Source organism: Giraffa tippelskirchi, chromosome 13 (genome assembly GCF_054371585.1).
Source record: "Giraffa tippelskirchi isolate mGirTip1 chromosome 13, T2T-mGirTip1v1.2.pri, whole genome shotgun sequence".
Taxonomy (NCBI): domain Eukaryota; kingdom Metazoa; phylum Chordata; class Mammalia; order Artiodactyla; family Giraffidae; genus Giraffa; species Giraffa tippelskirchi.
The window spans coordinates 162,501-221,093 of NC_137287.1; the positions used below are offsets into that span (position 1 = coordinate 162,501).

Genomic DNA, 58,593 nt, shown 5'->3' on the forward strand with positions numbered 1-58,593 from the left:
AATTGTTAAAAATAGAAATAATGAGGGAAAGCAGAAGCTCTGACCTTGAGTCCTGAGGCCGGGACAGGGTTCCCAGTCCCCTCTCTGGCTTGAGATGATAAATGATCATTGTGCTGTGTTTGCCCTTAGCTAATTTATCCTTGGCCTAAACAGAAAGTTTCTGCCTTTTTTTCTTTTGGGGGCAGGAGCTGGAATGGTGCTCAGGCCTAACTGCTGAATCTGTCTTTTGAGGGGTCCCCTGCCTGGAACTGCTGTGGGGACTCCATCCCGGGGCCCCTAGGAGCCTCATACCCCCTATACTGGCTGAAAACCACTGTGTCCCTACCAGACATCTGGGGATATGCAGGAAATCACCTTCCACCTCCTGCCCCCGAGCTGCACCTAAACCCTGCAAAGGGATCGAGAAGACAGGGCACCCTCCTGCACCCATGTCAGCGGGACCAGGGTGTCATGCCTGCTGTCCTCCTGGGCTTGTTTGGAGCCAGTTGGAGATCTGATATGTGGGGCGCACTGACCCTTCCGTGCTCTCCGGAGGCCCCAGTGGTGTCCTGAGTCAGGAGGACCTCTGGGAGGACCCGGGCAGAGGCCTGGGACTCTATTCTGGTTCCCACACCTGCATACGGCTGTGTGCCGGCCCCCAGCCCAGGACCCGTGTCTCTGAAGTGTATGCACAGCTCTGTACAAGCTCCGGAGCAAGCAGAGTCTGACCCAGAGAACTGATGCTTCTGACCCTCACGTGGAGCCTGGGCCACCGCTCGCCTCCCTCAGCTGGTGGCCACCCCTTAGCCTTGGGGTGGCTGGGAGGGTCCCAGCATGCAGGGTCCTTTGGGCAGAAGCTTCAGGAGGGTGGGTGGGGTGGCCTGCCCGTGTGGTCTGATACATGTGAGGTGGGGGCTGCATGGTCTCAGGAGCTGCCCCCCCTCCCCAAGGCTCTGGGATGGGCGGCCTGAGGCTCAGAAGTCTAGGAGGGAATCTACCAATTCTGCAGTAAGCGTGGTCCTAGAGTAACACAGCCATCTTTTTTAAAAAAATGTGTATAAACAGAAATGTATACCAAGTTCTGGTATATAAAATTATGCAAACCAGTTCAGTTCAGTTCAGTTCAGTCACTCAGTCGTGTCCGACTCTTTGCGACCCCATGAATTGCAGCACGCCAGGCCTCCTTGTCCAGCACCAACTCCCAGAGTCTACCCAAAGCCATGTCCATCGAGTCAGTGATGCCATCCAACCATCTCATCCTCTGTCGTCCCCTTCTCCTCCTGCCCCTGATCCTTCCCAGCATCAGAGTCTTTTCCAATGAGTCAACTCTTCGCATGAGGTGGCCAAAGTACTGGAGTTTCAGCTTCAACATCAGTCCTTCCAATGAACACCCAGGACTGATCTCCCTTAGGATGGACTGGTTGGATCTCCTTGCAGTCCAAGGGACTCTCAAGAGTCTTCTCCAACATCATAGTTCAAAAGCATCAATTCTGCGGCGCTCAGCTTTCCTCACCATCCAACTCTCACATCCATACATGACCACTGGAAAAACCATAGCCTTGACTAGACAGACCTTTGTTGGCAAAGTGATGTCTCTGCTTTTAAATATGCTATCTAGGTTGGTCATAACCTTCCTTCCAAGGAGTAAGCGTCTTTTAATTTCATGGCTGCAATCACCATCAGCAGTGATTTTGGAGCCCAAAAAAATAAAGTCTGACACTGTTTCCACTGTTTACTCATCTATTTCCCATGAAGTGATGGGACCAGATGCCGTGATCTTAGTTTTCTGAACATTGAGCTTTAAGCCAACTTTTTCACTCTCCTCTTTCACTTTCATCAAGAGGCTCTTTAGTTCTTCTTCACTTTCTGCCATAAGGGTGGTGTCATCTGCATATCTGAGGTTATTGATATTTCTCCCAGCAATCTTGAGTCCAGCTTGTGTTTCTTCCAGCCCAGCGTTTCTCATGATGTACTCTGCATATAAGTTAAATAAGCAGAGTGACAATATACAGCCTTGACGTACTCCTTTTCCTATTTGGAACCAGTCTGGAACCTATTTGTTCCATGTCCAGTTCTAACTGTTGCTTCCTGACCTGCATACAGGTTTCTCAAGAGACAGATCAGATGGTCTGGTATTTCCATCTCTTTCAGAATTTTCCAGTTTATTGTGATCCACACAGTCAAAGGCTTTGGCATAGTCAATAGAGCAGAAATAGATGTTTTTCTGGAACTCTCTTGCTTTTTCGATGATCCAGTGGATATTGGCAATTTGGTCTCTGGTTCCGCTGCCTTTTCTAAAACCAGCTTGAACATCTGGAAGTTCACCGTTCACGTATTGCTGAAGCCTGGCTTGGAGAATTTTGAGCATTACTTTACTAGCGTGTGAGATCAGTGCAATTGTGCGGTAGTTTGAGCATTCTTTGGCATTGCCTTTCTTTGGGATTGGAATGAAAACTGACCTTTTCCAGTCCTGTGGCCCCTGCTGAGTTTTCCAGATTTGCTGGCATATCGAGTGCATCACTTTCACAGCATCATCTTTGAGGATTTGAAATAGCTCAACTGGAATTCCATCACCTCCACTAGCTTTGTTAGTAGTGATGCAAACCAGAGTATCTCTTTAAAAAGAGCCATGGGAAGCCAGGGCAGAAAACCGCAGTTCTGGAACTCTGTTCTGCTTCCATCTTTACTTACCAGCAAACTGAAATGATTTTTGTATATATAAGTGGTACGGAAAAAATATAAAGAAGACTCTTTTTTGATGTGCAAATCATATGAAATTGAAGTTTAGGTGTCCACGGTAAAGTTTTGTTGGGCCCCAGCCTCCCACCAGTGACACCAACAGAGGCTAAGTCACCCCAGAGCCCCCGACCTCCTGCATTGGGCTTGATGAAGGGCTGGGGCAGAGCCAAGGAGGCCAGCGACCCAGGCATCCCAGCTGCCCAGCTCTTCTTGGCAGAGGAGAAATGATGGATCTCAGGAACTGGGAATAACTTGCCCAGAGGCTGATGGATCATGGCTGGAGAGGCCGCTGCTTTGAGTGCCGACGCCTGGAGGCCAGCTGAACCCGCCCGCCTGCACCCGCATGGACACAGAAACGGCAGGTCTGCAGGTGGTGTGGGGGCAGAGGGTGACCAGGCCTCAGGGGAGCAGGGGCTGGGTTGGCAGCTGGGCTGGCAGGGGCTCCCAGGGAAGCCCCTCTGCTGGGAGAGGAGCTCACTGGCCTCCTCCTCCCCTTCCAGTTCTCTTCCCGGGCCACGTGCTATCCACCAGGTGATATCCACCATCTGAATCCTGGGCACTTCCCACACTGTTCTGCTGTTCACGCTTCCCAGGTGGCTCAGGGGTAAAGAATCTGTCTGCCAATGAAGGAGACCCCCGGGTCAGGAAGATCCCCTGCAGGAGGGCACGGCAACCCACCCCAGTATTCTTGCCTGGATAGCCCATGGACAGAGGAGCCTGGTGGTCTCCCATCCGCGGGGTCAAAAAAGAGTCATACACGACTGAGCACGCGATACTTACTCCCTCACTCACCCTGCTGTTGACAAGGTGAGTGGGCGGGATGGTGGCTGGTCCAAGCAGGGGTCGGTCTCCTATTGTTTCACTGATGTCCTGGGGCTCTGGGATGAGCCGAGCCAGGCGGCTCTGCACCACTTCTGCTGCAGGCTGAACATTTGGGTCCCCGACACGTTTGGCTACTGAGACCTAACACCCAGCGTGACTGTATCAGGAGGTGGCTTTGGGGGGGCGGGTGAGGTCCAGGGGGTGCAGGCCTCGTGAATGGGATCAGTGCCCTCGTGAGAGGAGACCTCAGGAAGCTCTTCAGCCAGGAGGACTCAGTGAGAAGGCAGCCGGCTAGTGACCAGGAAGGGAGACCTCACCAGACGCCAAAAGTGCTGACGCCTAGATCTAGACATCCAGCCTCCAGCGGAGAAATCAGCGTTTCTGTTAAAGTCCCCTGACCGACCTGTGAGACCTGCGGGGACCACGGGAGCTGAAGGGAAGTGGACACAGGCGCCCCGCACCCTGCCGCTGCTGAAGGAACGTGGACACAGGCGCCCCGCACCCCGCCGCTGCTGAAGGAGCGTGGACACAGGCGCCCCGCACCCCGCCGCTGCTGAAGGAACGTGGACACAGGCGCCCCGCACCCCGCCGCTGCGGAGACATGATGGAGGCAGAACCGGAACCGGAGAGGGGGAGGGGTGGTGCCTGGCGGGGGGTACCAAATATTCTGCTTTCAAGCTCAGTGGTTTCAGAAAATGGTTTTGTTTTTAGATCAGCTTGCCTCATAGGTATTTAAAACAACATCAGCCACACCCCAAATACTTTACTTTTTTCTTGGTCCAAAGGCACTGAATTGGGGTCACAGCTGAGGCTCCAGGCCCCGGGGTCTCCTCAGCCTTTTGGGAGCCTGGTGACTATGTCCAAGGGGTCCTTCCCAGGTATTCGGGACAGAGTAATGCCCCCAGCCACACCTGGGCCCCTGCTGCCCGTCACTGCTGGCCGTATGCCCAGAATCCAAGGGAGCTATTCTAGGTCCCTGTGAACTATGGGGGCCACACCCCTGTGAGCAGGGCAGGGCCTTGGGAGCCTCTGGGGGAAACCAAATCCTGGGTGTCCCCTTGCCCATCCTGCAGCACAAAGGGTATGGGTCCAGCAGGAGACCCCAGCCCTCGGGCAGGAAGCCCCGTGACTACAGGGCGGAATTTCTGGAAAGTTCTCATTCCTTTGCGTCATTGTGGGCACCAGTGCTCGTCTAGCCTTACACTCCTGCTTCTCCACTTCTCATTAACCCTATTTTTACTCCAAAGTGCTGAGGCCTCTGAAAACCTCATTCAGATCTTCACACCTGCTTTCTAAAGTGAGAGGCCAGGCTGAACATCAGATGTGATGGGGGAGAACAGACCTTCGCAAAGGCTGTGTCCCAGGAAGAGTCCTCTCCCCTGCAGGTCCCCGAGGCCTAGGGCAGGGTGCTTTCTGAAGAGAATTTGCTGCCCCCGCAGCCTCTCGGAGGCCTTCCCTGGCTCCTCAGAGAAAATCAAGACCACTCTGGGCAGCCCCAGTGTGGACCACGGTCAGGTCCTGTCTGCGGGGCACACCCTGGGGCGGGCTCTGCTCAGAGGGACGGGTGGGGACGCTGGTCCGGAGGCTCGGGGGCCCTGCTGTGGTGACTCAGGGCACAGAAGAGCTTGAGAGAAGTGAGTCCGCTTGGCGCCCGGCTCTCCTCCGGCCTGGAGCTGGTGATGTGGGCTTGGGCTGTTGGGACCCCCTAGAGAAGGGTCTGGAGCCCTCCCGTCTTGGCCAGCCTCAGTCCCTCTGCCCCAACCTGGGATAGGTCCCCACCGGGGGCTCCGCCCTGCTGCTCCTGCCCTGGGTGCCACGCCCAGCCTTTCTCTGACCTCTCCGCCTGGTGGCTCACCTGGGTCCCAGGAGCTGGCCCAGCTCAGGCGGGCCCACGTTTTCCTTTCATCTTTGGAGAGAGTGCAGATGAGGGGCCGAAGCTTTGGGAGGATGTTGAAGCCGCGGGCTCTTTGGGCCAAACACAGTGATTTCCCTGGAACACACTCAGACCTGTCCTGATGCTGCTGCAGCACCGGCAAGGCTGGGGCAGGTTGGGCCTCAGTCACAGGAGCCCAGGGCAGGCGGGGGCCTGTCAACCTTGCGTCCGGCAGAGTGAGCGGCAGAGGAGGGGGGCCTTTGGCCTTCACCCCTCGGTGAGGGCCTGGGCTGGAGAGGCTCAGACAAAGAAGAGGAGCTGCTTGCGTTGTCTTCTCATAAAGAGAACAGGGTTTGGCCAAGGAGGTTCCTGCAGGTGTCTGCAGAACAAAGCGGGACGAGGGAGGCCAGAGGCTTCCGTGGGGCCCAGAGTCTCACGTGCTGCCCCTGTGAGACTGGTCTGGGCCAGACGGTGCCCAGGGGCGGGGCAGGCGTGCACGGGCGCTGTCCTGGCTGCAACCGTTCCTCCAGCAGGGAAGCTGGAGGGAGGAGCACGCCTGGTCAGGTCACCCTGGGGCCCCGCTCCAGGCTCAGTCTGCAGGCTCTGCCCACGCGCAGCTCCTCGGTGCCCTGTCCCAGGGCAACGCACCGCCTGTCGCTACAGCGATGGAGCAGAGGTGTGATGAAAGCCATCTGCCGTCATAAAGCACGACACCGCTTTTCTGCAAAGCCAAACCTAGGGCTCAGCCAAGAAATGGCCTATAAAATCCCAAATAATGACCTCACGGCATACTTTCCGATGTAAAGACCATTCTGGGCAGCTCTTTCCAGATTCTTTAGGTGCAGCCACCTTACACCCTGGCTTTTACCGTGTTCGCCATCTGACCCTACCAAACACTGCCCCGCAAGCCGTCTCTGTACCACAGGCCCCGTCCCTCTGGGTGACGCGTGGCAGGGCTGTGCTCCTGAGCCGTTTGCCCCCAGACGCCCCGGCAGGCTGGGCCAGAAACGCCGGCGGCCTCCACGGCCTCCAGCGTGCCAGGAAAGAGTCGCCAGGCTCTGTCCTGTATCTGTTTCCATGGTAACAAAGAGAACACAGGTTTTTGTCTGGTCTGGACATGGGGCCCTAATTCAGGGGGTTGCCCCTGGAGAGGGCTGTGGGGGGACCTCTCTGGCCAGGTCCCCCCTACACTAGAGGATTTGTAGGATCTTCAGGAGCTGGGTGGGGTTCTCAAACGTGGCTCATCACTGGAAGCATCACTGCGGCAACTTGGGGGGGGGGTTGTTGGATAGTGCCATCAGGGTGGACCTGAAGTTGGAGGGGCCTCAGGGGGCCGCACAGCAGGCTGCTCCCCTGGGAGCAGCCTTAGGTATGCCCACCATGTGGCATGTCAGCCTGAGGTATTTGCTCTAGATCCAGAAATTTGACAGCTCTGATTAAGAATTTTTGCTGTAATTTATTCTGTCACTTCAATCTTGCATTTGCCTTTAAATATCAAATCTTATTTGTCTGATATTTGCATTTTCATTCTAATCAGTAAGCCTGTAAATTACATTCACGCATAAAATAATGATGTTTGGTGAACGCCTTTTTACAAAATGCCTGCTTCTAAAATTATTCCCCTACACCCAGGAAGACACGGAACAGAGTCACTGGTAACTTGGAGACAAACTTAGTCAGTCAGTCTTCTCAGTTTTGGCTTTTGACATTCAGGTTAGCAGTGGACAACTAGTAATGTCCCTCGGTCATCACAGGGAAAGGGACAACTGAGTGAATAATGTCTTTAATTACCAGGTCCTCCTCCTGCACAGACCTCCCATACTGGGGGCCACGGCCTGGATGACCCAGGTGGCCCCAAAGCAGCACCCCAATACTCAAGCGTGCCTTTCTGTTTGGATCTGAAGGCGCCTCCGCCGTGGTGCCTGGTTGTTCACAGGACGGAGCACTTTGCTGCTGGCGGGTGCCGCAGCCAGGCCGACCCAGCAAGCGGTATCCAGCCCCCCGACCCACAAAACAGCACTAGCGCTCCTGGGAGAGCGGGGCTGCGGCAGCCCTCACGAGCCCGTCTCTGCCCCGGGCACCCGGAGGCTCCTCGGACCTGCATCCTCTCCCCACTGGCAGATCTCCACCCTCGGGGCCCGGGGCTGGAGATTTCACCCAATCCTGACCACCACGCCCTCTCCCCTCGGGGCCAGAACTGGCTCCTCTAGCCACACCCGCTTATCCCCGAGGCCCGGCTTTCTCCTCTTTCCCACCAGATTTCACTGCATTTTCCCTCTTGCACTGGTCTTTTCAGAGAAATGCCTTCTCGTCTTACAATATTCGCCATCTCCACTGTCGTTTGTTTTCTGCGGCACTTGGTTTTGGTTTGTTCTGTAGGAATCATTCCTTCTACATCTGGGCTTGTTCTATTGTTCTTTTCCTAGTTTCTTTAGCTGAAAGTTTAGTTCCCTTAGCCATCCCCGTTTCCTAACAAACGCAGTTATCACTCCTTTCCTCCGAGAGCCCCTTTGGTAGCACCCCAGAGGTTTCCATAGGTACTATTCTCATTTGTGTTCGTTTTCAAATAGTCTAATTTGTCTTTTGGTTTCCTTCATAAACCCCAAATTATTTATAGCAGTGTTTTTATTCCTGGTATTAATTTCCAGGTAGAAATATTTTTAAAGCTTACCTCTTTTTTAAATGAAACTGCATTGTGTTCAGTGAACAGACTGTAGATGATACACACGTGTGTATCTGTACACATGTATGTGGGTATCTATACATACAGATTCCATGAACCAACCGTAGATTATTTATGCTTATGTATGTGTACATATGTGTGTGTGCACACACACACACACACACACACTCAGTGAACAGACTATAAATTTTCTTCCTTTGAAATTTCTTGACAATTTTCCTGATAGTCAGATGGTCCGTTTTTGGTGGCTATGCCATATGTGATAGAAAATAATATAAATTATGTATTTGAGTGATATAAAATGTACAAAATAAAGTCAAGTTTTTTTATTGTTTGATTTGCTCTTTTCTTTCCCGGCTTTTGATCTGTCATTTTTTAGTTAGCACAAAGGGGCTCTTTCCCAGGGGCCCCTCAGGCTGTGGCTGGAGGTGGGAGAATGAATGTGCCAGAGTCCCTGCAGGAGGTGCCTGATGGGCCGCTGGCAGGGTCATCGGGGCCAGGTTCATCCACAGGACGCTTCCCCCGGCGCAGATGGCACTGGTCTTCTTGCCCCTCTCCTGCTGGTGGTCAGAGTAAACCCCCTGCCGAGGCCCATCACCCCCCCAGCCCCAGATCCAGGCAGGCGGGGAGGGCAGGGGTCTCTCCATGCTCTCTCGCCCCCCAGACGAGGGGCAAAGCCCCGAACCCTGGGTCACCCGGGCAGGCACATAGGGAGGCCCTGTGCAGCCCAGGACCCCGCCCGCCACCCCCGGAGGCCAGCGTTCCTGCAAGGCCAGCTGCCCCCACCCCCAGCTCCCGGAATAGCCTGTGGCCAGGGCTGGCTTGTGGTAAACAGCCCAGGAGCCTCCCCGGTGGGGCTCAGATGAGTCATCCTCTGAAAACACAGGGCTGTGGGTGCCGGCCCCGAGTCGGCCGGCGGGCCCCTGCGGGCCTCCTTCCTGCTCGGCAGGCTGGACACAGGCTGGGTGGGGGCGGGGGCTGCGGGGGCTGCGGGGGGCGGGCAGGCTGGGCGACCCACAGGGAGGGGCGAGCCAAGCGGCGGGCTACGCTGCTCTCCTGTGTCCCAACCGCCCCGGAAGGAGGGTCCCGGGCCCCCCTGGACTATCCCCCAGCCACCGAGGCAGGACCGCGGTCACCCTGCGCCCGGCGGCCCCGCCCACCCCGAACGCACACGCCCACTTCACGGCACAGGGCTCCTCCCAGCCGGGCCCAGCCGCCTGGGCACCACTTCCCAGGGGACACTGGATTAGGCTCCAGGGCTGGCCCCAGCGCCTCACACGACTCCCACGAGGTGCTCACAACTCCTCTTCGGCACAAAGGCCGCCGCTTCCCTGCCCTTCCCTCTCCAAGCACCGCCTTTCCTGCTTGAAAAGACTAACCGTGCCCCCTGCCAGGCCTGCTGACAGCTCCCTGCACCCCGGGGAGGCTGGCACGCCACAATGTTCACCTCCCTGAGGATGACGGTCTCACCGAGGTATGCCTCAAGGAACACCTGGCAGGTGGGGAGCCAGGAACCCTAAATGGGTAAGAGGCAGGGGCCTCGCCCCTGGATCAATCCCCGGGACCTCCCCTCTCTCTGCCTGAAGCACTCCCCCTCGCTGGGACCCCCCCTTGTCCTCTGCCCAGCCCCTGCTTCCCAGGGTGCACCCAGCCCTGCGGCCAGCACCTCCTCCAGTCCTTGCAGGGCAGCCGCTGGGCCCAGGACAGATTGCCTTCAAGAAGCCCAGGGGGAGGTGGTCCAATGGACAAAGGGAATCCCGACTGGGATCCTCAACAGATACAGGCCCCGGGCTGGGCCTGCCCCAGACGCCAGTCCCAGACCTCCAAGCTGCTGCTCCCTCTGCACAGATGTCATTTTCTCAGGGGCTATCCCTGCTAAACAGCACTCTCCTCATCCAGAATGTGCGGTATTCCCCCCTGTGGTACCAGCCTGATCTTTCCACGTAATTCCTGGTGCCGCTTGACTTAGTTAACACTGACTCATTGGAGCGCCAGTCTTAGGGAGAAAGCAGTCCCCAGAGCTGCCCCTGGTCTCAGATTAAAACATTTAACCTTCTGGTGCCCTTCCTGAAGCGGCCCGCCTGGCCCCGTCTCTGCCCAAGGATAGGACAGCAGAGGCCGAAGGGCACCTCGACCCCGCGTGGCTGTGTGCGGGTGTGCTTCCCTGACTGCGCCAGAGCCTCTGCCCGCGTGGATCACAACAAGCCCTGGGAGATTCTTAAAGAGAAGGGGATACCAGATCACCTGATCTGCCTCCTGAGAAATCTGTGTGCAGGTCAAGAAACAACAGAACCAGACATGGAAAAACTGGCTGGTTCCCAACTGGGAAAGGAGTACGTTAAGGCTGTATACTGACACCCTGCTTATTTAACTTATATGCAGAGTACATCATGAGAAATGCCGGGCTGGATGAAGCACAAGCTGCAATCAAGATTGCTGGGAGACATATCAATGACCTCAGATATGCACATGACACCACCTTAACTGTAGAAAGCAAAGAGGAACTAAAGAGCCTCTTGAGGAAAGTGAAAAAGGAGAGTGAAAAAGCTGGCTTAAAACTCAACATTCAAAAAACTAAGACCACTGGCATCTGGTCCCATCACTTCTTGGCAAATAGATGGGGAAACAATGGTAACAGTGACAGACTTAATTTTCTTGGGCTCCAAAATCACTGTGGATGGTGACTGCAGCCATGAAATTAAAAGACACTTGCTCCTTGGAAGGAAAGCTATGAACAACCTAGATAGCATATTAAAAATCAGAGACATCATTTTACCAATAAAAGTCCATATAGTCAAAGTTATAGTTTTTCCAGTAGTCATGTACAGATGTGCGAGTTGGACCATAAAGAAGGCTGAGCACTGAAGAACTGATGTTTTCGAATTGTGGTGCTGGAGAAGACTCTTGAGAGTCCCTTGGACAGCAAGGAGACCATACCAGTCAATCTTAAAGGAAATCAACCCTGAATATGCATTGGAAGGACTGATGCTGAAGCTGAAGCTCCAATACTTTGGCCACTTGATGAGAAGAGTCGACTCATTGAAAAGCCCTGATGCTCAGTAAAGTTGAGGGCAGGAGGAGAGGGGGTGACAGAGGCTGAGCTGGTTCGATGGCATCACTAACTCAACGGACATGCGTCTGAACAGACTCAGGGAGACAGTGATGGACAGGGAGGCCTGGGTGCCGAAGCCCATGGGGTTGCAAAGAGTCAGACGTGACTGAGTGACTGAACAACAACGAGGTACATAGCCGTCTGTGTGTCTGAGTGTGTGTGCACGTCTGTCTGCGCTGTGCCTCTCTGTGCGTGCATGTCTGTGTGTGTATGTTTCCTTTTTGTGATTCCCTAGGATGAGTCCATTAAGCCAAACCAAATGACTTTTCAGAGCAAAACATGAAGCAACCAGGCAGAAAGATTCGGCCAGGAGTTTCCATCCTCTGATCTCCTGCGGTGGTGGTTTGGTCGCTAAGTCATGTCTGACTCGTACAACCCCAAGGTGCAGCCCACTAGGCTCCTCTGTCCACGGGATTCTCCAGGCAAGCATACTGGAGTGGGTCACCGGGGATCGAAACCGGGTCTCCTGCATCGCAGGCGGACTCTTGACCGACTGAGCGACAAGGGAAGTCCCCTGACCTCCTGCAGTGAATGCTCTGTTTTCAAAGGCTTCTGTCATCTTCGCCCGTTGACACCGGACCCCAAGTTGGATAGTGGCTTGTGGTTCCTTCCTTGACACATGCCCTGCACCTGCCCAGGGCAAGGGTGTGAAGAAGGCACTGATCTTAGTGGAGCATGTGTGTTTTGAGGGAGAGAAACCATAAAAGAGAACAGAAGATGGTCTGGTATCCTGAAGGTGTTGGTAGGAAAATAGTTTGAGTGACAGGTCGAGAAGAAGGTTGGTGGGGCTAGTCAGACGAGGCTTTAACCAGATGATGGTTGAAACAGAGGGAGAGCTGTGTGCGGGAGCCGCCAGATCCCCCAAGAGCACTGCAGCTGTGACAGGGAGCCCCGGCGAGGACCCCAGCCCTGACGTCCATGCTTCCTGGGGTCCGCCCACCCCATGGCCACTTTAGGACACTGAGCCTGGGCCGTGGGGCTGGAGCCTACAGAACCCCAGGGCCAAGGGAGACACTGATGGTCTCAGACTAAGCGCCTTCCTGCCCGGTTCCCCTCCCCAGATGGGGGGCTGCTTCTCAATCTCCGACGCAGTTTGCACATCACCTCCTTGGTCTCTGAGTAACGCTGTGCGGAGTTACCTTATCACACAAACGGCACCGTCAGTGTGAGAGGGAGGGAGGGAGGGATTCCACATCCGAGGGATGAATGCCCCCAAATCCCCAGCTCCGGTCAAGCCCGCCTCACCCTTTGTTCCCCGCCCACCCTCAGCCCTGGCCCCAACACAGCACCCACACCAGCTCCAGAAGGCCCAGGCTTCACGGGCTTCAAATGGCCTCAGAAACATCTCTTTTACTGACTTGCTGGGCTGGGACTCACTTCGTTCACTCAAGTATCTAACGGGCACCTTCTGAACGTCAGGCACTTTGCCCGGCACTGAGATTCAGTGGTGAGTCTCAGGGAAAGTGGACCCTGAGTTCACACTCGAGGAAACATCGGTCCTGAGAGAGCAATCCAGTGAGTCGGTGGGCGAGTAGGGGTCCCACTCAGGCCCCCACCAGAGACCGGCCTGCCCTCAGTCCTGCCAGAGAGGCATCATCTACCTGCTCCAGAAACTTGCAGGGCTGAAGGGCAGGGGGCAGGGAGCCTGGAGGTGGGTGTGTTTGTGACGTCTCCTTGGCGAGGTTCACCTACAGTCCCAACTATGATTTCAGGCCGAAATGCACATTAATATTTCCTGCCGGGGGTCCAGAAGCTGCGTGGGCCCAGGAGTACCGCCTCTCTAGCTGTAGGTGGCCCATTCTGCTAATGTGGTGAGGTCAATGCACACACACACACACACACACTCTGTCCACACACACACACACTGTCCACACACACACACACACACACACACACACTCTGTCCACACACACACACACTGTCCACACACACACACTGTCCACACACACACACACACATACACTCTGTCCACACACACACACACTGTCCACACACACACACACTGTCCACACACACACACACACACACTGTCCACACACACACACACTGTCCACACACACACACACTGTCCACACACACACACACACACACTGTCCACACACATACACACTGTCCACACACACACACACACACACTGTCCACACACACACACTGTCACTGCACACACACACACACACACACACTGTCCCTGCCCAGAGCGAGGGAGGTTCCGCACACACAGGCCCCTCTCTCCGTGCCAAGCGGATTCTAGCCCGGGCGCCAGCGGGGCCAGAGTAAAGGAGCAGGCTGGTCCCCTGGAGGTGGAGTGGCCCCTCGCGCAGTAGCCCCGAGGCTGTGCAGGCCTCCCCTCCGGGTTTGAGCCGAACACCCCGCCCCCCTCATCTTCTCCAGGGGCGGCGGCCACAACACCCTCGCCTCCCCGTCCCCGCCGGCCGCCGGGGGTGCGGGACCCGCCCGAGGCGGGGGCGTGGGGCACAAGGTCGCCGCCCGAGGGGAGCTCGTCCGGCGGCGCAGACGCCCAGCGGCCTCAGGGAGGGACTTGGCCCGGGTTTCAGCCCTCGGCTCTTCCGGGAGAGCCGGGAGGCTGAAGCGGGCCGAGGTCTGGGCGCGGGGCCCCTCTCGGCGGAGCCTGCTCAGCGCTGCCCCCGCGCCCTTCCCCTGGCTCTCGGTCCTCCCTCGGCACACCGCGGGGAGGAGGCGCCCTCTCCGTAGCGGGCCGGCGCTGCAGAGCATCGCGGGGCGCGGCCGAGGGGAGGAGAAAGGAGACAGCGGAGTAGGCCCGGGCTCCCGGGACGCCAGCTCCGCCAATCTGCGGGCGCTGACGCGGGGGGCGGCTCCGCGGCGCTCGGATATCTGCCCGCCCGCCGGGGCGCCGGGCGCCGAGAGGTTGGGCCGCGAGGGCGCCGCGCTCGGGGACGGCTGCTGCACCTGCCCGGGACCTCGCCGGCCGCTCCGCGCGCCCTGCCCCCGCCGGCCCCGCTCCCGCCCTCTCCTCGGTCCCAGCGGCCCCGCGCCCTGGTTCCCCACCAGGTCCTCACCTGCGGGCCGCAGCGCGCGCGCAAGAGAGCGCCGAGCCCTGCCCGAGGAGCCGCCCCTTCGCCGGGCCGGCCGGGCACCCAGCGCGGCCCACGAAGGCGTGGAGACTCTGCCGAGCCTCGGATCGGATTGCGCCGCGCGGTCGCCGCCGCCACCTCCGGGCCGCCGCGCCTGGGCCGGGATGGGCCTAAGTGTCCGGCCCCTGCGCGTCTGATGAGCGCGGCCGCGGCCCCGGAGACCCAAGCGGGCCGCTACGTGCGCGGGGCCTCACCAGGCTGTCCCCCTAGCTCCGCGGACCAGGGCCGCTGGGCCGGGCCGGCCGAGGGCGCCGCCTCTCCGGAGAGGCGAGAGGGAACTGCCCCGAGATGGCCGGGCGAGCGGGCGCTTTGGCGTCGGGCGCCCTCCGTGTGGGACAGCCCCGGGGCTGGTAGCTGGCCGACGCCAGATGGACCTTGACCCGCGCCGCCGCACCGCGTTCGTGCCGAGTCAAGGCTAGAGGGGCACGGGCGGGCGGCGCTCCGGGGGCGCCCGGAGGTCCAGGCCGCGCTCGTCCGGGACCATGAAAATGATTCTGGTGCGCAGGTTCCGCGTGCTCATCCTGATGGCCTTCCTGGCGGCTTGCGCGCTGCACCTCGTGCTGGATCTGCTGCCCAAGCTGGAGCGGAGCGCCGCGCGGCCCTCGGGGGAGCCCGGCTGCTCGTGCGCGCAGCCCGCGGCCGAGGCAGCGGCCCCCGGTTGGGCCCAGGCGCGCGCACACCCCGGGGGGGAGCTGGCGGCCGCAGCCTCCGCCGCCGGCGAGGCGGGCTGGCCCAAGAAGCACACGCTGCGCATCCTGCAGGACTTCAGCTCCGACCCTTCCTCCAACCTCACGTCCCACTCGCTTGAGAAATTGCCCCCCGCGGCGGAACCGGCCGAGGGCGCCCCGCCGGGGCAGGATCCCGGCGTCCCGCGCCCCCTAGATCCGGCTCACCGGCCGCTCCTCGGAGACCCCAGCCCGCGTGGACCCGTGCTGCCCCCTGGCCTGAGCGGGGACGGCTCCCTCCTAGCCAGGCTGTTCCAGCACCCGCTCTACCAGGTCCCCATTCCACCTCTAACGGAGGGCGATGTCCTCTTCAACGTGAACAGTGACATCAGGTTCAACCCCAAGGCAGCGACAGCGGAGAACCCAGACTGGTGAGTGGGGCGGTGGTCACTGAGGCGGGCATTGGAAGGCTGGACTCCCAAGGCAACCAGGAGCCATTTGAGAATAAAGATCCACCCAGGGCCGCTTCCCGGGAGGTGCCCTTGCATACCTGAGGTGCTATGTAAAGAGCGTCAGGGTCAGGGACTCCCCGGGGCATGGACCTTGTGGTAGGAGCCCCAGGAAGGGGAGTTTGGGGGCACGCAGCAGGCAGGCTCCAGGCACTGCCTTTGTCTCCAGGATAACCGCCTCCCTGAGGAGGACTGCTGGGCAGCTGGGAGCTCTTCCCTGTGGCCAGTGGCTTGGAAGGCAGGCGGGGCAGGCGGGAGCTGGGAAGAGTCGGTTCTGCACTTACGGGAAAGCAGTGCTGGCCTGCAGGGCCTGGTCTCTGGCTCACAAAGGGACTTGGGCAGGGAGCGAAAGTGCTTCCTTGGGAAGCAACTGGCTGCCGGCTTCCAGGGACTTGGCAACGCTGCTCTGGTGGACACATCAGGAAGGTCTGGAGGGGCCTAAGGAGCTTTGTGAACCAGTCCTTGAGAACAAAATTAGTGGGAGGGCGCGCTGACCCCCTTGAGGCATTACTGAGGGGTTCCCCCAGCCAGGGTGCCGACCGTGCCAGCTGCAGACAGCAGCGGCTCCCTAAAAGGCAAGTGGTGACCCCCAGGGGCATCTCTTTAACTGGGTTAAACCTCTGCCCCCGAGGCCTTCAGCCACACAGACCAAAGTGAGCAGATGTTGCAGTCCAGAGTGGTGAAATATTAGCCAGTAGCAAGGCCAACATAAATAACCACCTGAGAAAAGTTACCCAAACAGCTGAGGGGAAAGGCCCGCTTTCCAAAACATCTCATAAAAGCCTTTCTCCTTTGCACTTGGACCAGGCCCAGGGTTTTCAGTCTAAACACACCAAGGTGTTTGGTAGCCTCTGAGCTTTGTCTGCTGGCCAGGTTCACCGAAATGCTCAGCAATTTGAGAGGCAGAGCTGTGAGCCAGGCCTGAGCCTCTTTGTAGGAGAGAGAGAGAGCCCGGAGCCAGCGGTCAGTGATGGGACCCCTGGGCAGCTTCTTGTAACCTGTCATGTCCATTGTGGGGCAGAATTTGGCTGAAAAGGCCTCACTTGCAGGTGAATTAGCACTTAGACAAGTTCCGCTCTTCCCTCCGGCAGCAAACAGGGTCTGTCCTCCCTCCGACTGGCCTTTTGACTCCAGAGACAAGGAAGGGCCGTGTGGGCAGTAGGTGCTCGATTTGTGCCTCGCCTGGAGTGAGCACCACCTGCCTCTCTCCCCACCCAAGGCTGCTTCCTGAAAATCAAATTTAGCCTCTGGCATCATTGCTGCCCTGAAGCAGAACACCCAGAGAAGGCCTCTGCCAGACTGGGCTCGTCTGCCCCCAGGAAGGCAGCAGCCCCTCATACCCCAGGCTGGCAACGTGCTTGCCAGGCTGTTTCAGAGACCCCAGGACAGACCCGGCGGGGCCTAGCGCTGACAGTCTGGGTTTGGTCTCCTTTAGTTATAGCTGTCTGTGGCGTCTCTCGAGAGTAAGTGAGAATTACGGGCCTTCAGATATGTTATTAGTCGGTTGAACAACAGCCACAGAAAAAGTGCGGACGTCGCAGGGTCCTGTTTGAGCAGAGGCTCCTTTAAATAAATCCACATTTGTTTGGATCCACAGTGAAAACCTTGGCTCCAGTTACCAACTCCCCCGTCTGTCCCGAGACCTTGCTGTTCTGTCCTTTCCCTGCTGACCTGGGTCACCTTCATTTGTGCAGGCCACACGAAGGTCCTGAGGATGGATTCCTACCCACCGGGGAGGCGGCCATGGACTCCTATCCCAACTGGCTCAAATTCCACATCGGCATCAACCGATATGAGTTGTACTCTCGACACAACCCTGCAGTGGAGGCCCTGCTCCGTGACCTGGGCACCCAGAAGATCACCAGTGTGGGTAGGTGCCCTTGTGCCTTTCCAGCTCCTTGCTGAAGCATCACCTTCTGGGCAAGTTATACAGCAGCCTTCCTGGAGGAGGTGCCCACAGGCCTTCAGTGCTGTCTGTAGTGCGAGGAGAGGGGGAGGGGGGGCTGCCTTCTGAGCCACCCAGCCCATCCTGTTGTTCTGCTGGGCAGGGGGGTGGGGGCCAACCCTGCAGGTGAGGAAGGGTCAGCCCTGGCAACCACAGGGAGACACCGCAGAGAGGCCGGAGGCTGCTGGAGCTCATATATGCTCCTGGATTCGGGACGGACGGGGAGTGACCAGGGCTCCACTCTGCCCACCAAGTAGTTTGGAGGTGGCATCTCCGAGGACTTTGGGATCTGCTGAAGCAGAGGATTCAGGGCATCCAGTTACTGATTTCAAGAAAAGGTGTCGGCAATGGTCTCTGAGCATGGAGGTTTGGTGCCATTGTTCTCAGGCCTGTAGGCAATTGTTTGTGAAGGTCCCGGGTTAGTCACCAGTGGCTCCCAGAGCAGAGGGGCTGGGTAGAGGCCCTGGGTGGGAGGAGCAGTCCTTGGAGGCCTAGAGGGTGGAGGAGGACTCGGGAGCACGGTGCTGGGAGCAGGGGGCTCCAGGCAACGTCTTCCTGATGTCTGGACTGTCCTGTGGCTAAAAGGGCTCTGCTAACCCGGGTTCTGTCTGTCCCTGGTGCCAGGGAGCTGGGTGTTGCCTGCAAGGCTGGCGGCTGGGGGTTTCCAGAGCTCCTTACAAGCTGTACTGGGTGTCTCAGCCCGGCGCTGAGCTATTTCTGGCACCCGCCCTCTTCCCGGCATGTGGCTGTTCACCCTGAGAACGTGATGAACACCCTCCCAGCCGGGGCAAGGTGGCGGTCTCCCTTCCTCGACGCCGCCCAGGAGGAATCTGAGCGTCTCCAGCCTCCCCCGTGCTGGAACGTGGTCTGTGCGGCTGCTGGCGACTGCTGGGGAGAGGCCGCAGCTGGCGCGTCCCCTGCCCTCCTGGACAGACGAGGCTGTTAGAGAAACGCCCAGTGTGGTGACCGCTCATCGTCCGTTCAGCAGGCTCTCTTGAGCACCTTCCGCGTCTCAGGGCCCCGTGTGAGCAGGCAGTTGGGGTAAGACGTGTGAGCAGGCAGTTGGGGTAAGACCAACCTCGGCAGACTTCTGCTACATCCTGACCTGCTTGTTCCCGGAAGCCCGGAAGTGAACACATGATGGGCAGAGAAAGTCCAGGGCGATAATGAGGAAGTGACCTCCACCCCACAGGACCAGATCTTGAATGGGGCAAAGGCTTTCGTGGTGGAGGCCAGCAGAGAACACAGGACTTTGGGGGGACACTACACTACAGCGTTTGAAAATTAGGGTTTAGGGAAGTGCAGCATTCGCGCTTGCAGGCCACTGTCCCCCGTGGTCTCCCATCCGTCCTGTAGGTTCAGGCACGTTGCGTCTTATTCCGGGAAGCTGGCCTGTGCAGCAGGCATGTGCTGTATTGACTCGGGCTCTGAGCGGGGCTTGGGTAGAGGCAGGGCTGTGAGGACCCCGCGGGCTGGCCAGGCTCCCCGTAGCCCTCAGGACACGGCCAGCCAGCTCTCACCAGATGTTGCTCTGCGCCTAGGGGCCTGGGAGCCACTGGAGGAAGAGGACAGTCTTGTCCGTGCCCCTGGGGCCTGACCTTGGGCCACCCCCGTCTGGTCCGATTGTCCCGGGCTTGGTGCCCAGGCTGCCTGACCCCTCGGTGGCCGGGACCCCAGAGTCCTGGCCTGCTCTGCGCCCAGTGGTGGGACCTGGAGTGAGGGTCTGCCCAGCTGTGTCCTGCAGGCTGTTGGAGCTGCTCTCACCGCTGGACGACCCTGGCCAGCTGGCCCTAATCCAGCACGTTCCTTGGGGCCATGGGCCGGTCAGAACCCAGGCTGGCACTCACAGGCACCCGATGAGTGTGGGAAGACTGGTGATGGCCCTGGGTGGCGTCCCTGGTGGTGAACAGCGGCCCGGTGGGTCCCAGCTCCCCCGTCACAGGCTGGAGTGGCTCTGGGCAGATGAACCCAGCTCTGTGAGCCTCCTGGAGTCTCCTGTGGATCACAGAGGTGGTCATAACCTCGACCCTGTAATCTCCAGCTTGCAAATCCGAAATCATAACCCATTTGACGGCAAAACCCGACCCAACATGAACGGACATGGAGGCAAACCCTAAAATGAGAGGCTGTTTCTGAATCTTCGTTTTTCTCGCTTGGAGTGAACGTTCTCATGTTCCTCTGTGGACACAGCAGTGTGTTTAACCCCAGGCTCTGCACCTGCCCCGCCCCGGCTGCAGGCCCTCTGGGCTGGACGTACCTGAACGTCTTGGCACCTGAGCACTTCTGCCCCCAGAGACCTTGAGGAGGGTGTGTGTCTGAGGCCCCGGGGGCCGCCGAGAGCTGGGAGCGGAGGCTGGGGCATCTCTGCGCGGGGCAAGCTGGAGATTGGTGATGGCCTCAACTGGACGCTCAGCCCCACTCTGTGCGGCCTTGGCCTGGAAGTGTCCCCAGCGACTCACACTCTGGAGGAGACCCTCCTCCTGGAGAAGCAGAGCGTCACCCTGGGAGTGGTGCGCCGGCCTCCCCTGGAGAATGGACGCTTTCCCTGGGGGGGGGGGTGGCCCTCCCAACCAGCTGGACGTTTTGATTAAAAACCCCACTGCTGAGACAGTGCTTTCCAACTGGGCCCTTGGCCTCACAGAGCCACGGGGCGGATTTAGAGACAGGATCCCTGGACAAGAGCTGTCTGCTGCTGGGGGCCCTGCCCCTGGCACTACTGTGACCGGGGGTGGGGGGTGGTGCAGACCTCAGAGGCCCCATGGGAGCCTGGGGTGCAGCCCTTTATGGGATCCTGGAACCGACCTTGGGAGTCAGGGTTCAGCAGCACCGTCCTTTTGAGCTTAAAATGGAAGAAGAGCTAGAAATCCAGCCTGTCTCTCAAGTCGGGTCCTGCAAATAAGGGAACAGGCCTCTAAGAGGGCGGGCTCGCCCGGGGTCAGCTCATCCCCGCCCCCAGCTCCGGTCTCGGTCCGGCTCTGAGAGGTCTCTTCAGTCTTGGAATGTGAGAGACGGTGTGGCGAAGAGAGCAGCTCCTTGCAGACCCCCAGAGAGATTTCTTTACCGCTCGGCTCCTGGCTGCGTGGTAATGGCCCTTGCCTGCCTTTAGAGAGTTCAGACATTATCTGCCTCCTTTCAGCTTGAAGCCAGGCCTGTGGAGGCCTGGGCCTTGCCAGTGACGATGGTGACAATTAAATCGATATCGTGGACAATTACGCATACAGAGTAAATGACACAATTGACTACTCTGCGCTCTGAGTCATTTAAAAAGAAGTCACGTGGCAGGAGAAGATTCGGGCAGCCTCCAACCTGAAGCGCAGGCCCTGCAGTTTTTGTCCAGGTCAGGATGGAGCCATGGGTGGAGCTGAGCAAAGGTGACGGCTCCACCGGACAGACGCCCGGATGCTCACTGGCCTGCTCGGGCAGCCCCGAGAGCCTGGGGGCCGCCGTGCCCAGTGAGCCCTCAGGAGGGCAGCTCCAGCCCCAGGAAGCGCCACAGTCCCGCTCCCACCCTGGGGCACCACTGCTTCAGGTCTAGTGCCCGGAGCTCTTCCGACCCAGCAGAGGAGACCTGAAAATGCCCCGTAAGCCGGTTGCCCAGTGCGGGGCCAGAGGGTCTCTGTCAGCCTGGAGGAGGGACCCAGGCACCTCGGGGCTCCAGGGGGAGGCGGCGAACAGCTGGGTCTGGTCTCCGTTCTCTCCGCTGTCGGGTGAAGCGGAAGGACAGAGCCCGCGTGGTGCTGACCCAACGCCCGCTCCGTCCACTCTGAGCCGACGGCAGCTGCGGCCCTGGACTCCAGCGGATGGCGCTCTGAGTGGGTTTCGTCTGAGCCCCGGCAGGAGCTGCTTTCCACCCGGGGCTGCTGTGGCTTCCATTTCCTGGGAGTGGGTCTCAGCCCTGCCCCAGCCCCCTGGGGGCGCTGGGAAAGGGCTGCCTGTGGTCGGTTGGGTGAGCCGAGGCTCGGTCTAGGGCGCCAGCAGGGTGGGAAACCACGCCCCCTGCCCTCCCGCTCCCTCCCAGGCTCCTCCGGCCTGCACGGCCCTTCCTGACCCTGAACTCTCCGCCTGTCTCAGGCCTCCGTCCCAGACCCCTGCTCACCGCCGCGCCCTCACATTGCACCCACACCGCGGCCTGCGCCTGGGTCTCGGGCCCCCTCTCACCCCAGTGCGCCTCCGCGCTCACAGGCCTCCGCGGGCAGCAGCTGACCGTGCTCTTTCCCTCCCACTGCAGCCATGAAGTCGGGCGGCACGCAGCTCAAGCTCATCATGACCTTCCAGAACTATGGGCAGGCGCTGTTCAAACCCATGAAGTAAGTGCCAGGCCGGCGGGCGGGGCGGGGGCGAGGGCCGTGAGGTGGTGGCTCAACTGCTCAGCCCTGGTCTCCTCACCCGAGGGCAGCCAGGCTCTGTGTACATGGGCAGAGCTGTGCCCATGAAGCTTTACTTCTGAAGCTAGCAGGTCAGCTGATTTGACCCCTGACCCCTATTCCAGCTAAAATAGAAACTGTGCTCCCAAAATCAAAAGGAAGCATTCAGTGGCATCTGAAAATTGTGGGGACGGTGGAGAAGGTACGTTTGGAAGCCAGACAGCCCCGGAGACTCACCACGAGCGTCTGTGGCCTGTGATGTGCACCCTGGTGGTCCTGGGGCTTGAGTGTCTGCCGTGGGCCGTTAGGTTAGTTCCACGTGGGGCCGTTTCTGCCCTGATGGGAGGGTTCATCGTGTTTGAAGCGCAGGTCCCACCCCCAAGGGTCCATGAGGCCACCCACTGTCAGTGTGTAGAAGGAAGTCCACACCTCGTGGGCTCAGAGAGACCGCTGGACGACCCCTGCTCTGTGACCGTGAGGGCCAGCCAGGGGCACACGCCCGCAGTATTCAGGAGGGGTGACGCAGGCCGCACGTGGGCGCCTTGGGCCCTGGAGGAGACGGGACCCCCTGGCACTGCGGGCCCTTGCACACCCTCTCAGGCTGGAGCTTGAGTAGAGGGGCCACTTCAGACCCCTCGATACCTCAGCGATGTGCAGGGAAGGGGGTGTTCCGGGCGGGGGCGGGCTCCTACACTCACTGCCAGCCCGGTGACCAGTGGGCCTGGCCCTCCCTGGGGGTCACAGGAATCCAGAACAAGAACCAAAACCCACCATGTCCTTGTCACCCCCTCAGCCGCACTTTGGGGCACAGGCCTCTTGTCCCAGCACCGACCTCGGGTGTGCCAGAGCCACGGGAGAGCACAGGCCCGGCCCTGGAGGCGGGAGCCCAGTCGTGCTGGCAGGGCAGCCTCGGCAGGGGCCCCAGGGCTCAGGGGTTTGTGTCCCTGGGACTCGGGCGGGTCCGCCTCCGGGGCAGCGGCTCTGGGCTCCGCGCCTTGGCCTGGGGCGGGGGGCTCTTGGGGGGCTCCCCCGGGTCACTTCCCCGCTGGAGCATGGCCAGCATGAGGGCTTGGACACCGCGCGGTTTAGTGCTCAAACGCCTCTGAGAGCAAGTGTTGTCATTGTTATTATTTCGCCACGTAAAGATGCAGGAATCAGGGCTTGGAGAGGCGGCGCAGAGCGCCCAAGGCTGACCAGACTCTGGAGCCTCCCGAGGCCAGGGTGCCCATCTCTAGCCCCTCTCGGCCTCCCCGGCCTCCCCCTACCACGAGGTGACCATCACCTCCGTGGTCACAGGAGGCGCGAGTGGCCTGGCAGCCCTAGGGCAGCCAGGCTTCGGAGGCCGCTTGGAAAGCTTGCAGAGTTCACGTCTGCCCCCTTCTTCCCTGAACTCTCTGCCCTCAGCCTGTGTATCCTGGGAAGGACATCAGGGTTCCTGTCCAAAGGCCGTGCACGGATGGACAGCCTAGGGTGCAGCTCGTGTCCAGTGGGCTGAGGCTGAGGCCGGGCTGAAGCCATGGAAACAGAGTGGGGAATTCCCCGTTGGCTGGGGAAGCTGAGGCCAGGAGGACGGGGCATGTGCACGGCCAGCCTCCCTGCACTCCGCGCTTCGGGCAGAAGACCCCAGCCGTAGGGCAGGCTCTGCTGGGCTCACGCCACTGACCTCACGCCCCAGCCAGCCCTGCCACCGCTCCAGCTGGCCCGGTCCACGCCCGCCCTGGCTCCGGGTTCTGACCCGCCCCAAGTCCGGCATTGGCTGAGGTCTGGTCGCTGGCAGCCGCCACCCTCCTGATGAGCCTGTGGGACACCTCATTCCTGCCCCCATGGCCATGGTCTGAGCAGGAAAGCAGCTGTGGTTTGTGACCATAGCATTAAGAAAATAAATATATGATTAATAATTCCCTTAAAAAAAGAAACTTTCTTCGGGGAGCTCGTAATGGCTTTGTAAGCTGAGTATTCTGAATTAATCAGGTGGTGGAGTTTTTCTCTGAGATCCTGAAGGATTGTGCTGAGACGATCCAGGCAGGAGCGGTCCTGAGGCAGGAGGGGAGCCTGGCAGGGCTGCAGGGTGTGATCCCCGTGCTGTGAGGGGGCCACGCATAGTCTAATGGGTGTATTCTAACAGACGTTGAGAAATGTCTGACTAGCACGGTAGCCTTTCAGTTGCTGGAGAGTCTTGCTTTCAGTGTTTAAGTAAGATGTTTTAGTGCCTTTATCAAGACACAATTCACATAGATCGCAATTCAGCCACTTGGAGTCTGCCACCCAGTAGCTTTCAGTGTATTCACGGAACCGTGCAGCCGTCCCCACGGTGTTGAGCTGTCCTGTTACTCTGGAAAGAAAGCTTGTGAAGAGCTGTCCTCCAGGTCTGGATGCCACTTGTCTGCTCTCCGTCACCGTGGACTCGCCCATCCTGGGATTTCACGTACACAGAATCAGTCACTGTCGGTCCTCTGTGTCTGCGTCTCTCGCTGGGCGGTGGGTGTTCAGGGCTCGCCCACATCGTGGCGAGTGTCTGAGCCGCATTCCTTTCTGTGACCGAACACTGAACAATGCCCTCTGGTGTGAATGGGCCACGTTAATTGACTTGATTTACTTGCTTTACTTTACTTTAATCTGTCAGTGGAGATTCGCCTTATTTCCACTTTCTGAGTGTTGTGTGAACACTCGTGTACAAGCTTTCGGGTGGATGTGTATCTTCATTTCTCTTCGGTGTATATACCTGGGAGCGGACTTGCTGGGTCCGGAATCACTCAGCGCAGCTGTTTGAGAAGCTGCAGCCGGTTCTCCCCGCAGCTGCCCTCCCCGCCCCCCACCCGCCCCGGCGATCTCTGCAGGCTCCGCAGCCCTTTCTTTATGGTCCCTGTTGATCCTCACCATCCTGGTGGGGGTGGACCGAGTCTCTCTGCGGTTCTGACTCACAGTTCTCTGCTGAGTAATGACCACGAGCATCTTCTTACGTCCTTGTTGGCCGTTTGGATCTTCTTTGGAGAAACATCTATTCAGATCTTTTGCCGCTCGCTGTCCAGTTGGTCATCTTTCCATTAGTAAGTTGTGAGAATTCTTCATGTATTTGGGTTCAAGACCCTTATCGCGCACGTGGCGTCTTGAGGCGCAGGCGCTCAGCTGGGTTTCACTGTTGTGTTGCTGTTGCTCGAGCTTTGCTGCAGGATTTTCATTTTAACGGCGGAAACAGTCCACACCAGCTCACAGTGGTGCCGCTGATGTGTGTGCCTGGGTGGAAGCCCTGCTGTGTCCACAGAGACAGCAGGCCTGGCCAGGCCATTCGTGTGTGACCTCCAGTAAGTTCCTTCCCTCCCCGGGACTCAGTTTACCCATCTGTCAACGAAGGCGTTGTAGGCAGAGGACTGAGGTCTAGACTCTACTGGGCTGGCTTTAGGAGACAGGGCACCATGTTTTATGGCAGGAAGCCGGGAGGGGTTGGTGGTTTGGCGAGGCAGGGCAAGACTGCACAGATACACCAGAGTGTACATCAGATTTCACCGTGCTTCTTAGAAAGGAAGCTTCCAGCCTGCTCATGACGCTGGTTGTGACCACCTCCCGGCAGAAATGTGTACTCAGCTACCACACTCACAGTGAGCCCAGCCTGGCCTCCTGCCAGGCGCAGGGACAGGCTTGACTCAGGCCTGGCACTCCTGCCCCCGAGGGCCTTGACCTGGGGGCGCAGGGCCTGGTGCTCAGGCCTGGTCTGCAGGACAGACGGGAATGAGCCTCTAATGGGAGACGAAGGGCTGAGCACGAGTGTGAACGTCAAGTGGGCATCACCCCAGGCCAGGAGTCCAGCCTGGCAGAGGTGACACATTCTAGGACTGGGTGGCCTCTGCAGGCTGGAGGACCAGGGCCACTGTGTAGAGGACTACATCAGGCGGCTTTCTAAACTGAGATGGATTTAAATGAGATGAAGCTGCAGCCTAATCTTTCTCCACACCTGGGCCATCAGGGTTGCACGTGGCTGGTGGTGCCATGCTGGACATGCCCAGAGTCACGGAAAGTTCTCTGGGACAGAACTTGTGGGGAGATGAGGCCAGGCAGCTGGACAGGGGCAGGGGCCAGGCCCTGGCGGGCATCTGGACCTGGATGTGATCTCTTCCCCTGCTGTGCAAGGACAGAGCTGGGAGGGAGGGAGGGCTCCCTGGAACCAGAGGTGAGGTGTGGCGTGAGGACAGGGACAAGCCTAGGTCCTAGAGACTCGTGGGGGAGGCAGACGCCCTGGGCATGGGGACCGACTTGCTGGGGCCGAGAGAGTGAAGGCTTTCGGCCTGGGGGACAGAGGCCAGGGGGCCCTGCGGGGGGTGTCCAGGCGGGCCAGGAGCACCAGGCGGGGCTGCGTCATGGAGCGCATCCTTGCTGTGTGGCCTTGCAGCCCCCGCTGCCATCTCTGGGCTGTGGTTGCCTTCTGCTGCTTGAGGCTGGACAATAGGAAGCTTTGGGTCCTGGCCCTTCTGGGACCGCTCTGTTTTCAACTAGTAAGGCCGTGGGCTCACACTGGTGGGGGTCTGGGAACCACTGCAGCCCCTCCCCAGGGCTGTCCTTGCTCTCTGATTGTCTGGGTGTCCTGGGGTTTGCAGTCTTGACTTGTAGGCGTTAGAGCGACGACAAGTATTGAGTGCGCTTGAGCAGTGGCTGTTTAGGGTGCACAGCTGAACGAAGGTTGCAGACTGAGCTGCAGCTGTACTTCTGCTCAGGTCACTGGCCAGCAGAGACTCATCACTCCCCGCAGCCTGGTGAGGCTGCTTTAAACTCCCCGTCTCCACCAAAACAGCCCGGTCACCACCTGAGTTTGGAACCCAGAGCTACAACGCCGTCTTTGCCGCGTGTGGTTTGGAATGCAAACCACGTTCAGATGCAGGGAGGGAAGGAAAGCACACCTGCCCCCCGGGTCGCTTTGAGGGGAAAATAACTCCAACAGCGAGACGACACCCCCAGGACAGACGGGCCTGTCGCTGGAATTCCGCAGACCCAGCCTTGCTTACAAACCAGAAGAGAAAGAGAAACGCCCCGTGGGCCAGGCTCAGTGAATCTGAAATGGGTCATTTAGAGTCTGGCTTAACGAGTGCCTGTCATCCAAGGCTTGGGAGCTGGGGGGACAGTGGGAGGTGCCCCCAAGGAAGGCCCCAACCTGGCCTGGAGGCAGGTGGGGCTGAGGTCCTAGGTGCAAGAAAGGGCACCATGCCAGGCCTCGTGGACCAGACAGAGAGGCCACTGTTGCCCTGTAGACCCGGTTGTAGACAGGGAAGCTGAAGGTCAGAGTGGCAGGGGACATGCCCGAGGGCACTGGCCAGCAGGAAGTGGAGCTGGAGTGACCACTGAAAGTGGAAGTGAATCGCTCAGTCCTATGCCCGGCTCTTTGCGACCCCATGGACTGTATAGTCCACGGGATTCTCCAGGCCAGCATACTGGAGTGGGCGGCCGTTCCCTTCTCCAGGGGATCTTCCCAGCCCAGGAATTGAACCCAGGTCTCCCGCATGGCAGGCGGAGTCTTTACCAGCTGAGCCACCGGGGAAGCCACTGGGTGACAGAGTGGCCGCTGCACGGTCCCTGTTCAGATCTCAGAGCGACGGCCACTGTGATCTTTGATGTCAGTAACACGTAGGTTCCTTCCTGGCTCCTCAGTTTGTAGTACAGTTCGATTGTAACCCCGCGCGTCTGCACCATGTGGGCGTCGGGGCTGCCGTGGGGAAGCATTACCGCCCGGGCCGCTTAGGGCTTCAGGAAGCTCTTCCCTCTCCAGAGGCCAGAGTCGGCGACCACAGTGTCGCAGGACTGTCTCCCCGAAGGCTTCGGAGGGTCCTTCCCGCCTTTTCCCTCCTGAGCGTGGCATCGACTCTTGGCTTGGTGCCTCACGGCCACGTCACTCCCGTTTCCGCCTCCGTTGTCACGCGGCCTGTCCTGTGTGTCTCGGTCCAAATTACCCTCTTCTTATGAGGATGTGCGGCACTGGACTCAGGACCAGCCTGATCCACCGGGATCTTTCCTCAGTGAATCCCATCTGCCAAGTCCCTATTTCCAAACACGGCCACAGTCACAGGTCGGGTTCGGACTTGGGAAGACGCCACGACCCTCTCCCGTGTGCAGGCGAGACTGAGCTCTGTGCGTCCCCACACTGCTTCCCAAACCCGGTGGCGAAGGCAGGAAAGCGTCCGTCTTCGCTGTGGAGGGGTTCACCGGCTGCCCGCCCTGGTTTCCTCGGTATGTTGGATGAGGAGGGGTTGATCAGATCAAGAGCAAATGTGCTGGTGAAACGCAGCACAGCTTTAGCTTTACCAGCACTTCGAGTTCCCCACTTTCCCACCTTGTTAAAATATACCTTTGCATTGACTGGAGCGTTCATACGGAAATGCACAGAGATGGTAAGCAGATCTTTGCAGCACAGGCAAGTAACCAGGTGCCAGATCAGGAACAACAGGCAGCCCCCAGGCTCCGGTGACCCCGCAGTTCCCGCCTCCCAGGGTGACCCCTGCCCTCCGTTCCTGACACGGGAATCCTCGCTGCCTTCCCCCTCCCTGCTGCCGGCATGTCTGTGAGCTGCCTCCCCCGTGGCTCTTTGCTCTCACTGTGACTTGTGGCCAAGACCTACTCCGTTGTGTGAAACCCTCGGTCACTTCGTCTGCTGCTGATGGACTTGTAGGCAGTTGCAGTTTGAGGATGCTGCTGATGGAGCTGCTCTGACCACGCTTGTGCTTCCTCGGGGCTCGCTGAGGGCAGGACTGTGTCAGGAGCACAGTGCTGGGGGGCGGGTCAGGCTGTGGTCAGCTGGGCTTCAGTCGGGCCGCTGTCCCGGGCTGCCGTCCTGAGGTCCCCTCTCCAGGGCAGGGTCTGCTGCCCAAGCTGGATGCCAGTGCCCGTGATGGCGATACGCACAGAGCCTGGACTGCTCATAGGCTGCGAATGCCCTGCCCGCCTGGACCAGGCCAGGCCTAACCCCTGTGTCTGGCCCGGGGGGCTCACTCCCTGCGTTTGCGGGCAGCAGCTCCCCTCTGTCCTGCCCTGGGCGCCTTGGTCTGGAGGAAGCCCTGTGTAGCCTTGTGCCGGCCCTGCAGGGACACACGCCCGCCGCTGCCCGCCACGCACTCCTTGTTGATGCCGCAGCCTGGTCTCCCCGAGGCTGCCGCACTGGGCCTGGGTTTCCCGCTCCAGGGGGCCAGGCCCTCCTCGTCGAGCTCATCAGGATTTTACAGCCTCGGCTCCGGCCGGCAGAGACAGAGACCCTGTCACTGATGTGTCAGGTTGTTTTATTTTTATCACCAGCTTTCCTTCAAGGAGGAGGAAGTTGAGGCTTCGAGGTCTAAATGTGAGTCAGGAGTGGGCAGGCGGGTCTCGGACGTCAGGTCCCAGCCTATCGGGCACAGCCGGCCGGGGAGCCCCAGACCCAGGGTCTCTGCTGGGAGGGGCGCCCACACCGCCTGCTCCTCTCAGAGGCACCGCGCACGAAGACTCTAAGTACGCAGGCTCCTGTTGTGAAGGAGAGTGTGCGTGTGTGTGTGCGCGCGAGCATGCGCGTGTGGGCCTCTCCCAGAGAAACCGGCCCTGAGCAGGTGTCCGGAGGCCCCGGAATTCCTCGGAGCCGAGGGGCACACACAGGCAGCAGCAGAAGCACTGCAGGCGCGGAGGCCGCGTCTCGCTGGAGCTCAGCCTTCTCACCCCCACGGGCCGTGCTGTGCTCTGCCGGCCTGGTCTCCCCGCCTCAGCCGGCTGCTGGCACGCCGGGTCCCCTTCCTGCACCTACCCTGGGGAGGCGCCCCCAGCCCTGTATGCTGGGCTGCCCGGAGCCCTGCGGTTTGTCCGCAGCCTCGGTTGACCCCCACTGAGCCCTGGGTGCGACGCTGTGGGACCCGTCCAACGTCCCCGGGAAGCAGAGGCCAAGGGGAGGGCCCGCCCCGGGCCGCCCCGGGCCGCCCCGCGGGTCCTTGTGGCTGACGCAGCCCTTGTGCTGGGCCACCACCGTCCACGGGCTCGAGGGGCCGGGGCGCCGTCGCTGCAGCTCCACAAACACCCTGCTGGTTTGCCGTGGGCCCAAACTGCATAATTCAGGTGATCACGGGAGTCCACTGTCTTCTCCTGCCCCCACGGGGAATTTGGAGTGATTGATAATTCTGTAACCGTTGCAGGGAGGTTGGCAGGGAAGTAGGTACACAGTAAAAGCTTCATACTACCTGCCAAGAGCGTGGCTCTGGCCCAGCCCCGTGTCGCCCCCGTGGAGCAGGTGGAAGCCGTGCTGTCTCCCAGGCCCCCAGCTTCCTCAGGACACCCGCCCTAGCGGGCCATGACACGTTTCCTTGGGAGCTTCTGGAAAAGATTATCCCCTTTGTTCAAATCAAAGCGAGCAAGTCATTCTTTCCGAAAACAGCCTCCTGCACAGCGGCGTGGAGAGTGTCTTTGTCCGTCTGGTGTCCGGGTCTCTGGGCTCTGCTGTCGTGAAAGGGGCAGAGATGAAAAGGAGGGAAGAAACTCCGGTCATAGTTCCCTCGTCTGGGAAAGAGGCCACATGGGGGTCGCAAGAGTAGTTTGATCAACTGGTTGTTTTTTATGCCCCAAAAGGAAATACTGCAGACCTGAGCTCTTAAAAAGCCTTAAGAATGAGCCGGGATCAATCCCCTATGCTGGGGAAGAAAAGCAACATCATAGTAGTCTCCTTGGTGCTAAATATTTACTCCACAGTGTAGTAGACTAGGGGCATCTTTTCTTACCTTGAATAAAAAGATGAGGAACAGGGGCTTAGATACAGAAAGAGAAGAACTGGGGGCCTGTGTGCACGGTTGCCGGGGACAGCACTCATTTCCACCCTAATTCCATTCGTTAGTCACGTCCTCAAACCCCAGATGAGCTGGAAGAACAGTATTTAAAGCAGAGTACATCTTCCACTTTCAAGCAAATCCACCCCCCCACCCCCGCCCCTTTGCTTTGGAAAGTGAGTGTCACTACAGTTACTTTTCATGGAAGCGACGTCAGACTTTCTTTACAGGCACAGATCATTGAATTGTTTTCAGATTGGTTTGTGTGAAATCCACCTTAAGACACTTGCGTGTCTTCTGAGTTAATTATTTCACTCTAAGTCAGCAACATGTCCCCTGCGGCCCACTTGAAAGAGCTGTCTCTTGGAGACCCTGGGAGGGTGGGACTGGTGGGTGTGAAATGCCCTTGGGACCCCCTGATGCGGCCAGTCAGCGATGGGCCCTGATGCTCTGGCCCCATGGCCTGCGGGGGGCGGCCAGTCTGTGCCTGAGTCCTGTCCTCGGGTTTAGTCATCTTGAGGCCCGCGGCCTTCAGGAAAATCCTCCCCGACAGGGAGATAGGATGGTAGGACTGGACCGCAAGCGCCAGAGGTTCTGAGTAAGACAAGTGCGTTCTCCCAAACAGATCCCCACCCCCACAGGGGCCAGAATTAGCAGCAGCTACTGATGGAGCGGCCTGCCCGCCCGCCCCGAACATCTGCCGCTGAAAACCTGATATTAAACAGCTTAATATATCTCCTTAATGACAAGGTGGTTGCCTTCTGCTGTGCGAGTGGCGGGAGGCTCGGGACAGAAAGGCTGGCTTCTGCTCCCTCGCCTACCTACTGCGCCTCGCCGTGGGCTTGGCCCCCGTCGGGAGCCAGAGCCTTGTCCCGGAGGCGGCCTCTGCCCCAGGGTGCCACCTGGTCAGCACAGAAGTAACGGAGTTGGGGCCTGAGGACGGGGCGGTCACCTGGACTCCTGAGCAGACCTGCGGTCACGTGTGTCCTTGGTTTGGACGCGAGAAACCAGGGGAGGGATGTGGTGATGGGGGCAGAGTTGGGAGCCAAGAAAGCTGGACGGGACGGAGCCGTCCGCGCCCCCGAGAGAGCCAGGCGGGGCCGGAGTGGGCCCCACCCCCAAGAGAGCCGGGCAGCCGGAGCTGGGGTGTGACCTACCCAGGCCTTGGTTTTGGGTCCTGGTCCCCAGAACTGCAGGACACGCCCCTCCCCCCTGCCCCGTGGCCCCAGTGCCTGGAAGGAGGTGGGCCCTCCCCAGAGGCGGTGGGGAGACAGGAGCTGCTGGGCTCTGCGGTCTGCGGACTCCCCTCACTCTGCCACCTCACCCGGGAGGGGGTCCAGTCAGACTGCCTGCCCCCCGAGTCCGGACCCAGGTGAGCCTGTGTGGGTGCAGCGCTGGCAGCAGAGCTGGGCACTGGAGAGTTCTGCGGAGGCTGTGCTGTTATCAGCAGGCCCTCGGCTCCCCGCCCGCCCGCTGCCGCCTCGCCGGCCCTGGGATGCCCGCGTTTCCGCCCAATGCACGGCAGGGCGCCTCTGTCTGGGCCTCAGCTTCAGGCCTGAGCTCAGGCACCTCCGGGCTCTCAGCACAGACGGGACACGGGAAAGCCGCGTGACAGCTGTGTGTGCCCTGAGCCGTCGCACAATTGCTCTTTTCCCAGAGTCTGGCCTGACAATTAGCTGCCCTCTCTCCCGCTCACCGTGTGGGAGCGCGTGGCCCCATCCCTCTCTGCACAGGCTGGCGGGGTGGGGCGGGGGTCCACGGGGCTCTGCCCCCCCTGCCCCTGCAGGCGTCCCCCCCGAGCCATCGCACCTGCCACACTTCACAGAGGGTGTCAGGGGCTCACGCCCTCTGTCAGCCTGGCCAGGGCGGCAGCCAGGGCGGGCCTGGATGAGCAGACCTTCCCTGCCAGTGTTCCTCCCAGACGTCCAGAGCAGAGGGGACCGCCGGCCCAGTCCACACCCAGCCTCCCATCTCAGTCCCAGGCCCCCGTGGGCTGAAGCAGGGCCTCGGAGCCCAGCGCTGGGCCCTGCACTGGGGCTGCTCTGTCCGTGAGCTGGACCCCCTCACTGGCTGTGTCTTTGTCTGTAGGGCGGGGGACACTTCACATCACAACCCAGGGGGTGTGCATACAGAAAGCGCTCAGCAGGGCACTCTGCTCGGAGGAAGAGCCAGTTAAGTGTTGGCTTTTGTTCCTTCACAGATTTTGGTCATAAGCTGCCAATTTACTCTATTTTTAGCCGAAGCGAAAGTTCTCTGTTTTCCCACAAGTTGAGGAAGGCTGAGATGCTGACAGTATCAATGGGAACAGGTGGGGGGCTGCTCCTCTGAGGAGGGGATGGTGGTCCGGTAGCGACTCCAGGGACACCGCGGTGAAGCCCTGCGGGGGCTGGGGCAGGACCTCGCAGGGACTAGCTGCGCCTCCTGGGGGGCACGTCCTCCCCAGGAGCCAGGACCTTTCTTGGGGACGTGGGGACAGTTTCTGCTGCTGGTCTCTCTGGGGCTGTGGCCCCCTCTCCCCTGTGAGCACAGACTCCTGACCAGGTGGCTGCGGGCCAGCACCCTCGAGCCTCACTGTGCCCGGAGGTCGTTCTGATCCCCCAGGAAATACAGATTTTCAGGCCCCACAACCAGAGCCATGTCTGACTTTGGGAGCCCAAAAGAAAGAGCCTCGGACTGGGTCAGACACCCAGTTCCTGACCAGGGCCTGCCGTTTCCAGCTGTGTGTTTCTGCAGCCAACCTGTGTCATTAAAACAAGGACAGGGGACTTCCCTGGCAGTCTAGTGGTTAGGACTCCATACTCTCAGAGAAGGGGGTTCGATCCCCGCTTGGGGAACTGAGATCCCACCTGCCTCTCAGCGAAAAATCAAAAACAACCAAAAAACAAGGACAGCGATCAGAGCCTTGAGAGGGTGAATCGTGCAGCCCAGGGAGGGGCCACGAGGCTTCTGTGGGGACACAGGTGCCTTCTCTCAAAACATTCTGCATCATTTCTTCAAAGTGTGGTGGTTTCGGCATGGCCAGACCTGGAGGAAACAGACCGAGTTTCGCCACCTTTCCAAGGCTGCTAAATCCCTGTGTCCTTTGTGCTGCTGTGGCGTTGCCGAAGATTCTATATTCGTTTCCTGATGCTGCTATAAAAAATGATCACAGATGTAGTGGCTTAACGCCACACAGCCCTAGTCTCTTACGGTTCTGGAGGTCCGAATCGAAAATGGATCTGTGGGCTGTGGGCTTCCAGAGACTCTGGAGGGAGTTGGCTTTCTGCTGAGGGATGCTGGAGAAGGAAACGGATCCCCTCCCAGAGCCTCCACCTTCAAAGCCATCAGGGTTGCATCTCCTGCCTTCAAGTCTCCCTGCGCCTCCCTCTTTTAAGGACACTTTTGATGATGTTGGGCCCGTGGAGATAATCCAGGATAATCTCTGCATCTCAAGATCCTTAACCTAGATCACATCTGCAGAGTTCCTCTTTCCATTTAAGGTAGCATATTCGTAGGTTCTGGGGATTTAGATCACAGATTTCCTGGGAGAAGTCAGCATAGTAGTCAGTCTCACTTTAGTCTGAACAACCACAATCGGGTATTATTGTGCTTTCTTCTGAGCTCAGGGAAGTCCCTCTAAAGGAAGGGGCTTGGCTGTGGTCCTCTGGGGAGGCAGGAGAGAGGGACGCGCACGAGGCCCAGAGCACTGGCAGGGTTTCACGGGCCTGGGGTTTGAAGGGATCAGGGCCGCCCTGCAGAGCCTGCTCTCTGGTGGCCTTGGGGCTTCACGTGAGCATCTGAGCAAGGAGGAGTGTGACATTCTGAGGCCTCCTCGGTTCCACCAGCTTCTGCCTGTCTGCCCCTTCTCACCCTGTTACCACTGCCAAGGCCCTCTTTCACTCCAGCAGCCACCTAACCCATGGTTTGCCTTATTCCTCAGTTGCTGTTTTACCAGGAAGTCAGCCTTAAAGCTTTTCGTTTCTCTGCCGTGCAGGCCCCAGGCCAGGGTGCTGGGCTGACCTCTGAGGCGGTGTGGGGGCTCCAGGTGCTGACTGCTCTCTGTGGGGGCGGGCCCCAGGAGGCTCCTCTGGCCCCTGGTCCTTGGGGGGCTGCCATCAGCCCCTCTCCCTCCCAGTCAGCAGAGGAGGACCACACAGCTGAGCTCCAGGGAATGCTGATCCACCCCCCTGGACACCTCCCCAGTCAGGGTGAGCCCCGAGTGCCCAGCCAGCCCCAACTCCGACAGCACCTCCTGTTCACATCCGCATGCCCCCCTTCCCAGGAAAAGGCCTGCGACGGGCCTCGCCCCACGCCTCCCCTCCCACACCTGAGCACACCTTCCGCTGCCAGGACACCTGAACGAAGGACAGGTTCCAGGTGACCTGGTTCAACCAAGTCCAGTCTCCTGCCCAGTGCATTGGGTACTTTTCCAAAGTATCTGCTGTTCCCCAGCGCAGTCCAGGAAGTGGCAGAAAAGTGGGCAGACAGGCGAGGAAAGAAGTCCCAGTCTCCCCAGAGGGGCCGGTGCCCGGGCCCTCAGCCTCCCACGGATGCTCCCAGGTTGCGCTCAGCTCAGCAGCTGGGCCCTGGACACGCCGGCATCCATCCCCCAACACACAGCCCCAAACCCTGAGGTCTCCTCGCAGGCCTGGGCTGCTGGGAAGGGCATCCGTCGGGGTTAGCAGGGCTGCTGGGAAGGGCGTCCATCGGGGTTAGCAGAGCTGCCTTCCTGTGAACGGCCCAGGGACCGAGCTCACTGGGAAACCCCGAGGTGGGAGATGGGAAGGAACGAGGAACTGTTCTGGAACCTGGTCACAGAGCCTCCAGGAAGTGTCGATCTTCTCCCAGAGCCGCGGGCTCAGAGCCACCTGCATTCCAGGTGACCTGCTCACTGGGGTGAGCCAAGGTGAAGTAGAGGGAACAAAGGCCGTGGTGATGGTGGTGATGGTGGTGCTGGTGACTGAGGCAGGAAGGTCCTGCTGAACCGCGCCGGGCTGTGGAGGGCAGTGCAGGCCACGCCCAGCAGAGTCGGGGCCAGAGCCCTGGAGCGGGGTGCCCCGGGGTGGGGTGGGGAGCCCTGGAGCGGGGAACCCTGGAGCAGAGTGGGGAGCCCTGGAGCGGGGTGCCCTGGGGTGGAGTGGGGAGCCCTGGGGCAGGGTGAGGAGCCCCAGAGTGGGGTGGGGAGCCCCGGGGTGGGGTGAGGAGCCCTGGAGTGGGGAGCCCTGGAGCGGAGTGCCCTGGGGTGGGGTGGGAGCCCCGGAGTCGGGGGGGAGCCCTGGAGCGGGGTGCAGCCAGCTGGTCACCTGACCACATAGGAGGGAGCCGGGCAGCCCGTGGCCTCTGAGGGCCCACTGCACCCCACGTTTTTAAAGGGCTGTGTTTGGAGAGCTCTGCGCCACAGGCTGGTGGTGAGTGCTGATGTACTTCCCAACAAAAATTATTCTTAATTCCACAACAGACTGAAAAAATAAAAGACCAGGGACGTGTGGGGTGGGGTTTGCAGGCGACTGGAAGACACTGCCTCTCGGAGGGGGGCATCCTGGGGTCTGCATGCTCCAGGCGCACAGAGGGTCTGCAGAAAAGAAACGTGCTGAAGTCCGCACCACCCTTTTCCAGTTAAACTCTGGAGAACCAGCGCTGTGTAGACAATGCTCAGCTTAACCAGGGACTTAGCTCAGCTGCTGCTTTCAGCCTCAGAAATGCCCAGCCCGCCAGCAGCTGCAGACACAGGGCCGTGGGCGGCTTCCAGTGAGGCAGCCTCACTTATTTGGTTTGAACCACAGCATCTTCTGAAAACACTGACTTGCCAGAATTTAAAATCAGGATATTCCACCGAGAAACCTGGACTTGGTCTCCATGAGGTCAGCGTCTTCGCTGGTGTGGCCTTCCCTTCTGCAGGGCGCCCTGCGGCTCCGCCCTGTGTGCCAGCCCCCTCCAGGGTCTGTGACGGGGAAACGCACGCCTGGGGACGAGGTGGCCTGCTCCTGGGTCACCAGCAGCCGTGCGTGGAGTACCCCTGTGTGGCTCACAAAGGGCCCAGGGCAAGGGCGGCTGTCCCCAGCAGAGTCCTGCCCTGGCCAGTGTTACCCCTGCTGGAACTGTGAACAGTGTTCTGTTGCCAGTCACAAGCTGGTTCCTGGAAAGGCTGATTCAGGCGACAGTCAGGGAAGTGTGGAGGAAGGGGTGTGTCCTGTCAGGTGCTCTGAGAGCACAGGGAGTGAGGGGCCCATCAGTGGACGTGCGACCTGCTGGCCTGAGCCTCACATCCCGGCACCTGTGCACGTGTGGCTGGCGGCGCTGTCCCCGGCAGTGGGGTCGGGAGGCTCCAGGGGCTCTGGCCGAGCCCTGCTGCGTGCTGGGGAGGAAGGCCTCAGCCGGGGAAGCGGGCTGGGGAGCAGCGCCTGGAAAATGCACTGAGTCTCCTGGGCTGGAACGCGACCTCCGCCTTCACCCTGAGGGGAGGTGTGGGCCAGGCCACAGGAGGCCAGAGTTCTCGAAGGATCTGTGTTCCCAGCGGGGAAAGGTCGCTGACCTTTGCAGATTCTTACAGCTTGAGGGCTGTGCTTCCTCCCGGGCAGTGCCTTCTGGAGAGAGTCCTGGTGGTGGAGGCAGGTCCAGAGCAGACCTGGATCTCATCCAGGGAGGGTGTTTGCTCCCACCCCTCCTCAGACAGGGGGCAGGTGTCCCCAAGTGTGAGGTCAAACAGCGGCCGTCGCTGTGTTTGCAGGGTGACTGCCGTTCGCAGGGTGACGTCCGCCCTTCAGCGCCGTCCTACACGTGGCCTCCTACACGTGGCCTCCTGCACGTGGCTGGGTGGGGGGCTGTCTGCTGCTCATGTGGGTGCCCGGGACATCAGAGCCGTGGGCTCCTGGAGCTCCTCAGTCCTCCCATCTCGGGGGGACGTGGAGTTCAGGCAGGGTCGGGCTGTGCTCCCCTCATCACACACGCCCACGGAGACGGGGTGCCTGGCCCAGTGGGGCTTCCCGGCAGCCGGGATGGGAGGGACTGGGGTAGCCATGCTCGCTGTGGGTCAGGGGAGACTTGGGGAAGGAGCCGCCTCCGAGCAAGAGGCAACGGATTGCAGTGAGAGCTTAGCCGGCAGGCCTCACTCGTGCAGAACATGGTGTCTGCTGTGAACCCCGTGGGCAAGGCTGCAGGCCTTGTCAGAGCTTTCAGGGTGCTCACGGGCGCTTTGTAGGATCTTTACCCAAACTCTGAATTCCTTTGACTGAGGACTGAATTCCTTTGACTAAGGACTCCTTTTATGCTGGGAGCTGCATGCAGGCTGGTGGGCAGGGGAGGCTGACTGAGCCTGGGGAGACTCCAAGGAGGCAGGACAGCAGAGCGGGGGCCTCGAAGCCGGGCCCTTCCGGTGACCACATTTAACACTTGCTGCCGGGATCCCTGGGAGTCTGACGGTCAGCTTCTCGGAGCTGGCACGAGCTACGCCCCCTTCTACTGGGAGGATTTCTCCGTGAAAACTCCTGTTTTGTCCTGTTCTCTCCAGGCAAACAAGAGAGCAGGAGACACCGCCCGACTTCTTCTATTTCTCCGACTACGAGAGGCACAACGCGGAGATCGCCGCCTTCCACCTGGACAGGTGAGCCCTCCGGCGGACGCCGTGTCGCCATCACCGCGCAGACATGGGCACAGGTGAGCCCTCCGGCGGGCACCATGTTGCCACCACCACGCAGACGTGGGCACAGGTGAGCCCTCCGGCGGGCACCGTGTCGCCATCACCACGCAAACGTGGGCTGCCTGAGCTGGCTGTCGGGAATGAAGGCCAGCAGACTTGGGGTGTCGGCTTCTCTGGCGAGACCCAAGGTCGCGAGTCCCACAAAACGGGTCTGGGGCAGCTCTGCGGAAGAGGACAGGTTCCTTTTGGGCTTGGCGGGGCTCCCGGCTTCTTGGGAGAAGAGGAGGTTGGGGCCTGACAGAGAAGAGCCAGGTCTGTTCAGATCCGGTGGAGCGGCCAGAGAGCACGAGGTGAGGACTCCTCTCCCTGTCTTTCCACCAGGATCCTGGATTTCCGCCGGGTTCCTCCCGTGGCCGGCAGGCTGGTCAACATGACCAAGGAGATCAGGGACGTCACGAGGGACAAGAAGCTGTGGAGAACCTTCTTCATCTCCCCAGGTGACCCCCTCCCCCATGACTCCCCCATGACCTCCCTCCCCTGTGACCCCCCCATGACCCCCCTCCCCCATGACCCCCGTGACCTCCCTCCCCAGGTGACCCCCCTCCCCCATGACCCCCCATGACCCCCTCCCCCGTGACCCCCCTCCCCAGGTGACCCCCCTCCCCCGTGACTCCTCTCCCCCGTGACTCCCCTCCCCAGTGACCCCCTCCCCGTGACCTCTCTCCCCCGTGACCCCCCTCCCCGTGACCTCTCTCCCCAGTGACCCCCTCCCCCGTGACCCCCTCCCCGTGACCTCTCTCCCAGGTGACCCCCCTCCCCCGTGACTCCCCTCCCCGTGACCCCCTCCCCCGTGACCCCCTCCCCTGTGACCCCCATGACCTCTCTCCCCTGTGACCCCCTCCCCCATGACCTCCCTCCCCCACGACCCCCTCCCCCGTGACCCCCCTCCCCCATGACCCCCTCCCCTGTGACACCCTCCCCGTGACCTCTCCCCCGTGACCCCCTCCCCCGTGACCCCCTCCCCATGACCCCCCTGTGACCTCCCTCCCCCGTGACCCCCCTGTGACCTCTCTCCCTCGTGACCCCCCTCCCCTGTGACCCCCTCCCCCGGTGTGGGGGACTGCCCCTACGCCGTGAGCGGCACTGGCTTCAGCGTCTGTGTTTGCGTGACCCTGTTCTGCGCGCTCTGAGTCTCAGAGCTGCCAGGTGGTCTTGATCATTCGTGACCCCGCCCCTGGGCTGGTGTAGCTGCTGTTGCTACCAAAGGCTAAGGTGAACTCCCAGCCTCCTGGGAAGTCTCCAGGTGGTCCAGCCTGGGCGGACCTCCGTTCTCTGGACGCCCCCAGGTTAAAAACACCCCAGAAAGACCCTCACGTGGTTCAGGGGCCGTGCGGCCGCCCTCGCCTCCGTGCACCACGCGCGGAGTGGCTTTCTCTGGTCCCTGAGGGTTGGCACTGCCCCGCCCTCGGGCCCTGCCCACTGCAGGTGCAAGAGGCCCCGACTTTGCGGTGTAACCCTTCAGCACACACATGGAAAGTCAGCTTCAGTGGGGTCGTCTGCCCACTGGTGTCAGGTGCCCCCCTCCCGAGGCTGGACCATCAGGAACCCCTCCTACATCCTGGGGTTTTGTCGCTTGAATTTCGTCTCAGAACATTTTCGTTGTCCCAGTGATGCTGGCACAGCGGAGTGGAGTGACCCAGCTGGGCCACCAAGACCCCACAGAGCATGGCCCTGGCCTCCGACCCCGCAGGGACGCCTCCGCCGCGCCAGGCACCCGCCTAGCCTGTTCACACAGACAGAATCCACTTGCCGAGTCTAAAGACCTGCTGGCCCAGAAGCTTCTTCCTTGTAGGTCAGCATGGTTCTCGGCCGCATGATGAACTGGTCAGAACTGAGGCCCCACAGCCCTAGTTGCATCAAGGGTCGTCTTTGTCACCCGGTGCTCACGGTCCCTCCTCTCTGAGCCCATAGAGAGGAGAGCGGGACGGGACCCCCCGAGGCGAGAGGGCTTCATCCCCTTTGAACAAGCGTCTGGCCCACGTGAGGAAACCGAGGGGCCGAGCGAGAGGCTGTGTTGGGAGGGTCTCTGAGGTCCTCCCGGCCACCTTGCCTGAGCCCCGGGATGGGGGGTGTGTGCCCGCCTCCGTCACGTCACAGGCGGGAAGGTCCAGGGGACGCAGCCTCACTCAGCCCTGGTGGCCCCCCGTCCCCACACCCCGTCTTTAAATGGTTTAGTTGCCACTTGGAGTCTGAGCGGTTTCGCTACACAGCAAAAGGTTACCAGTCCATCCCCAGGGTCCCCTCCCACCCCTGCGCCCTCCAGGACAGCCGTGGCCCGCCTTCCGTCTGGACGGGGCTGCTTCTGCCCGCCAGTCCCTCGCCGCGGGCGGGAGGCGCTGGGGGCTCTGTCTCTCCCCCGGTCTACCCTGAGTCGCCGGTTCTGCAGCCTGTCCAGTGTTTTTCTCTTTCGTTTCTGAACCGGTTGATGAGCCCGAGCAGAAGGGACGAAGTAACTTGTCACAAGGAAGGGGAGGGGCTGAAGTCTGAAATCTCAAGAAACGGACAGGAATCGAGGAGTTTCTCTGCTGGATTTCCCTTCCTCTGGGGCCGAGGGGCCTCCTAGCTGCGCCCCTGCCGTGGTCCTCGAGCTGTGCTGTCTTTCGGAGGTTTGTAAAGGAGCGAGGGCTCCTTTCCACGGTCATCAGACCAGTGAGCTGTTAGTCTAAGCAGGTGGTCTGAGATGCAGGCGTCCCGCCTGGCCCTCACACCTGTCCGCATCAGGACCGGATCTCCCTGGTCTCCCGAGCCCCCAGCCGATGCTGGCATCTGCAGGGGCTGACACCCCGCCTCGCCCTGAGCCACGCCGGCGCTCAGCGTGGTCAGTCCCAGAGGCGGGACCCGCGGGGGTCCCAGCTCCCGGCGGCTCTCCCGGGCCTGTGGGTCCCCCGATTGGCGTCCAGGCCCTGCCTGGATGCGCTCCTGCACTCTGTCCAGCTCTGCCTGCTGCCGCTGACACCCGCCCTCTCCACCCAGACTGTTTCTGTTCCCACCGCCTCTGCTCCGTCAGCCAGATTTCTCCCTGAAAGCCTTGGGAAGCGTTTGGTTTTCTCTTAAGCAGCAGGCTAACAGGAACCAGCTTTGATCTCACTGTAGAAAATGAGGTCTGTTCAGATTCGTTTGGAGCGTTTCTGCTTTGCTGGCATTTCTGCGCCTGTCGCAGGGTGTAGAAGCACACCAGTATGGCTGTAGAGGCCGAGCTTTGCTGGAGGCTCCGATCCACGCCACTGCCTCCAGCCTCAGGGCCCTGAGTAGCTCTGCTCCAGGGTCCGTCAAAATGGGGGAGACGTGTGCAGCCCGCGGAGGCTGTGGAGCCCGGTGGGCTGAGAGGTGGGGGTGGCCGGCCAGCCAGGGTCAGCGTCAGGCGGGGGTCAGCATCAGGCAGGGGACAGTGTCAGGCGGAGGGGGGGCAGCGTCAGGCAGGGGGCAGCGTCAGGTGGCGGGGGTGGGGGGTCAGCCGAGTGCCCATCACCGCGGGCCGAGTGGGGGCCAGTGGCCAAGCCCTCGTCTGCTGTGTAACACCTTTCTCCTGCTTTCCTGGTGACTCCGTCGACGGGTCTCTTATCCCGAGATCAGCCCGCATCCTCCTGTGCAGATCTAGGCTGTGGGGGGTGGGGTCTGCGGGGGGCGCGTCGGGCACCACCCCCCCAGCCTCTCCTGCCCCTCCCCAGCCACTCAGCCACCTTTAAGTCAGCTCTTCCCCACGTTGATGGGGCTGGCGGGGTGGTCATGGGGCCTCTGTTGCTCTGTGGTCAGTGTCCAGACTCCCACTCGGGGCCAGAGGAGTTCCCAGAGCAGACAGACCCCTCCCCAGCGACCCTGCCCCTTATGACACCCCCCACACACCCTCGGGGCATCCGAGATGGGCAAGGACTCGCCCCTCACACCAGAAAAGCCCTGAACCATTCAGAGAGGAACCGGCCTGGACTCTCTGGGACTCAGGCTGGCAGGCTGGGACCTCCTGACCCTCACAGAGACCAGGGCCCTCCCCAGGGAGCCCGTCCCGCCTGAGTCCTCAGGTCCTCCCTGCCGTCTGGCCCGGCTGCCCTGAGCGTCACTGTCAAGGGGCACTGCCTCCACGCGCCGAGGTGGGCTGCGGGCCGCCCCTCTCTGCTCCGCCGGTCAGGAGCTGCACAGCACCCTGTTCAGGGACTGAGGCTCGGAGGGTCAAAGGCCCCGGCCCCGCACGGGGCCGCAGAGCGGAGAAGTGAGAGGTGGTGGGCTGGTGGAGCCCCACCCTGGCATCCCCGTAGAGGCCGGGTTTGGGTTTCTGACGAGGAAAAGCTATGGGCCCAGGAAATGACTCTCTTCACATGACTCCATCTAAAGCCAGCTTAGGCTTAGAGCTTACAGACATGAATTCCAGGGCTTGGAGAGGATTTTCCTCCTGAAAACGGGGCCGAGATTGAATCGCGTCAACACAAGAGACCTCAGGCTGAGCGGTCTTTGATCTGCCGGGTCTGCAGCAGTGGCCGCAGGATCCTGGGCAGGGGGGCAGGCTTTGCTGTTGGCAGGGATGGCAGAGACCCTGCTGGTGCAGAGGGGCCCCAGGCTCGGGGCTTGTTTCCCGGCAAACGAAGGCAGTGATGGAGCTCGAGAACACAGTTCCGTAGGTAAATGCACACGGAGACACGCCTGCCGCCCAGCACGGAGGCGCTTCCCGAATCTCTCCTCTTTGTGGGGATATGACCCACATGTCTTAAGTCCAGTGTTTGAAGTGTACAGTTCAGTGGGTTTTAGTACATCCTCCGTGTTGTGCAACAGTCCCCACTGATCCAGGACATTTGCTCACCCTGAGAGAAACCGTCGCTGTTCAGGTCGCCCCCCTCCCCCCGTGCTCTGAGAGCCGCCAGTGCTCCCGTGTAGGTTGTCTGTTCCAGGGTTTCACGTACATGGTGTCTGGCTTTGCCCACTAGGCGTAATGTTCATGGTTCATCCATGCGGTGTTCCACTTCGTTCCTCTTGTGGCTAAATGTTGTTGCACGTTACGGGCGGACCACGCTGACGCTGGGGATGGTCTGCTGTGAACACCTGTGTCAGGCGTCTGCGTGGACGTGTCTTCATTTCTCTCGGGTGTGTGCCTGGGAGTGGGGTGGCCGGGTCACCGGCTCTGTGTCCAACTTTCTGACTGTTTTTCACAGCAGCTGCACCATTTGACATTCCCACCACTGCTGCACCAGCAGCCAACTTCTCCACACCCTCAACAACACGGGTTGTTATCTGTTCTTTTGATCAAAACTGTCCTAGGGGGTGAGAAATTGTGGATTTGATTTGCATTTGCCCGATGACTCATGGTGCCCAACATCTTTCCCTGTCCTTGTTGGCCATTTCTATGTTTTCTTTGGAGAAGTATCCCTGAACTCCTTTGCCCATTTATAGGTTGGGTTGTTTATCTTATTATTACTGAGGCGGAAGGGTTCTTGTGCAAGTACTGGGTGCTTATTCGGTCACGATTACAAGCACCTCCCCCACGCTGCCTCAGTTTGCAATGAGGGCCTATTGCAAACCACTGAACAGAACCTCCACAGACCCCAGACTTAGTTTGGAGGGTGATGAGGAGGAGCCCAGACTCCGATCTGAGCTCTGCGTCCCGAGCCGTGTGGCCCCGTGGTCTGCAACGCAGAGCTCGGGCTGAAGTCCAGGGTGAGACGAGTCAGACGCGGTGCCGACACGCAGGCCCCGCCCGCGGGCCCTGCTGACCGCCCCCTCCGCCCGCAGCCAACAACATCTGCTTCTACGGGGAGTGCTCCTACTACTGCTCCACGGAGCACGCCCTGTGCGGGAAGCCGGACCAGATCGAGGGCTCGCTGGCCGCCTTCCTGCCCGACCTGTCCCTGGCCAAGAGGAAGACCTGGCGGAACCCCTGGCGACGCTCGTACCACAAGCGCAAGAAGGCAGAGTGCGTTGGGGGCACGCTGGGCCGGGGACTCTGGAATCCTGCCTCCCCGGGGTCTCGGGAGGGCTGGCTCCTGCCCGACCTGCAGCAGAGAACAAGCCTGGGGGTCTCGTCCACGCCAGATGGTGCAAGCAGCATCAGAGCTGCGTGAGGCCGCAGATAGTCAGAAAGGGCCCCTCACGCAGGAACTGGGTGCCAGCTGCTCCCCGGGGTCTCTCCACGATTGGACGAGGCTTCAGATCCTGTCCTTTCTTGAGAGAGAGAGAGGCTGTCCCTCCAGCCATGGAGACGTCCTGCGAGTGTGCTGTCCTGGGCTGTCCACACGTGTGGCCCTGGGTGGTGTGGTTCAGTCACCTCCCGGCCCCGTGCTCCTGTTAATGCAGCCTCAGGCCACTGCGGGCAGCTCTCACTTTTAGACACTTTGCTCTGCGGTGACACCTTTTCTCACTTGATCCACCTGGCTGCCCCGGGAGTCCGCTGTACTGAGCCGGGCAGCCCCAGGGGGTGGTTTGGGCCTCCTTGTTATATAGAGGAGCCCACCCTTCTGATGCCGGGTCCCCTGCAGGTGGGAAGTGGACCCTGACTACTGCGAGGAGGTGAAACAGACGCCCCCCTACGACAGCAGCCACCGCATCCTGGATGTCATGGACATGACCATCTTTGACTTCCTCATGGGTATGTCCGGGGCCCCCGGCCCGCCCAGCGAAGGCCCAGCTCAGGTTCAGCCGCCGCGGTCTTGCTTGTACTCGGTGCTCCCCACGCAGAGGCCAGACCGGGAGGGACGGCACACCTCTGAGCCTCTCGCAGGCTCCCAGCAGGCTTGTCCCCGCAGGAAACATGGACCGCCATCACTATGAGACCTTCGAGAAGTTTGGGAACGAGACGTTTATCATCCACTTGGACAACGGGAGAGGGTGAGTCCTTTCAGGCACAGCGAGGGGCTGGCTGTCTCCCAGCCCAGACGCACCCGGGGGGCAGGCGCTCCGTGGGAGGGACGGCCCGGCCCCCAAAGGCCCCGTGGGGTGACGCGGGGCCCTGGCCGGGGCTCCTGTGAGCTGGTGTGTATGCAGGGTCAGGCCCCTCCGGCGGTCAGAGCTGCAGGTGCCCCGATGCCTCGGGGAGTCAGCTCTGGGCACCTGGGCAGTGTGTGGGGCCCTCACCTCCAGCTGTAAAAGACACCCCTGCGGCTGGACCCGAGGCTGCCCTGCCCTCAGGCCCTGTCCACCCAGCCAGGCCAGGGCCTCTACTGTTGAGCTTCTGCTCGGTCCAGTGGCCAGATGGTCAGACAGCTTGCAGGCACCTGCCTCATCCCAGGCCCCGCGTCTGGGGCTGGGGACAGCAGGAGCTAGGGCCCCCGCCCGGCCCCAGGGTCCTCGCACCTGGCAGCTCTGCCCCCAGAGCCCCCCGCCCCCAGCTCCGCCCGTCTCCCCCAGGTTCGGGAAGCACTCTCACGACGAGCTGTCCATCCTGGTGCCTCTTCAGCAGTGCTGCAGGTATGGCCCTGCCCCTGCAGACGCCCCGGCCCAGCCCTCCCGCAGCCACAGGCCAGACGGAGCCTCCCACCCCCACCGGGCAGTGACCCTCCCAGGACCCAGCTCCCTGTCCCCACAGTGGCCAGCTCTGCGGAGGAAGACGCTGAGGCCCCCGGCCCCCACTCTCCCCCCGCGTGACTCCCGAACCCAGCCCCTCCCTTTAGCAACCAGGGAGACGGGCCGTGGGGCCCAGCCTCCTGGTCCACGTCCCCCTGGCCCAGAGACGCAGCCGAGCCCTGGCTGCCTCCCGCCCCACTCCCACCAGAAAGGACAGGGCCTGCTGGGCCCCCTGCGGGCGGGACCCTCCTCGGGCGCCCCCGAGGCCCGGCCAGAGCGGGGTGAGGGTGCAGGCAGGCTCCTCCTCGGGGTGCCAGCCTGACCTCCGTCTCTGGCAGGATCCGGAGGTCCACGTACCTGCGGCTGCAGCTCCTGGCCAAGGAGGAGCACCGGCTGAGCCTGCTGATGGCCGAGTCCCTGCGTGGGGACCGCGTGGCCCCCGTGCTGTTCCAGCCGCACCTGGAGGCGCTGGACCGGCGGCTGCGCATCGTGCTGCGGGCGGTCAGGGACTGCGTGGAGAAGGACGGGCTGCACAGCGTCGTGGAGGACGACCTGGGCCCCGACCACAGAGCCGTGGCCGGGAGGTAGTGAACGCGGGCCGCGGCCAGGCCAGCCGCCCAGGACCCGAGCCCACATGGGGCAGAAGGCTGCCCGGGCACGTGCCTCACTTCAGACCCAGGCAGCCAGGGGCGCATGCTGTGCCTGCGGACAGAGGCGGCCTGGTGGCGGGCCAGCACCCTTTTGTACGGAAAGGAAGCCTTTACTTACTATTTTGTATTTATACCTGGTGTCAATGTACATACATAGAGACGTTATCTGTACAGAGCCTGACCCCCCGCAGGTCACTCTGGGGGCCACCCAGCCAGTCCAGATGGTCCTGAGAAGGGCTCCCGCTCTGAACCGCGCTCACAATAGAAACTCTCCTCCCTTCTCGGGGCCACAGGAGACTCCCGAGGCCCTCACGGACTCGCGTCAAGGGGTGAACACCGCGTAGGGCTCGGGCGATGTGAAGGACCAGCCGTCTCCCAGCCGCCTGCTCTGTCCTCACTTCACCGTCTGGAGCCTGTGCACTTGTGACACGGTCATGTGGCCGGGAGGCTGGCTACCTTCGAGGCATTTTCGTGGAACAGTTTGCAATGTGGTAAAAGTGCAATAAAGATTCAGCAAGTATATTCTCGGGCCTCACTGGCATCCGCATCCCTCACTTCCTGCTGCTCAGTGTCCAGCCTGGAAGGAGGGGGTGCCTGTCCCACGCCTGGTGTGGTTGCTCCCAGGGAACTGAGTGCGGCTCCCTGAGTCTCCTGGGCTGGCATCACGTGGGCGCCGTGTTCACCCGCAGGAGCTGGGACGCACTGGGGCCGAGCCAGGGGTGGCCAGAGAGACCAGCCCCCCAGGGCCCTACTGATGGACACGGGGTCAGAGCACCTTCTGCAGGCAGGCCGGGCCGGGCCCTGTAGGAGCCTGCTAGCCGAGGGTTGACCTGAACCTCGTGTTCTTCAGGCAGAGAAATCACAGCCCCTGTGCCTTTAGCAGAGTCCCCTCACCTGTCCCCACACGTGTCCCGTGCACACAGATGGGGGCCACGTGGGGACTCGGGGAGGACACGGCCATCTGCTCGCTGGGAGAAAGGACCCGCCAGAAGCTTGGCGTGGCCTCCAGCTCCCAGAACAGACAGAAGAGCCTGCGTCTCAGCCGCGCCGTCTGCGATGTTCCGGTACAGCGGCCTTTGAGCCCCGGCCCTGACCCAGAGCTTCCCGTCCGTCAGAACCCCCTAAGCTGAAGACAGAAGGAGAAGGGAGTGGGCGAAGCCTGCTCTGGGGGTGACCAGGGGGAGCAGGGACAAGGCTGTGGTGGTTACGTGTGTTTAAGTTCTTGCTCTCCCCGGTAAGAGTCTCTCTGGATCCAGAGTCAACCCCGCTTCAGGCGAAGAGGGACACTCGCAGAGAAAGATTTCCTCAGCCATGGCAACGTCCCTCCCCAAAGGGCAAAGTCCGCTCCGCTGTTCCTCAAAGTGATGGCCATGCCAAAGGGGCACCCTTGGGGGGCATCTCCTCCCCCCCAGAGGGCACGCAGCCTCACAAAGGAGGCCCTGAGCTCCGCGGAGCTGCCCAGGGGCCCAGAGCTGGGCAGCAGGTAAAGCCCCGGAGACAGCTTCGTTCAGCCTCACTGCAGCCGGGACAAAGGGCCTCAGTCCGGGACTGGCTGGGAGCCCAGCGCGGCCCGGAAGGCGGGGGGCGAGTGGAAAATCACTCGGTTGGGAGTTCCCAGTGAAGGCGGGATGGGGGTCTCCGGTCCACCTGAGTTAACAGGATTCTTGTGAAGACTGGATGAGGCAAAGTCAGACCCCAGAAGAGGCCTCGCTGCAAGGGGCTCCCGAGGAGTCTGCTGGACACCCATCTGGTAGGACAGGGTCTCGTCCCCTCAGCCACAGGAGGCGGCGCTCAGAGGCTCAGAGCTGGCCCTCTCGGGCAGCTCCGCGGAGCTCAGGAACCCTAAGGCCGACCCCCCACCCTGGAAGCCGGGAGGTGAGGCCGGACAGAGGGACATGCAGCAAACTGACTGCACACACCCTGAGGGCCCTCGGATGCTGCTTGGTGGGCTGGGGATGGGGAGGGAGTCAGGAAAGAGGGGAACGGCAGGGGGCCCCGGCCCCTGGTGTGACGGGGGAAGGCACAGCCGGGCTCGGACCCAGGAGCACCAGGATGGAGGAGCCCTCATCACGGTGAAGACAGGCCAGGGACAGGTGACGTCTGGGTGACAGTCACGCCAGGAAGGAAACACAACAGGACAGTCCACTCGGCCGTGATGACGTTCCCAGACAGGGCCACGTCAGCACTCAGCGCTGCTTCCCTCAAAAGGAGAATGCGATGCAGCTGAACTGAAAGGCGCTGGGGAGACCCAAGGCCTTGCTCAGGTAGGAAGATGGGAGGTTAAAAAAAGGAAAAAAAAGGGGGAGAGTTGTAAAACTTACAAAATAAAAGGCTTGCCACTTAGAAACGTGGAGATAACGTGCAAACAAGACAGAGGAGCCCAGCACACCCAGGGAGACAAACAGTGATCTCTCTGGGTCTTTGTTTCAGGAGCACGGGTGAGGTGGGCAGGGGTCCATTCTTTTCCATGATCTGATTGGTAATGTTATTTGACTTTTGAAACTGGGTCCATCTATTCAGTCAGTCAGTTCGGTCCTTCAGTTGTGACCCCATGGACTGCAGCACGCCAGGCCTCCCTGTCCATCATAAACTCCCGGAGTTTACTCAAATACATGTCCATTGAATCGGTGATGCCATCCAACCATCTCATCCTCTGACATCCCCTTCTCCTCCTGCCTTCAATCTTTCCCAGCATCAGGGTCTTTTCTAATGAGTCAGTTCTTCACATCAGGTGGCCAAAGTGTTGGAGTTTCAGCTTCAGCATCAGTCCGCCAATGAATATTCCAATGATTTCCTTTAGAATGCACTCGTTGGATCTCCTTGCAGTCCAAGGGACTCTCAAGAGTCTTCTCCAACACCACAGTTAAAAACCATCAGTTCTTTGGCGCTCAGCTTTCTTTATGGTCCAACTCTCACATCCACACATGACTACTGGAAAAACCATAGCTTTGACTAGATGGACATTTGTTGGCAAAGTAATGTCTCTGCTTTTTAATATGCTGTCTAGGTTGGTCATAGCTTTCCTTCCAAGGAGCAAGTGTCTTTTAATTTCGTGGCTGCAGTCACCATCTGCAGTGATTTTGGAGCCCAAAAAAATAGTCTCTCACTGTTTCCATTCTTTCCCCATCTATTTGCCATGAATTGTGGGACTGGATGCCATGATCTTAGTTTTTTGAATGTTGAGTTTTAAGCCAGCTTTTTCACTCTCCTCTTTCACTTTCATCAAGAGGCTCTTTAGTTCTTCTTCACTTTCTGCCATAAGGGTGGTGTCATCTGTGTATCTGAGGTTATTGATATTCCTCCTGGCAAACTTGATTCCAGCTGGTGCTTCATCCAGCCTGGCATTTCACATGATGTACATGAGGTACTCTGGATATAAGTTAAATAAGCAGGGTGACAATATACAGCCTTGACCAATATACTCCTTTCCCAATTTGGAACCAGTCCATTGTTCCATGTCTGGTTCTAACTGTTGCTTCCTGACCTGCATAGAGATTTCTCAAGAGGCAGGTAAGGTGGTCTGGTATTCCCATCTCTTTAAGAATTTTCCACAGACTGTGATCCACACAGTCAAAGGTTTTAGCACAGTCAATGAAGCAGAAGTAGATGTTTTTCTGGAACTCTCTTGCTTTTTCGATGATCCAGCGGATGTTGGCAATTTGATCTCTGGCTCCTCTGCCTTTCCTAAATCCAGCTTGAACATCTGGAAATTCACGGTTCACGTATTGTTGAAGCCTGGCTTGGAGAATTTTGAGCATTACTTTGCTACCGTGTGAGATGAATGCAATTGTGCGGTAGTTTGAACATTCATTGGCATTGCCTTTCTTTGGGATTGGAATGAAAACTGACCTTTTCCAGTCCTGTGGCCACTGCTGAGTTTTCCAAATTTGTTGGCATATTGAGTGCAGCACTTTCACAGCATCCTCTTTTAGGAATTGAAATAGCTCATCTGGAATTCCATCACCTCCACTAGCTTTGTTCGTAGTGTTGCCTAACGCCCACTTGACTGCACTCCAGGATGTCTAGCTCTAGGTGAGTGATCACACCATCATGCTTATCCAGGTCATTAAGATTTTTTTGTAGAGTTCTTCTGTGTATTCTTGCCACTTCTTCTTAATATGTTCTGCTTCTGTTAAGTCCATACCATTTCTGTCCTTTATTGTGCCCATCTTTGTTTTCCTCTATTTCTTTGCATTGATCACTGAGGAAGGCTTTCTTATCTCTCCTTGCTATTCTTTGGAACTCTGCATTCAGATGGGTATATCTTTCCTTTTCTCCTTTGCTTTTCGCTTGTCTTCTTTTCTCAGCTATTTGTAAGGCCTCCTCAGACAATCATTTGCCTTTTTCCTTTTTTTTTTTTCTGGGGGATGGTCTTGATCACTGCCTCCTGTACAATGTTACGAACCTCTGTCCATAGTTCATCAGGCACTCTGTCTATCAGATCTAATCCCTCGAATTTATTTGTCACTTCCACTGTAAGGGATTAGATTTAGGTCATACCTGAATGGTCTAGTGGTTTTCCCTACTTTCTTCAATTTAAGTCTGAATTTTGCAATAAGGAGTTCATGATTTGAGCCACAGTTGGTCTATTACTTTGACACAGATTCAAGGGGATTCAAACAGCAGATAAAGCTGCTGGACGGGAGGAGAGATGGGAGCAGGGCTGAGCCGTGAGCCGGGTGAGGGCCCCGTGCCTGGTCCTGTGTGCGTCTCAGCGCAGCTGTGCGGGGAACCTGAATTCCAATGTGCCCAGTTCACCGTCTGAACCAATGCCCAGCCGGGTGAAGGGACTTTCCCAAATTATCGCGAGAGTGCCTGGTGCCTGGGACTCAGACTGCTGCCGGGGGGGCCGAGGGGGCCAGGGCGTCAGAGGACGTCGTGAACAGGCCAGGAAAAGGCTTTCCGTTAAAGTCCTCTCTGGGAAGCTGGCTTCCCCATGAGATTTGGGCAGTGTGCTTGGTCCACAAGTGTTACAGGATAGAAGCTGCCACAGGGCCATGGAGAAAGTGGCAAGAATTCAAACATGACTGAAGAAACAAACTGGGGGAAATCCAAACAGGAGCCCCCCTTAGTCAGCCTGGGAGCTGGTTATGTGGCATCAGGGGCAGGAGGCAGCAGCCGTCTGAGGGCAGAGAGCACTTCCTGAATGAAACGCGAGTGGACAAGTCAGCCAGTACCCGGGTGGGAGGCGTGCACGGCCCCTGCCCCCTGGGTCTGAGGGATGCGGGGTGTTGGTGCGGCTGCAGAGATGCAGGTGGGGGGCTCAGCCTCTCTCCCGGCCCCCACACACAAGCCCGAGATGGACAGAGGACAGGGGGGCCCCTAGTGGACCCGGGCCCTGCCCAGAGCCTCCCCAACCTGGGAGAAAGTCAAGTGTGCAATTCTTGGGACCAGCCCCCCAAAGGCCACACCCAGAGGTGCAGGCTCCAGGATTCAGGGGCCCCATGCCCCCCTCCCAGGGTCCTGTCCAGTCCCCCCCACAGAAACTCTCCCTGAACCCTCTGGCCCAGCCCTCACCCAGAGAGAACAGAACAGAAGCAGAGGCGTCCAGAAGCCTGGGAGCAGGAGGGGCTTGGGTGAACCGCACCTTGGTCAGGAGAGCCCATGTTGAGGGTCTCCACATGCACAGAGGGGTCTTTCTTACTGTTTTTAAAGTTGGGGTACAGTTGCTTTATAACGTGTTAGTTTCTGCCGTACAACAGAATCAGCTATGTGAGTGTGCTCACAGACGTCCGACTCTCTGTGACTCCACGGACTATAGCCTGCTCCTCTGTCCATGGGATTTTCCAGGCAAGAATCCCCTCTTGGACGTCCCCCCACCCTGCATTGCACGGAGCACCCCGGAGCACCGAGCTGGGCTCCCTGCGCTGTACGGCGGCTCCCCGCCAGCTGTCTGTATACACGCGGTCGTGCATGTGTGTCCGTCCAGTCTCCTGATTCTTCCTACCCACCCCCCCTCCTGTCTCTCCCTTCCCCCTCCCTCTCCAGCCCGGGGTGCACATGTTGTTCTGTACACCTGGGTCTTTCTTACTCTGCTTGGAGCTGGCGCTCAGAAGCAGGGGTTTGCAGGCTGGCCGGGGGCTGGGAACAGTGTTCACCCCTGGGGGGGCGCGGGTTCTAGCCTGCAGCTTGAACGGGATAAGAGGGGGCCTTCGGCAGCAGGGGGCCTGTGGGGCCACAGCGGGCCGCCCAGATCCAGAGCAGCCCCGCTGGGCTGTGGGGGCTCGGACCGGCCAGCTCCCCCCACCCCGAGGCCTGAGCTCTGTCCCGTGCCTGCTCTGGGTTGCAGCCCCCCAGCTACACTAGGTCGGACGTGCCCTGTGGTCACTGCTGTCCTGGGGGAGCCTGGGAGGCCGGAGCGATGGACACGCAGTGGCTGGCTCCCTTGCACCATCTAGAGGAGACCCTGAGAAAAGCAAAACCAGCCTCCTAGGGCAGAGGCGACCAGGGTCCGGCCTGGGACGTGCCCGCCCTGGCCCCTCCGTTCATGATCAGAATCCAAGGCCTCAGAAGCAGCGACCTGCAGCTGCTGGCCCAATGGGCCCCTCGGCCTGGTGAGCTGTCAGCAAGCCCTGCCCGCCGCGGGGCCCCGAGCGGGCCGGCTGCCTGTTCAGTGACCAGGGCTCGGGGCCCCGCCAGCCCCCTGGGCAGGCCCGGAGCCGGGGGAGGTGGCCTTGGCGCCCTTTTGTCCAGGACCCAGTGCAGCGCCCGGGGCCAAAAACACCGATGGGGTCAATGGGTCAGTCTTCAGCGAGTGTTCAGCAGTTCTGTGCACTGGTAAGTATTTCAGCACCAAAGGAGAGGACGGAACTTACCTGGAGGGTTGAAGAGCCCTGGCCTTCCGGGAGCTTCTAGAAGTGCCGTCTCAGGCAGCCCTGGGCTGTAGCCCCGCCTTCCACCCTGGGGCCATGGGCCCCACCCCTATTTTGTTCCCACCCCAGGCACTGCTCCAGCCTGGGTGACCTCAGTGTGCCCTCCCACGACCCCCTCCCACAGCAGATCACGTGTTTCTGAGGCCGGGTCCACTTCCCACCGGACGGGGGGCCGTGTGAGGACGAGGGGCGCGCGGCCCAGCACCCCAGCAGCTCCGCCCCACTCAGCGCCCGCTCAGCGGTCCCGGTCCGCCCCACAGCCTGAACTCCCACTTCCACAGGGGCGCCTGCCCTCCCAGCCCCGAGCCCACGCAGACCCCACGGCCGGGCTCGAGTTCCCACTCCCCGTGCGTGGCCCCTGGGGTCTCGCTTCCTGGGATTCGGGCCTGGCGAGCCCCCCTACGAGAGGGGTCCAGATCATGAGGCTGAGAGAGCGGGACGGGCAGGCGGTCACTGCCACAGCGGAGCGACAGGGCCCTCCGGGCTCCCGGCCTCCAGCTTTGCGAAGGGGGACGGCTTCTGTCTGTGGGAGTTTTTATTTTCAACCTTTCTGTCCTTTATAAACCTTCTGTTAACAAACACAACTTTTAATTACAAAATACAAAAGTGTGTGAGTAAGGGCTAAGAAGACCCTACAAAGGTCACACGAAGTCCCCTGTCTTCCTCCTGTTCTCTGGGGTCGTCTGTGCCACGTCTGCGTCGGGCGCGCTGGGTGAGGGCTGCAGGGGCTCAGGGCTGCCCTCCTGTCCGCTGGTGCCCCGTCTTCACGCAGGCCCCCCGTGCCCAGGCCTGTGAGCTCCCGCAGGCTGCCCCCCGACCCTGCAACCGCAGCCGCGTCCTCCCCTGAAGGGCCTGGGTCCCACACGGGTGACCTGACTCCGGTGAGCTGGTCACTCGCCCGTCCCGGGGAGGGGACTGCGCGGTCCGCCTGGCTCACGGGGTTGTCCTGAGAAATGAGTCAGCACAAAAACGCACAGGCTCTCAGGACGCTGCTGGCCTCCTGCTGATGCTTGCGCCGCCATTCTCAGTGGTATCTTGAGGACGTTTCCAGCTTACAGACCGGAGAGGCTGTTCTTCCCACTGCCAGGCCCCAAATAACGACCCAAATAATAAGTCGTTTTCAGAAGGAAGCCAAGCAAGGTTTAGACACCTTAGAAACCAAAACACGTTGGGAAGGTTTTCTAACCAATCAGCCTTCATGTTCAATTCAGCTAAACAAGTGAACAGATTGAAGCGCCTCTCCCACCGTCCACTCTCTTGCACAGCTGAAGCTCCTCCGGGGGGCTTGTCTCTGGACCTGCCACACCGCGGGGATGAGGCCCCAGCTGGCCGGCCCTCCCCAGGCGGGCCGACCCTGATGGGTTCCGGGGGCGCTGTGCAAGTCCACACCCCTAGACCATCCCCTGCGTCCTCTCCCCGCCTCCCAGGCGCAGCGAGGCCCATGGGAGAGCCGGCCGCGCCCCCGCCCGTCCTGTGGGCTCTGCGCTCCTGCGGCTTCAGCCACGCTCCGCCCCTGGCCCGCACGCGGCAGGCACGGGCATCCAGGGCTGCTCCCCTCTGATGGGCCTGGCCCCCTGGGTTTCAGCTGTTGCCCTGAAACCTTAGCTCTCTGACAGATTCAAGAAAAGTCGTGACTGTGCAGATTGCTGGTTTTCTCACTATGAGGAGGGTCCTGCTTGTCTCACTGGGTCGGGGGGGCTTCTGTATCAGCTGCTGGACCTTAGTGCTGTGGTGGTGCCTGGGGTGTGGCTGGACCACAGCTTGCCCAATGCATCCCTGTTGACAGACATCTGGGCTGATTCCAATTTGGGGAAAAGAGGAATAAAATCATTCTGAACACGTGTCACAGGTGCATATGAAAGTTACGTCTTCACTTGGGATAAACACCCAAGAATGCAACTGCTGGGTCACATGGTAGCTGCACGTTTAGTTTTTAAAGAAACAACCAAAATGTTTTCCTGAGGGGCTGTACTGTCTTATGTTCCCACATTCCAGCATTTTTCATTTTGATGCCTGGTAGAGAGGATGCTGCGGAACCATTGACTGTGTCTGAGCCCGAGTGCATCTCACATCCCACTGCAGGGGTCGGAGCCAGGAGGGAGCTGGCATGGCGGCCCTAGGTCCTGGGCACCCACATCAGCAGGCCGGCCACCATCCCCTGCTGGGGCAACAGGCTGGACGGAGCACAGGTCATTTCAGAGCTGCAGGTGAAGCCTTGAAGGTAGAATCTTCTGGAAGAAGACTGTTCAGGTGTCCTGGCCTTGGGTAGACACACTGACAGGGCTCACGGCCGGAATTTTGCAGACTATTTGTGGACATGCCTTTTGCTGGTACGGACACCTTGAAACAAAGGGCCTTCCTTAGGATCCCACCTCACTTCTTGCTAAAACGTCCTCCCCTTGTCTTTTGTCCCACAGGCGCCCACCGGCGTAGCAAAGCAGAGGCTTGGCTGACGAGGAAGTTACGAGCAGGGGCCACTGGGCTCAGAGCCCCACACAGGGTCCCCCGAGGGGGATACGGGGGAGACAGCGCAGCGGGACAGAGCACTCCAGGGCCTGGACCCTGTGTCCAGCTCTGATCCAGGATCCCGGCGGCACATCCCCTGGACCACCATGGCTCTGGGGCTGAAGGCAGAGATGCAGAGCCTGGTAGGGAAGGGGCGACGGCCCCGCCCTCTCTGTGGTCTGGCTCCTGGCAGCTGGGAGTGCGCTCCGGGGAGCCAGGAACCACGGAAGGACCTCTAAGTCTTGGGGTGCGCCCAAGCTTGGGGGACCCAGGGAGCTCCGCCCTTAAGTCTGGGGCAGGGCAAGGAGCGAGAGGAGCACTCGGCAGGAGCGGGAGGTGGTGGCCCCCCCCCCACCCCTGCCGCCGCCAGTCAGACCACCCAGCGCGCGGCTCCCTCCTCCCCCCGCCAGTCAGGGGGTCACCGCGAGCCCGCTCTCTGCTCCCCTCGGCCGCTTTACCGGCAACAGGGGCCTCCCCCGCTCCGGGATTGGATGCGAGAGGACGGGTGGGGGGGGGCGGGGGACCCCAGGAGCCCAGGTTCCCAGCTCGGGCGGAGAGCAGCCGGCAGCACAGACGCCGCTGGTCCGCGCCGGGGAGAACCTCGGTGCAGACCTGGAGCGCGCCGGCGGGCGGCGCGGAGGAGGTGGCAGCATTGGCGGCCCGCAGGCGGCAGGCGCACCGCGATGTTTGACAGCTCGCAGTATCCCTACAATTGCTTCAATTACGACGCCGAAGACTACCCGGCGGGCAGCTCGGAGGAGGAGAAGCGGCTCACGCGGCCGGCGTACAGGTGACCGCAAGGCCAGGCCGGGGCCGCAGGGGTCAGGGGCCCTCCTCCGCGACGAGGCTAAGACCGGCTCGGGGGCGGGAGGACTCACTTCTCATCCGCACGTTGGGAGATAGCCAAGAAGGTTCTCCAGCCTCCCCGGGGAAGCCCCAGGTGTGAGGGTGAGCTTCCCGGGTCTGAGCAGAGCTGCGCTAGGAGCTCCAGGGGGCCCCGACCCCAATAGCCGCCCCCGCCCCCAGCTCCCCGGCGCCCCGGGGAAGGCAGAGCAGAGTGGTCCCCGCGCCGGCAGGGCGGGCCGGCCGGGAGGCTCCAGACGCAGACGTGCTCCGGGGGCCCTCCCCCGCCCCGCCCAGGCCTGAGCGCCCCTGTTTGCAGCTACATCGCGCTGATCGCCATGGCCATTCAGCAGAGCCCGACGGGCAGGGTGACCTTGTCCGGCATCTACGACTTCATCATGCGCAGGTTCCCATACTACCGCGCCAACCAGCGCGCCTGGCAGAACTCCATCCGCCACAACCTGTCCCTCAACAGCTGCTTCGTCAAGGTGAGCCTCCCCGGGCGGCCCCTGAGTGTCCCAGGCCCGGGGACCCCTGGACCAAGGCACCCCTGATTGGGCGGTGGGGGTGCATTTTGCAGCGGCGTGCGCTGGAAAGTTCACGCGTAGCCTTCGGCAGCTCCCCTGGACACGCCCACCCCCAGGGCGGGGCATCCTTCCGGGGCCGCCAGGGGCTCCGCGCTCCCTGGGAGCCCGCCAGGTGCTGAGCCCCTCGTCCGCACAGGTGCCGCGGACCGACGGCCGCGAGAAGGGCAAGGGCAACTACTGGACCTTCGCCGGGGGCTGCGAGTCGCTGCTGGACCTGTTCGAGAACGGCAACTTCCGCCGGCGGCGGCGCCGGCGCGGCCCCAAGGGCGAGGAGGCGAGGGGGACGCGCGGGACGGATGCGGGGGCGCCCCCGGGCCCCCCTGAGCCGGCCAGCGCACTGGGGACCCCAGTCCCCCGCCGCGAGCCTCCGGCGCCGGCCAGCCCTGCCGTCCTGGGGAGGGACGCGCACAGGGACATCAAGTTCAGCATTGATTACATCCTCTCAGCCCCTGACTCCTTTCCTGGGCGCAGGTCACCTCACGTGCAAGAGGGCAGACACCCCCCGCTGGAGGCCCAGCAGGTGAACCTCCACCTTTGGACCATGTGAGAGGGGCTGAGGCGGCTCCCCATCCAGACTGGCACCTAGTCAGTCTGGGGTCTTCGGGGTGATTTCAGTCTACCTGAAGCAAAGAAGTGAGGTTCTGCCACGCTCCACAAAGTTCATAGACTCAGGCTCAGCGCTGAAACCAGCCTGGGTTGGAGGGAAAGATGTGATGGTCTGAAAGGCGCTCATTTCCCTGTTGCCCCATCACCCCTTCAGATAAAACCCACCAGTTCGCGTTGGAAGACTTAAGGGTTTGCTCTTGACTCACCCAGGGATCCTGCTTGAGGGCTAAGACCTCACGGTCAGGGTCTCGTTCACTTAGAGTCAAGGTAATGATGGAGAGGTCGCTTCCTAGACTGCTGCGGGTGAGCTGCCTGTGGGGGTGGAGTTGGTGGGCGTTTTCTCTAGCTGAAAACAATAAAAGCAAAGTGCAGATGGTCAAGTCAGCTATGAATTGATCCCCCGAACGTTGCCCAAGGCTTTTGACTGTGTCCCTGTCATGGATGATGTGATTGGAAGTGACAAGTGCATCTCGTGTTGTGGGCTGAATATTTGACGGTTGTTTAAAAATTCTGTGCACTTTTTTTATACAGGAAAGAAGGAAGGAAGGGAGGAAGGAAGGGAGGAAGGAAGGGAGGGAGGGAGGAAGGGGAGGGGGGAGAGGAGAGGCCTTTGGGACAGCGTGGGGGGCAAAGAGCACTTTTCTTGATTCTTCTGAGCAGCGAGGAAGCCCTATTCTGGCACGTTCCATCCAGCTGCTTCCCCGAGAAAGCAGACATCCCAGAGCAGACGGCTGACAAATTTCTGCTACACTGTGAGGTGTACGGTTAGGAAGTGCTCAATTACAAGCATTGGAAGTGGGTGCATCCATCTGAAAT

General features: G+C 60.3%; 2 protein-coding genes across 3 annotated transcripts; both read left to right on the forward strand.

The window, feature by feature from the left end:
- The first annotated feature begins 14,086 nt into the window (after positions 1 to 14,086).
- On the forward strand, positions 14,087 to 46,884 carry FAM20C (FAM20C golgi associated secretory pathway kinase). Of its 2 annotated transcripts, XM_081552355.1 has the most exons (11): positions 14,087 to 14,405; positions 14,990 to 15,417; positions 17,190 to 17,365; positions 21,669 to 21,747; positions 38,044 to 38,136; positions 38,554 to 38,669; positions 43,948 to 44,128; positions 44,691 to 44,800; positions 44,958 to 45,039; positions 45,559 to 45,618; positions 46,053 to 46,884. In XM_081552355.1, exons 3-11 carry the CDS (start codon positions 17,239 to 17,241, stop codon positions 46,300 to 46,302), a joined length of 1,098 nt encoding a protein of 365 aa, XP_081408481.1. In that variant the 5' UTR covers positions 14,087 to 14,405; positions 14,990 to 15,417; positions 17,190 to 17,238; the 3' UTR covers positions 46,303 to 46,884. The 2 variants fall into 2 exon arrangements, with proteins under 2 accessions (XP_081408481.1, XP_081408480.1); XM_081552354.1 differs by lacking the exon at positions 14,087 to 14,405 and having other exon boundaries at positions 14,721 to 15,417.
- A 9,268-nt stretch (positions 46,885 to 56,152) lies between these two features.
- Positions 56,153 to 58,307, forward strand: FOXL3 (forkhead box L3). The gene is made up of 3 exons (XM_081556243.1): positions 56,153 to 56,531; positions 56,904 to 57,072; positions 57,308 to 58,307. Exons 1-3 carry the CDS (start codon positions 56,233 to 56,235, stop codon positions 57,716 to 57,718), a joined length of 879 nt encoding a protein of 292 aa, XP_081412369.1. The 5' UTR covers positions 56,153 to 56,232; the 3' UTR covers positions 57,719 to 58,307.
- Positions 58,308 to 58,593: the final 286 nt, after the last annotated feature.

What these genes read in the sequence shown, in the direction of transcription:
- FAM20C (XM_081552354.1), top strand. Translation starts at nt 14,804, where the DNA reads ATGAAAATGATTCTGGTGCGCAGGTTCCGCGTGCTCATCCTGATGGCC. An exon ending in GCGCTGTTCAAACCCATGAA is followed by an intron (nt 21,748 to 38,043) that starts GTAAGTGCCAGG and finishes TGTTCTCTCCAG; the next exon opens with GCAAACAAGAGAGCAGGAGA. An exon ending in CACAAGCGCAAGAAGGCAGA is followed by an intron (nt 44,129 to 44,690) that starts GTGCGTTGGGGG and finishes GGTCCCCTGCAG; the next exon opens with GTGGGAAGTGGACCCTGACT.
- FOXL3 (XM_081556243.1), top strand. Translation starts at nt 56,233, where the DNA reads ATGCGAGAGGACGGGTGGGGGGGGGCGGGGGACCCCAGGAGCCCAGGT. An exon ending in CTCACGCGGCCGGCGTACAG is followed by an intron (nt 56,532 to 56,903) that starts GTGACCGCAAGG and finishes CCCTGTTTGCAG; the next exon opens with CTACATCGCGCTGATCGCCA. An exon ending in TCAACAGCTGCTTCGTCAAG is followed by an intron (nt 57,073 to 57,307) that starts GTGAGCCTCCCC and finishes TCGTCCGCACAG; the next exon opens with GTGCCGCGGACCGACGGCCG.